This window comes from Hordeum vulgare, chromosome 5H, assembly GCF_904849725.1.
Source record: "Hordeum vulgare subsp. vulgare chromosome 5H, MorexV3_pseudomolecules_assembly, whole genome shotgun sequence".
NCBI classification, from domain to species: domain Eukaryota; kingdom Viridiplantae; phylum Streptophyta; class Magnoliopsida; order Poales; family Poaceae; genus Hordeum; species Hordeum vulgare.
The window spans coordinates 358,320,309-358,392,397 of record NC_058522.1 but is presented as its reverse complement, the minus strand read 5'-3'; the positions used below and the strand labels follow the sequence as shown (position 1 = coordinate 358,392,397).

Below are 72,089 nucleotides of genomic sequence, written 5' to 3'. Positions count from 1 at the left end.
TGCTAGAATTGCTAAAAAACACGCTAGAGACAAACATAGGCCTGTTGTTGGCACGCCAGTTGTTTCTGTTAAGATAGGAGATCATTGCTATCATGGTTTATGTGACGTGGGTGCTAGTGTTAGTGCAATACCTCAATCCTTATACGATGAAATCAAAGACGAGATTGCACCTATTGAGATAGAACCTATTGATGTCACTATTCAGCTTGCCAATAGAGATACTATCCGCCCTGTGGGAATTGTTAGGGATGTTGAAGTCTTGTGTGGTAAAACGAAGTATCCTGCTGATTTCCTCGTTCTTGCTACCACCCAAGATAGCTTTTGTCCCATCATATTTGGCAGGCCTTTTCTCAATACTGTCAATGCTCATATTGATTGTGAGAAGCAAACTGTCACTGTTGGTTTTGAAGGTGTGTCACATGAGTTCAATTTCTCCAAGTTTGGTAGACAACCTCATGAAAAAGAGTTGCCCAGTAGGGATGAAACTATTGCCTTAGCTTCTATTGCTGTGCCTCCTACTGATCCCTTAGAGCAATACTTGCTTGAGCATGAAAACGATATGCATATGGATGAAAGGGCTGAAATAGATAGAGTTGTCTTAGAACAATATCCTATCCTTAAGAATAATCTGCCTGTTGAACTGCTTGGGGATCCACCCCCACCAAAGGGTGATCCTGTGTTCGAGCTTAAACAGTTGCCTAATACTCTTAAGTATGCTTATCTTGATGAAAAAGAGATACATCCTGTTATTATTAGTGCTAGCCTCTCAGAGCATGAAGAAAAGAAATTACTAAAAACTTTGAGGAAGCACCGTGCTGCTATTGGATATACTCTTGATGATCTTAAGGGCATTAGTCCCACTCTATGCCAACACAAGATTAAAATTGATCCTGATTCCAAGCCAGTTGCTGATCATCAACGGAGATTGAATCCTAAGATGAAAGAGGTAGTAAGAAAAGAAATACTAAAGCTCCTGGAACTAGGTATTATCTATCCTATTGCTCATAGCGATTGGGTGAGTCTGGTGCATTGCGTCCCTAAGAAGGGAGGCATTACCGTTGTCCCTAATGATAAGGATGAATTGATCCCACAGAGGATTATTACTGGCTATAGGATGGTGATCAATTTTAGGAAATTGAATAAAGCCACTAGGAAAGACCATTACACTGTGCCTTTTATCGACCAAATGCTAGAAAGACTGTCTAAACACACTTCTGCTTTCTAGACGGTTATTCTGGTTTCGCCCAAATACCAGTTGCACAATCTGATCAGGAGAAAACCACTTTCACCTGCCCTTTCGGTACCTTTGCTTATAGACGTATGCCTTTTGGCTTATGTAATGCACCTGCCACCTTTCGAAGATGTATGATGGCTATATTCTCTGCCTTTTGTGAAAAGATTGTTGAGCTTTTCATGGATGATTTCTTCTTTTGATGATTGCCTCAGCAACCTTGATCGAGTCTTGCAGAGATTTAAAGACACCAATCTTGTCTTGAATTGGGAGAAGTGCCACTTTATGGTTAATGAAGGCATCGTCTTAGGACATAAAATTTCTGAAAGAGGTATTGAAGTCGATAAGGCTAAGGTTGATGCAATAGAGAAAATGCCATGCCCCATAGATATCAAAGGTATAAGAAGTTTCCTTGGTCATGTTGGTTTCTATAGAAGGTTCATTAAAGACTTCTCTAAGATTTCTAGGCCTCTTACCAATCTCTTGCAAAAGGATATTCCTTTTGTTTTTGACGATGCTTGTGAGGAAGACTTCGAAATACTTAAGAAGGCCTTGATAACTGCACCTATTGTTCAACCACCTGATTGGAACTTGCCTTTTGAAATCATGTGTGACGCTAGTGATTATGCTGTTGGTGCTGTCCTAGGGCAAAGAGTTGATAAGAAGTTGAATGTTATTCACTATGCTAGTAAAACTCTATGATGGGTTGCTAGAGTGACAGAAGCTTAAACCCTAGTTTATGCGTTGCTTCGTAAGGGGCTGATTTGGATCCACTAGTTTAATGTTATGGTTAGACTTTGTCTTAATTCTTCTTTTGTAGTTGCGGATGATTGCGAGAGGGGTTAATCATAAGTGGGATGCTTGTCCAAGTAAGGGCAGTACCCAAGCGTCGGTCCACCCACATATCAAACTATCAAAGTAACGAACGCGAATCATATGAACATGATGAAAACTAGCATGACAGAAATTCCGTGTGTCCTCGGGAGCGTTTTTCTTCCTATAAGACTTCGTCCCGGCTTGTCCCTTTCTACAAAAGGGATTGGGCCACTTTGCTGCACCGTTGCTACTTTTGTTACTTGTTGCTTGCTACGAATCATTTCACCACACAATCACTTGTTACCGATAATTTCAGTGCTTGCAGATAGTACCCTGCTGAAAACCACTTGTCAGATCCTTCTGCTCCTCGTTGGGTTCCACACTCTTACTTATCGAAAGGACTACGATTGATCCCCTATACTTGTGGGTCATCCCTCGACACCCTTCCTGCAAGCTTCTTGACGCTTGGCAAAGTAGGAGTTCTTGCCTCCTAGTGCAGGGTTTGAGATAGTCTTTACAAATGTGGACCATCTCAGATAGATGCCATTTACTAGGTAGTACCCCTTGTTGTAGTGATGCCCATTAACCTCATAGTTAACCGGAGGAGCATGACCTTCAACAAGCTTGGCAAATACATTCGAGCACTGCAGTACATTGATGTCATTGTGAGTTCCTAGCATTCCAAAGAAGGAGTGCCAAATCCAGATGTCATGTGTGGCCACTGCCTTACCACACTGCAACCTCCTTTGGCGCCTTTTTACATCCCCTGCCAAGAAAATGGTCAGAGTTTTTCATTCTCAATGCATGTAGTCTATACTTCCAAGCATCCCAGGAAATCCTCTTGCTACATTATGTGCTAGGATCCAAGCAGTGTCTTCAGCATTGTGTGATTGCAAGTATTGAGGTCCAAATACTGCCACCATCGCCGTGCAGAACTTGTACAAACACTCAATGGTGATGGACATAGTCTTCCAGAATATCAGTGGGAGCTTCGTATGCAAGATCCTCATAGCTATCGCGCACTTGTGGAGTGAGGTGAATCCAAGTGTGCCGGTGCAATCGTTTTTGCACTTGAAGTAGTTGCTGAACTCCCTGCTGGAATTCACAATCCCGAGGAAGAGCTTCCGGTTCATCCGATAACGTCGCCGAAATACTTTGTCGCTGTGCATAGGAGCATCGGCGAAGTAGTCGGTGTAGAGCAAGCAATAGACTTCGAGTTGATGCCTCTCCTTTGCCTTCAGCCGTCCCGGCGCCGAGCCACCTCGCCTTGGCTTTGCATTGCTCACGAACAGGCCAACTAGAGTGGCGAGGACCATGAGGTGCTCTTCATCCTGGGTGTTGGCATCGGCTTCCTCCTCCATTAGCGCCACAAACGCCTCCTCGTCGTCGGAGTCCATTGCCCAGGCAAATCGCTGAACACCTGGTGGGTGTGGTGGACATATAGCCGCGTGCGTGCCCGGAGCGCCAGAAAAACTCGCCAAGAAGCAGGGGGTGAAGCCGCGGCGAACCATCCCTTCATCGATGGGGAGATGGCCTTTGTAGCGGCGGTAGGTAGGTGGGCGGTGTCGGGATCGGCATGGCAGCAAAAGGTGTAGTGCGCGAGGGGCGGATATGTAGGAGGAAAAACCTTTTTTCGCCTAACAGGGGGGCCGACGTGCCGTTTTTCCTTTCGCCGGTGCCCCCAGCCCCCCCCCCCCCCCCCGTGCGTGCTGGGTTCGACCTGGGACCATCGGGGCCAATTTCGGCCCTAACCGGCGAAAAACGGGCTCCTAGGGTGCAACTGGGCCGTTTTCCCCCACCGGCGACAAAAAATAGCCTTGGGGGCGGGACTGGAGATGCTCTTAGAGATGTGACCTTAATTTGTAAAGAAATAAAAATCTGATCTTTTTTCTATCGTCTGGGTTCACGGTGGTAGAGTATAAGAGCAACTCCAAGGCGCCGACCCAAACGGATGGCGCTTTTGTCTGCCTTTTTCCGTTTGGGTCAATCGGCTCTCGGCGTCCGTCTAGTTTAAGATTTGGGTCGGCAGTGCATGCAGCGCCCATGACCCATTTTATGTCCGTGCACACATTTTAAAAGGCCCGCGGCCATAGATCAAGACAACAACCATGTCGTCACCCAAAGTTCATGCCAGCACCATGCCAGCTTTAGAAAATACCACACAGTTCATGCCGACGCACTTGCGAACGGCCGGCACGCATGTCAGCACAAAAAAGAGGCAGGAGTTCGACCACAACATCATGGTCGTGGTCATGCCAACACACTTGTCGACACACAAAAAGGATGGTGCAAGCCATCATAGATAGCACTTGTCGGTGAACTTGAGCATGCCGACCTGCATCTTCTCGAACCACAACCTCTTCCTTTGCGACACGGTGTTGAGATCCACCTTCATGATCTCCACACCCATCATCATGCTAGCGAGATCCACTTCTTTTGCCTTAGTCTTGGCGTTGGCAGCCTTGATCTCTAGCATCTTGGCTTGCTTCTCCGCCTCCATCTCAAGCATCCTGGTTTGCTTCTCTGCCTCCATCTCAAGCCTCCTCCTTTGAATCTCCATGAAGGCGTTCATTTTCTCTTCCTTGTCTTGTCAGCGCCGACCTTGGGGTCTTACCCAATGTCCCTCCAGCACTCACAAAGGAGGTTGTCCTCGGTCGCCATGTATGCCTTCATCCGTCTGCTTTTTCACTTGGGCTACACCCCGATAGCTTGGTTGGCGAGCTCGTCCTTGAACAAAGGCTCCCCGTCGATGTCCACCTAATCCTCTTCCTCGAGGCCGTAGTCATCTGGAAACACGTGGTCGAGCGGTAAGCCATTCAGGTCGAGGCCAACCTGATCTTGCATGAAAGCGGGCTGCATGCCAGCTTGGTCATAGGTCAATGGCGCGAACGACCCGTCTCGGTCGTCGTGGCTTTGGGTCTCTTCGGGATCGTAGCCAGCCGCAGCCGCGTCAGCACCACCTGCGGCCGCTGCAGCCCCCTCGAAGATGATGCTCTACATGAAGCGGTTGGCCCTCTCGTCGTGGACGGCCGCCAACATTCTGTCGAACAGGTTGCGGGTGTCGGAAAGCATGTCGGCTGGCATCGCGCGCACACGTTTCCTCGCCCCACCTGATGACAAGCCACCAGCTACCGGCGTGGCGTTGAGGTCGATGTGCGCGGACGCGGGCGTGTATGGCACCACCAGCCCACCACGCTCAGCTCCAGCGAGCATTCCCTAGAGAGGCGGGAGGTTTGACGGTAGACGTGGAAGCCGGGGATCGGCTGAGTCATCGACGCACGGGGCAACTCTCGCAATGCCATCCGAGGGAATGCAGACGAGCCTATGCTAGTCGCGGCCATGCCGGCATTGACGAGCCCGTGCTGGCGAGGGTTTAAACCTAGGTACAATAGTGCCTCCCTTGTTGCAGAGGTATCCTCCCACTATGTTGTAGCGGCTATGGCTGCGACGGTCGCTACTACATCCCTTGCGTCCGTCGTGTGCCTCCGGCCCTTTCTGTTCGCCGACTACCTAGACCGCTCCTCGGGCGTCAACTTGTTCTTCTTCTTGGGAGCAGTGACAGCCTTACGTGGGGAGTGGGGCTTACCTTTGTTTGAGGGGTGGTCGTGATGCCTAACGAGGCGAGGCCGGCAATGGCATCGACGTTGTTGTCCATGGCGAGCGGCTGGGGAGCGCGCGTGGACGGGAAGGTTTTGAGAAAGTGGAGGGAAAATGGTGGAGGCTTTGCGACCGACTGGCAGGCCAGGGGGTAGTCGACACGCAGCGTGATGGAGATATGTACCTAGGGTAGGGTCACATGCCTAACCTAAGTGTCGTACCTAAGGGTACCTCATTATTAGCTGGAGGGTCACGAAGAAGATTCCGACTGGATGGCCATGGCCTCTAAAAAGTCACTCGGTAAGAAGTCACTCGGAAGATATTCCCATTCACTCGAAAACCAACTTCCACTCTGAAGACACCAGTCGACACATGAGACCAGAAGCCACCTCTAGGGAGGCCAATGGTTATGAATAGCATTAATTACATACATACGTCATCGGTAACGTACACCTTTAAATCTTATTGATCGAACCCTTAGATGTTGGGGCCTTGATGAGGGGTAGCGCACTCTATATAAGCCACCCCTCCCCTCTAGCACAAGGGTTCGCACCCCCTGCAACGCACATTCCACACTGCAAGAGCTCCCGAGCACCGAGACGTAGGGCTATTACCTCTACGAGAGGGGCCTAAACTCATACATCTTGCGTACAAGTTTGCCGTAGCTAGGACTCTTCCCTCTCCATTCATACCCTACACCTCTACTATCAGGTTCATTCCCACGACAGTTGGCGCCCACCATGGGGCAGGCGTCTAAGTGACTTCTCGCAAGTTTGCAATCTTCACTCTCTGTCATGTCTTCCGGATGCAATTCGTTCATGGGTGGCGAGATCCGTTTCGGCATGCTCATCTTCGTTGTCGATGACTCGGCATGGCTTCAGGATGCGCCTCTCGACATTGAGGCGCTCCCGATCCGTGGAGCAATGCACTTTCGTGCAAGTTCCTTCGGCGTACTCCTTCGGCAGCCGTCGACTCCGTTGTCGACCGTTCACTCTGCTGTTCGTCATCATAAGCGATCCGGTCGCTCACGACTCCCGTGATGGGTGAAGCACGCAGTGGCTCACCAGGCGTCATCTCCGTCGACTCCGCAGGTTGCTGCCATCGAGCCTGCTGAACCTCTTCGGGACCCGATCCACTCGGCGTTAGATCAGTTTGATGTTCCTTCCGAGTGCAAGAGATGCAATCTAGCAGCGGAGGTCTTCATGGCGGGTTCTGCGGAGAGCCCACCCGGGTTCGGTCGTGGCGAACACGAGGTCGGCGAACCGTCGACTAGTCACGTCTATCGTTGTCCTGCAAATTCCAGTCGGCGTCAGCAACAACTCTTCTTGAGCAGTCGACACGACAACATTGAGGTATATCGTACTCTGGTAACTAATGTTGCAGCCGCAGCTAAGATAGCAGATTCTAGTCAACCATCAGATTCAGAGGCTCGTAGAGGCTTAGAGCTGATTCACACTTTGCTTCAAGCAGCAACAAAATTCAGCTGTATTGCAGTCGCTCAATAGGTTACCTAGCAATTCACCCACAACAGATACAGTTTTTTCAGTTTACAGTCCAGGGTCACCCCAGCATCGTAGAGACGGGGGTTACCGAGAGAATCAACAGAGAGCAGGGGTGAAACCAGTTCCCTCCTTGCTATCACCGTGATCACTGCCGTCGGGTGCATTCTCCTCCCAGGAGCGGTACGTATGTGTCCCGACACTACAATGACCGAGGCCCGTTCGGTGATGAGCGGAATCCAGGATTTGATGCAAGAAATATACTCGTGCAGAGAAGGATCGACAGGGGCAGAGCTCATAAAGATGGTTTCGACAGAGATCGTCCGAGTGGAAGTGGTACTACAGTTTCTGGTCCCGAGTGCTTCAGCAGAGCAATCCGTTCTGCTGATATTCCACCCAACTTCAGGTTGGCGGCTGGAATTAGCAAGTTCACACGAGAATCCAAGCCTGAAACATGGCTTGACGACTACCGAGTGGTTGTGCGGATTGGCGGAGGCAATGATTGCGTCGCCATGAAGCATTTGCCTCTGATGTTGGATGGTTCGGCCAGGGCGTGGCTGAATCAGTTGGCTCCTTCTAGCATCTACTGTTGGGAGGATCTCGCCCGATTGTTCATCAAGACATACGCAGGCACATGCAAGAGTCCAGCTGGTCTGTCCGAGTTGCAGCTTTGTGTGCAGAAGTCGAATGAGTCTTCGAGAAACTACATTCAGCGGTGGACCACCCTTCATCACACGGTGGAGAATGTTTTTGAGCACCAGGCAGTCTGTGCCTTCAAAGCTGGCGTTAGATACAGAGAGTTGTACTTGAAGTTCAGTCGTATAGGCGACATGTTGCTACTTCTCAAACAACAACGCCAGAAATTGGCACGTTGACGGAGACTTGGATTGCATTGGTTTTTCCCTTGAAGAGGAAAGGGTGATGCAGCAGAGGAGCAGTAAGTATTTCCCTCAGTTTGAGAACCAAGGTATCAATCCAGTAGGAGAATCTCGTCAAGTCCAGAGTACCTGCGCAAACATAAAAGAGCTTACATCCAACGCTATAAAGGGGTTGTCAATCCCTTCAAGATTGATTGCAAAGTGAGATCTGAAGGCGGAAAGTGCAACAAAGTAAACGAGTAAGGCTGAAAATATGGTGTGGAGTAGACCCGGGGGCCATTGTGTTCACTAGAGGCTTCTCTCAAAATAGCAAATATTACGGTGGGTGAACAAATTACTGTCGAGCAATTGATAGAACCGCGCAAAGTCATGACGATATCTAACAAAATGATCATACATATAGGCATCACGTCCGAGACAAGTAGACCGATACTTTCTGCATCTACTACTATTACTCCACACATCGACCGCTATCCAGCATGCATCTAGTGTTATGAGTTCATGACGAACAGAGTAACGCCTTAAGCAAGATGACATGATGTAGAGGGATAATCTCAAACCAATGATGAAAACCCCATCCTTTTACCCTTGATGGTAACAACACGATGCGTGCCTCGCCACCCTTCTGTCACTGGGTGAGGTCACCGCATGGTATGAACCCAAAATCAAGCACTTCTCCCATTGCAAGAATCTTAGATCAAGTTGGCCAACTAGATCCTTGTAATTCTCTTCGAGTTGTGGGTTTTGTTTGGCCAACTAGATCTATGATTCTTGCAATGGGAGAAGTGCTTGGTTTTGGGTTCATACCGTGCGGTGACCTCACCCAGTGACAGAAGGGGTAGCGAGGCACGCATCGTGTTGTCGCCATAAAGGGTAAAAAGATGGGGTTTTCATCATTGGTTTGAGTTTATCCCTCTACATCATGTCATCTTGATTAAGGTGTTACTCTGTTCATCATGAACTCAATACACTAGATGCATGCTGGACAGCGGTCGATGTGTGGAGTAATAGTAGTAGATGAAGAAAGTAACGGTCTACTTATCTCGGACGTGATGCCTATATGTATGATCATTGCCTTAGATATCGTCATGACTTTGCGCGGTTCTATCAATTGCTCGACAGTAATTTGTTCACCCACCGTGATATTTTCTATTTTGAGAGAAGCTTCTAGTGAACACTATGGCCCCCGGGTCTACTCCAAACCATATTTTCAACCTTAAACTTTTACTTCGTTGCACTTTCCGCCTTCAGATCTCACTTTGCAAACAATCTTGAAGGGATTGACAACACCTTTATAGCGTTGGGTGCAAGCTCTTTTGTGTTTGCATAGGTACTCTGGACTTGACGAGATTCTCCTACTGGATTGATACATTGGTTCTCAAACTGAGGGAAATATTACTGCCCCTGTGTTGCATCATCCTTTCCTCTTCAAGGGAAAAACCAACGCAAGCCCAGTCTCCGTCAACGTGTCAATCTCTGGCGTTGTTGTCTGTTGCCGTAGTAGTGGCCCAGGGAGCCCACAAGCCTGGGAGGCGCCAGCCCCCCTGGCCGCGGATAGGGGGCTTGTGGGGTCCCTGGTGACCCCCTACCTTGGTTCTCAAGTTCCCCGATCTTCTTCGGTTTCGGAAAAAATATTTTTGGAAGTTTCATTCCGTTTGGACTCCGTTTAAAATCCTCCTCTGAAAAGGGTCAAAAACACGAAAAAAACAGGAACTGGCACTTGGCACTGAGTTAATAAGTTAGTCATAAAAAAGATATAAAAGGCATACAAAACATCCAAAGTTTGACAAGATAATAGCATGAAACCATACAAAATTATAGATACGTTGGAGACGTATCAAGCATCCCCAAGCTTAACTCCTGCTCGTCCTCAAGTAGGGAAGTGATAAAGACTGAATATTTGATGTGGAATGCTACCTAGCATAGTTGTCCTTTGTAACTTCTTTCGTGTGACATGAATGTTCACATCCGTAAGATTCAAAACAAAAGTTTGCTATTGACATCAAAACAATAATACTTCAAGCAATCTAGCAAGGTAATCATGAACTTTCAAAATAACAAGGCCAAGGAAAGTTATCCCTACAAAATCATATAGTATGGCTATGCTCCATCATCCTCACACAATTAATTTAAATCATGCACAACCCCGGTATTGGCCAATTAATTGTTTTTGCACTCTTACTTTCTCAAACTTTTTATAACTATCACGCAATACATGAGCGTGAGCCATGGATACAACACTATAGGTGGAATAGAGTGTGGTGGTGGTTGTGAGACAAAAAGGAGGAGATGGTCACATTGACTCGGCGTATCAAAGGGCTATGGAGATGCCCATTAATAGATATCAATGTGAATGAGTAGGGATTGCCATACAAAGGATGCACTAGAGCTATAAGTATGTGAAAGCTCAAAAGGATAACTAGTGGGTGTGCATCCAACTTGCTTGCTCACGAAGACCTAGGTCAATTTGAGGAAGCCCATCATTGGGATGTACAAGCCAAGTTATATAGTAAAGATTCCCACTAGTATATGGTGGTGACAAAACTAGAGGCTCTCAATCATGAAGAACATGGTGCTACTATGAAGCACAAGTGTGGAAAAAGATAGTAGCATTGTCCCTTCTCTCTTTTTTTATTTGGGCTCTTGGGCCTCTTTTTTTTTCTCTTTTTCTTTTTTTTATTTGGGCTCTTTGGGCTCTTTTTTTTATTTCCTCACATGGGACAATTCTCTAATAATGATGATCATCACACTTTTATTTACTCACAGCTCAAAGCTTAGAACGATGATGACTCTATAGGAAATGCCTCCGGCGGTGTACCGGGATGTGCAACGATCTAGTTTGGCGTATGACGTTGAAACATCTCGCTAGCTATCTTACGATCATGCAATGGCAATATGAAAGTGACGACACAAGTCATGAGATGGAACGGTGGGAGTTGTATGGAAATATATCTCGGAATGGCTATGGAAATGCCATAGTAGGTAGGTATGGCGGCTCTTTTGAGGAAGGCATATGGTGGGTTTGTGTACCGGCGAAAGTTACGCGACACTAGAGAGGCTAACAATGGTGGAAGGTGAAAGTGCATCTATACCATGGACTCACGTTAGTCATGAAGAACTCACATACTTGTTGCAATTTTTTTATTAGTAATCGAAACAAAGTGCTAAACGCATACTCCTAGGGGAAGGGCTGGTATGTGTTAACCATAGCACGATCCCGACCTCAACACAAAGGATGACAATCAATAGATAAATTATGCTCCGACTTCCTAACATAGCGGTTCACCATACATGCATGCTACGGGAATCACTAACTTCAACACAAGTATTTCTAGATTCACAACACCCTACTAACATAACTCTTAATATTACCAAATCCACGTCTCAAAACTAATTGAGAGGAATCAAGACTTTTCTTTCTACTCAATGCACATGAAGATGTAGGTTTTTGTATCCTCTTTGGGTACCTATCACCTTTGGGACTACTTTCATTGCATAAGCCAACTACCAAGTCACGCACCGCCGTGCTCTAAAAGATCTAAGTGAAGCACATAGAGCAAAATTATCTAGCTCAAAAGATATAAGTGAAGCACAATGAGCATTCTAGCAAAATCACGATGAGTGCATGTCTCTCTCAAAACGTGTGCAGTAAGGATGATTGTGACACAACAAAAAGAAAAGACTCCCACGATACAAGACGCTCCAAGCAAAACACATATCATGTGGTGAATAAAAATATAGCTCCAAGTAATGTTACCGATGGATTGAAGACGAAAGAGGGGATGCCTTCCCGGGGCATCCCCAAGCTTAGGCTTTTTGGTGTCCTTGAATTTGGCTTGGGATGCGTTGGGCATCCCCAAGCTTGAGCTCTTTCCACTCCTTATCTCTGTGTCCATGATAACATCACCCAAAACTTGAAAACTTCACAACAAAAAACTTAAACAGAAACTCGTGATAACATTAGCACAAGAAAATAAACTACCACCTCTTTGGGTACTGTAGAAATCTTGATTTCTATTTATATTGGTGTTAGGCTACTGTATTCTCACTTTTCCATGGCTAGTACCCCCCGATACTATCCATAGTTTCATCAAAACAAGCAACCAACTCAACAAAAACAGAATCTGTCAAAAACAGACCAGTCTGTAGCAATCTGTATACTTCGTATACTTCTGGTACCTCAAAAATTCTGAAAACTTATGACTGCTTGGGAAACCAGCAGCAAGAAGAATCAACTCAAAAGATCTGTCTGAATAAAAATGAAAAATAATCTCGTGAGCGAAAAGTTTTTGTCTTTTTAGAGCAGGATCAAACAACCATCATGAAGACTAGTCATAAAGGTTTTGCTTGGCTCAAACACAAAAAGAAACACAAAAGACACAATCATAACAGAATTATGATGGTGTGGACGCAACAAAACAGAAATAAAAAGAAGTAAATTCATTGGGTTGCCTCCCAACAAGCGCTATTGTTTAACGCCCTTAGCTAGGCATAAGGTGATAGAATCACGTATCGTCGTCTTTGGTGCTCAAACTGCAAGTAGCCCTCATCATGGATTCATAAGGCAATCTTATTTTCTTTCTGGGAAAGTGCTCCATGCCCTTCTTTAAAGGAAATTTAAATCTAATATTCTCTTCCTTCATATCGATGATAGCACCGATAGTCCTTAGGAAAGGTCTACCAAGAATGATAGGGCATGTAGGATTGCAATCAATGTCAAGCACAATGTAATCCACGGGTACATAGTTCCTATTTGCAATAATAATAACATCATTGATCCTTCCCATGGGTTTCTTGATAGTAGAATCCGCAAGATGCAAATTAAGAGAACACTCCTCAATCTCATTAAAACCCAGAACATCACATAAAGACTTTGGAATCGCGGAAACACTAGCACCCAAATCACACAAAGCATTACATTCATAGTTTCTGATTTTTATTTTGATAGTAGGTTCCCACTCATAATGAAGATTTCTAGGGATAGAGACTTCCAATTCAAGTTTCTCTTCAAGAGATTTTATCATAGCTTCGACGATGTGATCGGTAAAGGCCTTGTTTTGACTATAAGCGTGTGGAGAGTTTAGCATGGATTGCATCAAGGAAATGCATTCAATCAAGGAGCAACTATCATAATTGAATTCCTTGAAATCCGAAGTAGTAATTTCATTACTACTCAAGGTTTTCATATCTTCTACTCCACTTTCAATGCTTTTAGCATCAAGATAGATGGACTCCGAATCATTGGGGCGTTTTTCAACCAAAGTGGATTCATATCCAGCCCCCTCATCATTAGGTTTAACACAAGAAAACAAATATTCAATGGGAGTCCCACCAAGCACTTTAAGATCTTCGTGATTCTTATCATGAGAACACGCCTTTTTAATCCATTCATTTCTAGCACGAATTTGGACGGTTCTTTCTTTGCTCTCACTCATGGAAACACGCATAGCTTTCAAAGTTTCAGCCATGTTGATCTTGGGAGGAGCACTGCTACTTCTCAAATAACAACGCCAGAAATTGGCACGTTGACAGAGACTTGACTTGCGTTGGTTTTTCCCTTGAACAGGAAAGGGTGATGCAGCACATGAGCAGTAAGTATTTCCCTCAGTTTGAGAAACAAGGTATCAATCCAGTAGGAGAATCTCGTCAAGTCCAGAGTACCTACGCAAACACAAAAGAGCTTGCACCCAATGCTATAAAGGGGTTGTCAATCCCTTCAAGATTGATTGCAAAGTGAGATCTGAAGGCAGAAAGTGCGACGAAGTAAAAGAGTAAGGCTGAAAATATGGTGTGAAGTAGACCCGGGGGCCATAGTGTTCACTAGAGGCTTCTCTCAAAATAACAAATATTACGGTGGGTGAACAAATTACTGTCGAGCAATTGATAGAACCGCGCAAAGTCATGACGATATCTAAGACAATGATCATACATATAGGCATCACGTCCGAGACAAGTAGACCGATACTTTCTGCATCTACTACTATTACTCCACACATCGACCGCTATCCAGCATGCATCTAGTGTATTGAGTTCATGACAAACAGAGTAACGCCTTAAGCAAGATGACATGATGTAGAGGGATAAACTCAAACCAATGATGAAAACCCCATCTTTTTACCCTTGATGGCAACAACACGATGCGTGCCTCGCTACCCCTTCTGTCACTGGGTGAGGTCACCGCACGGTATGAACCCAAAACCAAGCACTTCTCCCATTGCAAGAATCATAGATCAATTTGGCCAAACAAAACCCACAACTCGAAGAGAATTACAAGGATATGAAATCATGCATATAAGAGATCTAAAGAAACTCAAATAAGATTCATAGATAACCTGATCATAAATCCACAATTCATCGGATCTCGACAAACACACCGCAAAAGAAGATTACATCGGATAGATCTCCATGAAGATCATGGAGAACTTTGTATTGAAGATCCAAGAGAGAGAAGAAGCCATCGAGCTACTAGCTATGGACCCGTAGGTCTATGGTGAACTACTCACACCTCATCGGATAGGTCATGGTGTTGACGAAGAAGCCGTCCGTATCCGAATCCCCCCCTCCGTCAGGGCACCAGAACGTGCCCCAGATGGGATCTTGCGGAGACAGAAGCTTGCTGTCACATCCCTGACACCTTAATCAAGTTAGCATTGTGCTCATATCTTATTTGCATTGCATCCAAGAGAATTGAAACAAGAACAAGCAAGTGGTGAAGGAACACTAAAAAAAAACCTAGCCACTTCTCAATTCAAAGGAATTATAAACTTGTTCAAATCAATGAACTCAAAATGGCCTCAAGAAAAGTTCAACTTTTCTGATAAATCATGGAAACAAATAAGCAATGAAGAAAACCATTTTCATAACACTCTTGGCATTTCAAATAAATGCAAAAAGCTACTGGTTTCAAGTTTAAAATTTGAATTGAAAAACTTTAAGTTTTCAAAATTGTTGAAAACCTCAGGAATGGTTGGATATATTCCAACTAATATTCTGGTGTGTTAAAAATATTTTTATAAACTATTTTGTATCTGAAATAAAAAGCAAATCAAAATAGTTAGCAAATCAGAAAAACAAAACAGAAAGAAAATAGAAAGAAGCTTACCTGTCGCCCTCAGGAGGCCCAGCCCACCAGGGGCAGGGCGTCTTCTTTCTCCTGCCTTCTGGCAGAGGAGCGAATGCCCACGACGGCTCCTCCACCTCCTGCTTCGCCGTGGCACGCTCCGGTCCTCCCCAGGACAGCGCGACAGCTGGGATATCCACCCCGAGCCCGTCTCTATCCGTTCCCCTGCTCTAGTTTCCCCCTCCTCTCGGGATCTCTCCTCCCTCCTTCTGCCGCCATTGCCAAGAGCTCGAGCTTGAGCCGTCGTGCCTCTAGCCACAGGACCTTCCTCCCAAGTAGTACCGTAGCTCCGCCTCGACGAGCTGGTTCTCTCTGCAAAGGCCGAAGCCTCCCCGAGCCCTGCAACGTCCCCAACGCCATCGTCTTCAACCTTCGGTCGCCGGCAAATCGATGGTGAAACGCCGGCTACAGCCCCTCCCCGAGCAGTCTGAGCCTAGCTTCACCTCCACCGTGAGCCTGCGATCATTTCCCCTCTTCTTCCCCTCGGATCCGTGCCCTCTACCCACTGGACCATCGAGCCCGAACTCCGGCAGCCGCCTCGGCTCATCGCCGGCTTGCTCCGGCCACCTATAGCCCTCCCTAAGGCCAGTGCTGGATGAGGTCGAGCCGGGGGATCATCCCAGTGCTCTCAACAACCTTTTCCGAGCACCACAACACGATATAGCGTGTCTTCAACGAGGTTCTGCCACGGATCTGGTCGCCGCCGGTCAGGCTCCGACGGGGAACGACGTGGCCAGCTTAACCCCAGTAGTTTAGCCCTAATCGCTTGCTGACAGTGGGCCCAAGGCCAAGTCAAACCCACTTAGGGGCTGGTCAGCGCGGGATTAGTTCCTGAGACGCTGACCAGTGGGTCCCCCCTGTCAGGTTTGACCTGATCAGGTCAGTTGACCTGCTGACGCCATGATGATGTAGGGATGACGCAATAAGTGAATTTCTGATTTAAAAGAATTCCAGAAAAATGCCAAAACTTCTAAAATTCATAGAAATTAATCTGTAACTCCAATGAAAATAATTTATATATGAAAAAGTATCAGAAAAATTCAAGGAATCTGAATATGTCATTTTCAAACATGTTTGAAAATGTTACTGAACCCAAACATTTAGATTAATTAAGAAGTTAACTTTCATAAATACTTTGGAGATGGAATTTGGAAAATATTTAAATTTCACTACAAATGATATGATCAAACACTGTCCAAATTACAAACCAGCAACCTAACATGTCATTCCATGCATGTTAAAAGCAAGTTGATCTGAGCATCAGGTCGAATCAATTAAAATGGTATTCGAGAATACCTCGTTTGAAGTGATATTGGAATTTGATTCAAATGAACTTCAAACCCAATAAATGTTAGCTATAATAGTATACCACCTTGCACCCTCATGCCAGGTTCATGCATCATCTTGTTGCACATGATTGTTATTGATTGTTGTCATTCCTTTCGGTAGGCTCCGCTCCCCTGGATTCCACCGAATATCCGACTGACGGATATTGTCCCTCCTCTGAGCAACAAGGCAAGCAACCATTTTGATCATCCCAATAAATCCCATGTTCTTGCTCCTGCACTTACTTATTGCATTAGGATCAAATGCTTCCAATGCTTTTGCCACGTTAGTTGAACCCACTTCCTTTGCATGACCTATCCTTGTCACAGTAAATAGCTGAACCTTGCAACCTAGCATACCTGGTAGTTTCTTGAGCCATGATGTGCCTTATCCTGCTATGCATGCTATGCTTAGAGTTGTGTATGGTCTGTCATCTGGGAGATGAACAAAATTGTGAGAATGTGTTCGGTAAGCAAAGGTTGTGTGTTGAACCTGATTTGGTAAAGGTACCGGTGAAAGGCTGTGTAGGAGTACATGGCGGGTTGTTTCATTGGAACCGTCCTTAGGAACTGAGTTCCGTGTATGTAATCCAAGACTAGATACTACCACACGTTGGGATACTTAATTGACCCTCTCGACTTATTAATCGCTTAGTACTCGGTCCAGGAGTTGCAAGTAGTTTCTGGTGTTTATAGTCATGCTGGAGGCCGTGCATAGCGCGGACCTGAGAGGTGGGCTGTGATGCGGTAGGCAGTGGCATGGTGTACCAAGTGGCACCCGGATGGTGGGCTTGGGAACCCTGCGCACATCGTTTGGGGCCGTGGCGGAAACCTCGCCGGACTTCCGTGCGGGTTACGCTCAGATAGGCGATATACCTGGACTAGGTACTAATGTGGTTAACGGTTGTGGCCGACTCCCTCGCTAGGCTTCCGCTTGAAGGTTGCCGAGGTGCATGACGTGCACATAGCGATAATATTGTCTAGCCACGAGTCAAATGCTGGCTTTCCGCATGAAACCCCACAATACCTTATTGATACATTGCATGAGTAGATAGTTATCCTAAAGTCTTGCTGAGTACCTCCGTACTCATGTTTGCTTAATAAATGTTGCAGAGGTTGCTAATGACCCCAATGGAGGGTTCTTCATATACATCGACGACGACAAGTAGCTGGTGTCCCAGCTACGATCTGGCCCTAGGTTGGGTCTGTAGTATAGTCAGGCCATGTGCCTTCTAGTTTCACCTGTCTGTACTCAGACAGTTTTAAACACTTCCGCTGGCTTGTAACTGAATGACTGCTATTATGGGTCGTGAGACCCTTACTGTGTAATATTATGTGTGTGGCTCTTCCGAGCCTCTTAAATAAAGCTTGTATGTTTATGGTTATGTTGTGATGCCATCGATGTATCTATACATATCGGTATGCTATGCGTACCTGTGTCGTACTTGATATGTGTGGGGTTCGATTACCTAGCCATAAACTTTACTAGCACTCCTTATAGGGAAATGCCCCTTTGTGATCCAACGAGCCATGGTAGCTCGCTACTGCTCCGGACACATTGGTTGACCGGCATGTGTCCTTCTTAGCTGCTGTGTCTGTCCCCTTTGGGGAAATGTCACGCGATGTAATGGAGTCCTTGTAGCTTGCTACGACTCATCTACATTCACTAGTGACCGACAGCTGCTTTGCTGGGTCATGTATGCCTGTCCTTGTGTGGTACTGCCACTTTGGTTTATGTCTAGACATGTCGATCCGGGTTCTTTGTCATTGGAATACTAGCGACACAATTGCATACGTGAGTCAAAAGGCGCAAACGGTCCTGGCTAAGGTAAGGCTGCAGTCGTGGGGTTAACCGTGCGTGAGATCGCAAAGGGATGCGATGTGTTACAGGCTGGATTCCTATGGCTTAGGATCAGGGTCCCGACAGCGTTGGTATCAGAGCCTGACTGACTGTAGGACTACTAAGCCAAACTGGTTGAAGTTGAGTCTAGAATTGCTTTAGTTATACATAAGGGAATTGTTTGTGGAAGGGAACGTAAGACTCTTGTTCTCTTCTCAGGTTATTCTATTCTGGTCATCCTCGTCTTTTCTGCGGGAATTAAGGACTAGGTTACTCATATTCTTCTAGGCCCGCGTTTCTGATCGATAGATTATAAGACTATGGGTCGAGAGTTATATTGGGTTTCTTTCATCCCTAGAAAAAAAGGAAATAAGTTTGATGATCAGAGAATTAACTTGATAGTTGAGTGGTTACGCTATTCCATTTTGGGTTGTCTCAAAATTTGTTTTTGAGCATTGACAACCATTATGCTGCCCAATTTTGCATTCAGAGCTCTAATGCTTTTGCATTACTCTCTATTTTCAGATGCCTGGCCGTCCTTCTCGTCAGGTGGTACGTCCGACCAGGTGCATTGATGTGCCGGGTCATACGACCTTGCTGGTCAGGGTGATGTCGGTGTGCGGCTACCGCTGGTACCCCGAGTACGCAGTGGAGGAACAGTACCGAGACTTCAACCAGAGCCAGTATATCTGCACTGTTAGGGTATTTCCAGACTACCTTGGAGCTGAGGAGCCAATCCATTGGTCCTATGGGTTGGGAGTCACTGTTGACATGGCAGTACAAGATGCTGCCTATTCTATGCTGACCATTATGAGGGCGAGACATGCACTGCTGCAGAATTCAGAGTTCTGCTATGTTCCGGCCTCTCAGTCTGGTGAAGAGGGATACCTCAGCGGAGTCTATTTTGATTCTTCTATGGAGGATCCACTACTGCAGTCCACTGCTGAGATGCTAGAGAACAGAGACAGGGATGCTCGTGCTCTCCGCATGGAGCTTTATGCTACCCGTGCCCATCTCTGGACGGCTTTGACGCAGCTGGCACCGGTAGTCCAGACAGGGTACGGAGATATGGAGATGCTGAACCCTGTTAGGACCCATCTTCCGGCCCACGTTGACTAGCCAGCTATAGGAGGAGTCACCCCTCTTCGGGGACCCCTATTACCACCAGTCAGGGGACCAAGGCCACATCCGTGTCCTTATGGATCCCAGGGATCTCAGGCCAGAGTGTTTCCTGATCCGCAGGTTGAGCTTCCAGGCCATGGAGGTAATCTCTATGAGATGTCCTATGCGGATGCCTGAGCTGTGAGCGGAAGGATAGTATGGTAGTAGCCGTACGTTCACAGTCCTGCGTGACTTGTGAAGTATGCCTGTGATGTGAAATGAATTCCGGAGGCCTAGATAAATAATGTATAGGAAGCTTGTAAGCCTATGATGAGTAGTTTCATAGTTTCAATAGTTGCTCTTAGGTTAAGGTTGTACTGAACTATGTAATGGTGTGTATGAACCATGGTGTATATATAGCAGTTGCTTGTTACCATGTTGTTCGGATATTCATTTCCGCAATCCGTGTGTTCAGTACATTCTTAATCCATAGCTAGTATTGATATGATATTGGTCTAAGCTGTGAGTTTGTTTGTCAGGATGGTGTTCACCAGGTTGAACCGTGCCCCTGCTATGAGCAAGGCGAGGGTAGTCAAGCGTCACAGGAAGACCTGCCTCACCCGCCCTCTCTGGCGGAAGTTATGCTTGAGGCAGAGAGAAACAAAAGGGAGACCAACCGACTGTTAGAGCGTATTGAGCAGAATACGGCTCGTCAGCCTAGGAATGCTGCAGTGTCCCTCAACGACTTTGTGAAGCTGAATCCTCCAAAGTTTCATCACTCCGTCGATCTCCTCGACGCTAATGACTGGTTGTGCAGCATCTCACGCAAGATTCGCTCTGCGAATGTTTCTGAGGCGGATAAGGTGACCTTTGCGGCGTATTTTCTGGAAGGACCCGCCAATCTGTGGTGGGAGAACTTTGAAGCTATGCGTCTTGTTGAACCAGCAGCCACATGGGCAGATTTCAGTGCAGCCTTCCGTCTGCACCATATTCCAGAGGGCCTGATGGACAGAAAGAGAGAGGAGTTCTGTGCTTTCACCCAGGGCAAGTTGACCGTGGATGCCTATAGCCGCGAGTTCGGTAACCTCGCGCGCTATGCAACCGAGGAGGTGTCTACTGACGCCAAGAAGCAAGCAAGATTCCGTAAGGGTCTGAGCCCTAAGCTTCGTCGTGATCTGCGCCTCCACGAGTGTGCAAGCTTTCAAGCCGTGGTCAACAAGGCGATCAGTGCTGAGACTGGTCATACCGACTTTGAAGCCACAAGGAAGCACTCCCGTGACTTTGGCTCGTCATCTGGTTCTGCGTTTCCAAAACACAGGTTGTGGGTTCCAAACAGTTCTCTGCCGCCAAGATACACTCCGAGGCCATCCTACGTGGCGCCTCAGACGAATCAGACCAACCCTCCAGCAAAAACTTATGGTGGTCCAGCTAGCAATGCTGCACCACGTGCCAACCAAGTGATATGCTACAAGTGTGGAGAACCAGGGCACTATTCCCGTGAGTGTCCTCAAAATGTGGGTGCCAAGCAACCCAGAAAGTCCGTCGGGCAAGGCAAGTCAGGCAAAGCTTACTATGTGAAGCCAACTCGTGCACATGGCCGTGTGAACTACGTCTCAGCAGAAGAAGCTGCAGAGGATCCCGACGTCATACTCGGTACGCTTCTTGTTAATCACCATCCAGCGTCTGTTCTCTTTGACACTGGGTCTTCTCATTCCTTCAATTCAGAAAGTTATGCACAGTTGCATAACATGTCTTTTTGTGATATGCCAATTCCATTGGTTGTCCAAACTCCTGGTAGTAAATGACAAACCTCTAGGATAACCTATGATAATGAAATTCTAGTAGACAGGCTAGTTTTTCTAGCCTCATTGATAGCCTTGAAATTTTTGGATATTAATATCATCTTGGGTATGGACTGGATGTCAGCTCACTATGCCAAGATTGATACTCATTCTAGAAATGTTCAGCTTACCCATCCCTTGGGTGAGATAGTCAATGTCTCTACTCGAGTTGCCAAATGCCAACTCTATTCCCTAAATGCCAACCCTCTTCCGGAACTTGAAGACATTCCGGTAGTCCGTGACTTCCCGGATGTTTTTCCAGAGGAACTGCCAGGAATTCCACCTGACAGAGATGTAGAGTTCATGATAGATCTTGTTCCGGGAACTGTCCCAATAGCCAGAAGACCATATAAGATGGCACCCCTGGAGCTAGCCAAACTTAAGAAGCAACTAGATGAGGCCTTGAATAAAGGTTTCATTCGTCCTAGCTCTTCTCCTTGGGCTTGCCCCGTCCTATTCGTCAAGAAGAAAGACGGAACGGATCGGATGGTTGTAGATTACCGACCAGTTAATCTGATCACCATAAAGAACAAGTATCCGCTCCCCAGGATCAACGATCTGTACGACCAGCTCGCTGGATCCTCAGTCTTCTCCAAAATGGATTTGAGGTTGGGATACCATCAAATCAAGATCAAGAACGGGGACATTCCAAAAACGGCCTTTGTTACTCGTTATGGCCAATACGAGTACACCGTCATGTCCTTCGGTTTAACCAATGCCCCAGCCACCTTCTCTCGTCTGATGAATTCAATCTTCATGGAGTATTTGGATAAATTCGTCGTGGTATACCTCGATGATATTCTCATCTCCTCGAAGAACGAACAAGAACATGCCGAGCATCTAAGGCTGGTATTGATGAAACTTCGAGAGCATTGCCTTTATGCCAAGTTTTCAAAATGTGAATTTTGGTTACCAGAAGTGACCTATCTAGGTCACGTAATCTCTGGTAAGGGTATTGCTGTCAATCCCGAGAGAGTTCAAGCTGTCCTTGATTGGACTCAACCTGAATCGGTTAAGCAAGTTGGGAGTTTTCTTGGTCTAGCGAGCTATTGTCGCCGCTTTGTCGAGAATTTCTCCAACGTTGCAAAGCCTCTAACTGAACTCCTCAAGAAGGATAAAAAGTTCGAGTGGACACCACAGTGTGAACATAGTTTTCAGGAACTGAAAAGACACCTGACTTCCGCACCTGTGTTGCTACCACCAGATTTTTCTAAGGACTTTGTTATCTATTGCGACGCCTCGCGACAAGGATTAGGTTGCATTCTCATGCAAGATCGTCATGTGATCACATACGCATCTCGACAGTTGCGTCCACATGAGGATAATTATCCCACACATGACCTTGAGCTTGCAGCTGTGGTCCATGCACTAAAAACCTGGCGACATTACCTTCTGGGTAATCGTTGCGAAATATTCACTGATCACCAAAGTCTGAAATATATCTTCACCCAGCCGGATTTGAATCTCAGGCAAAGACGGTGGGTTGAGGTGATCTCGGATTACGACTTAGGGATAACTTACACCCTGGGGAAGGCCAATGTTATGGCTGATGCACTAAGTCGTAAATCTTATTGTAACAATTTGATGCTACAACAAGGTCAACCACATCTCTATGAGGACTTTCGGAAGTTGAATCTTCATATTGTTCCTCAGGGATTACTTTCTACCCTGGTGGCGAAGCCTACCCTTAAGGATCAAATTATAGCTGGCCAGAAGCGTGACAAGGGTATATCACGGATCAAGGAGAATATTTTTAGCGGAAACGCTAAAGAATTTTCCATGAATGATCAAGGTGTTGTGTTCTTCCAGAATCGTCTAGTGGTTCCTAAGAACCTACATCTAAGGCAGTTAATTCTTAAGGAGGCCCATGATTCTCCTCTCACCATTCATCCCGGTAGTTCTAAGATGTATCAGGACCTACGCCAGAGGTTCTGGTGGACTAGGATGAAGAGAGAAATTGCTGAGTTCGTTGCTAACTGCGATGTTTGTCGTCGAGTTAAGGCAGAACATCAAAGGCATGCCGGCACCCTTCAACCTTTAGCTATTCCTGAATGGAAATGGGATAAAGTTAGTATGGATTTCATTACCGGATTTCCCAAGACCAAGAAAGGAAATAGTGCTATCTTTCTGGTCATTGACCGTTTGTCCAAAGTAGCTCATTTTCTTCCCGTTCGTGAGAGTATAACAGCTAGCCAGCTAGCAGAGTTATATCTCTCTCGAATAGTGTCTCTTCATGGTGTTCCTGTGGAGATTAACTCGGACCGTGAGAGTATCTTTACTTCTCGCTTCTGGGAAAGTTTTCAGAATGCCATGGGGACTCACTTATCTTTTAGCACTCCTTTCCGTCCCCAATCAAGTGGTCAAGTAGAAAGAGTGAATCAAATCCTAGAAGATATGCTCCGAGCTTGTGTTATATCATTCGGTATGAATTGGGAGAAGTGCCTTCCATTCGCCGAATTTGCTTATAACAATAGTTATCAATTAAGCTTGGGCAAAGCTCCTTTTGAAGTTCTCTATGGACGAAGATGTCGAACACCTCTTAATTGGTCAGAAACCGGAGAGAGGCAACTCTTTGGCCCGGATATGATCCAGGATGCAGAAGAGCAGGTTCGCATTATTCGTGAAAAGTTGAAAACAGCCCAGTCTCGTCAAAAGAGCCAATATGATCGTCATCATAAGGCTGTGACCTTTGAAGTTGACGAGAAGGATTACCTTCGGGTTACACCTTTGAAGGGTACCCATCGATTCGGTATCAAGGGCAAGTTGGCTCCTCGTTACATTGGTCCTTTTCGCATTCTTGCCAAACGAGGAGAAGTTGCCTACCAGTTGGAACTTCCTCCGCATCTTTCCAAGGTTCATGATGTCTTTCACGTCTCGCAACTCAGGCGTTGCTTTTCGGATCCTATCCGTGAAGTGGACCACGAGACGCTTGATCTCCAAGATAACCTTTCATACCGAGAATACCCCGTGCGTATTCTTGATCAAGCTGAGCATACCACTCGACGTTGAAACCTCAAGTTTCTTAAAGTTCAATGGTCAAATTATTCTAAAAAGGAGGCAACTTGGGAAAGAGAGGATCGTCTCCGACTTGAGTATCCTGCGTTATTTCCAACGACTTCTAAATCTCGGGACGAGTTTATTTTGAGTGGGGGTGAGTTGTCACATCCGTGACACCTTAATCAAGTTATCATTGTGCTCATATCTTCTTTGCATTTCATCCAAGAGAATTGCAACTAGAACAAGCAAGTGGTGAAGGAACACTCAAAAAAAAAACCTAGCCACTTCTCAATTCAAAGGAATTATAAACTTGTTCAAATCAATGAACTCAAAATGGCCTCAAGAAAAGTTCAAATTTTCTGATAAATCATGGAAATAAATAAGCAATGAAGAAAACCATTTTCATAACACTCTTGGCATTTCAAATAAATGCAAAAAAGCTACTGGTTTCAAGTTTAAATTTTGAATTGAAAAACTTTAAGTTTTCAACAATGTTGAAAACCTCATGAATGGTTGGATATATTCCAACTAATATTCTGGTGTGTTCAAAATATTTTTATAAAGTATTTTGGAGCTGAAATAAAAAGCAAATCAAAATAGTTAGCAAATCAGAAAAACAAAACAGAAAGAAAATAGAAAGAAGCTTACCTGTCGCCCTGAGGAGGCCCAGCCCACCAGGGGCAGGGGCGTCTTCTTCCTCGTGCCTTCTGGCAGAGGAGCGAATGCCCACGACGGCTCCTCCACCTCCTGCTTCGCCGTGGCACGCTCCGGTGCTCCCCAGGACAGCGCGACAGTAGGGATATCCACCCCGAGCCCGTCTCTATCCGTTCCCCTGCTCTAGTTTCCCCCTCCTCTCGGGATCTCTCCTCCCTCCTTCTGCACCATTGCCAAGAGCTCGAGGTCGAGCCGTCGTGCCTCTAGCCATAGGTCCTTCCTCCCGAGTAGTACAGTAGCTCCGCCTCGACGAGCGGGTTCTCTCTGCAAAGGCCGAAGCCTCCCCGAGCCCTGCAACGTCCCCAACGCCATCGTCTTCAACCTTCGGTCGCCTGCAAATCGACGGTGAAACGCCGGCTACAGCCCCTCCCCGAGCAGTCTGAGCCTAGCTTCACCTCCACCGGGAGCCTGCGATCATTTACCCTCTTCTTCCCCTCGGATCCATGCCCTCTACCCACTGGACCATCGAGCCCGAACTCCGGCAGCCGCCTCGGCTCGTCGCCGGCTTGCTCCGGCCACCTAGAGCCCTCCCTGAGGCCAGTGCTGGATGAGGTCGAGCCTGGGGATCATCCCAGTGCTCTCGGCAACCTTTTCCGAGCACCACAGCACGATATAGCCTCCGGTGAGGTTCTGCCACGGATCTGGTCGCCGCCGGTCAGGCTCCGGCGGGGAACGACGTGGCCAGCTTAACCCGAGTAGTTTAGCCCTAATCGCTCGCTGACAGTGGGCCCAAGGCCAAGTCAAACCCACTTAGGGGCTGGTGAGCGCAGGATTAGTTCCTGAGACGCTGACTAGTGGGTCCCCCCTGTCAGGTTGGACCTGATCAGGTCAGTTGACCTGCTGACGCCATGATGATGTAGTGATGACGCAATAAGTGAATTTTTGATTTAAAAGAATTCCAGAAAAATGCCAAAACTTCTAAAATTCGTAGAAATTAATCTGTAACTCCAATGAAAATAATTTATATATGAAAAAGTATCAGAAAAATTGAAGGAATCTGAATATGTCATTTTCAAACATGTTTGAAAATGTTACTGAACCCAAAAATATAGATTAATGAATAAGTTAACTTTCATAAATACTTTGGAGATGGAATTTGGAAAATATTTAAATTTCACTACAAATGATATGATCAAACACTGTCCAAATTACAAACCAGCAACCTAACCTATCATTCCATGCATGTTAAAAGCAACTTGATCTGAGCATCAGGTCGAATCAATTAAAATGGTATTCGAGAATACCTCGTTTGAAGTGATATTTGAATTTGATTCAAATGAACTTCAAACCCAATAAATGTTAGCTATAATAGTATACCACCTTGCACCCTCATGCCAGGTTCATGCATCATCTTGTTGCACATGATTGTTATTGATTGTTGTCATTCCTTTGGTAGGCTCCGCTCCCCCGGATTCCACCGAATATCCGACTGACGGATATTGTCCCTCCTCTGAGCAACAAGGCAAACAACCATTTTGATCATCCCGATAAATCCCATGTTCTTGCTCCTGCACTTACTTATTGCATTAGGATCAAATGCTTCCAATGCTTTTTCCACGTTAGTTGAACCCACTTCCTTTGCATGACCTATCCTTGTCACAGTAAATAGCTGAACCTTGCAACCTAGCATACCTGGTAGTTGCTTGAGCCATGATGTGCCTTATCCTGCTATGCATGCTATGCTTAGAGTTGTGTATGGTCTGTCATCTGGGAGATGAACAAAATTGTGAGAATGTGTTCGGTAAGCAAAGGTTGTGTGTTGAACCTGATTTGGTAAAGGTACCGGTGAAAGGCTGTGTAGGAGTACATGGCGGGTTGTTTCATTGGAACCGTCCTTAGGAACTGAGTTCCGTGTATGTAATCCAAGACTAGATACTACCACACGTTGGGATACTTAATTGACCCTCTCGACTTATTAATCGCTTAGTACTCGGTCCAGGAGTTGCAAGTAGTTTCTGGTGTTTATAGTCATGCTGGAGGCCGTGCATAGCGCTGACCTGAGAGGTGGGCTGTGATGCGGTAGGCAATGGCACGGTGTACCAAGTGGCACCCGGATGGTGGGCTTGGGAACCCTGCGCACATCGTTTGGGGCCGTGGCGGAAACCTCGCCGGACTTTCGTGCGGGTTACGCTCAGATAGGCGATATACCTGGACTAGGTACTAATGTGGTTAACGGTCGTGGCCGACTCCCTCGCTAGGCTTCCTCTTGAAGGTTGCCGAGGTGCATGACGTCCATATAGCGATAAGTGGCAAGAGCGTGTGTGACGAAGTACACCCCTGCAGGGTTATAATCTATTCGAATAGCCGCGTCCGCGGATATGGACTACTTGGAGACATATGTTGTTCATAGATAACTTCAATGGCTACTCATAAAATTGTCAAGATAAGCGTGAGTGTCGTGGACGGCATTTCCGTATGGAGACGGAATGATTCCACGATGGAGTATTGTTGTGGTGTTAGTGGACTCATGTGCGAGAAATCAAGTTGTCAAAATTATTTAAAAATGCAAGTTGTCTAGCCACGAGTCAAATGCTGGCTTTCCGCATGAAACCCCACAATACCTTATTGATACATTGCATGAGTAGATAGTTATCCTAAAGTCTTGCTGAGTACCTCCGTACTCATGTTTTCTTAATAAATGTTGCAGAGGTTGCTAATGACCCTAATGGAGGGTTCTTCATAGACATCGACGACGATGAGTAGCCGGTGTCCCAGCTACGATCTGGTCCTAGGTTGGGTCTGTAGTATAGTCAGGCCATGTGCCTTCTAGTTTCACCTGTCTGTACTCAGACAGTTTTAAACACTTCCGTTGGCTTGTAACTGAATGACTCCTATTATGGGTCGTGACACCCTTACTGTGTAATATTATGTGTATGGCTCTTCCGAGCCTCTTAAATAAAGCTTGTATGTTTATGGTTATGTTGTGATGCCATCGATGTATCTATACATATCGGTATGCCATGCGTACGTGTGTCGTACTTGATATGTGTGGGGTTCGATTACCTAGCCGTAAAATTTAGTAGCACTCCTTACAAGGAAATGCCCCTTTGTGATCCAACGAGCCATGGTAGCTCGCTACTGCTCCGGACACATTGGTTGACCGGCGTGTGTCCTTCTTAGCTGCTGTGTCTGTCCCCTTTGGGGAAATGTCACGCGATGTAATGGAGTCCTTGTAGCTTGCTACGACTCATCTACATTCGCTGGTGACCGACACCTGCTTTGCTGGGTCATGTATGCCTGTCCTCGTGCAGTACTGCCACTTTGGTTTATGACTAGACATGTCGATCCGGGTTCTTTGTCATTGGAATACTAGCGACACAATTGCATACGTGAGTCAAAAGGAGCAAACGGTCCCGGCTAAGGTAAGGCTGCAGCCGCGGGGTTAACCGTGCGTGAGACCGCAAAGGGATGCGATGTGTTACAGGCTGGATTCCAATGGCTTAGGATTGGGGTCCCGACACTTGCGGCGGCGGAAAAGTACTTTCGATGATCTCCTGATTTTTCTGGGATTTTAGGGAATTTATAGGCGAAAGACCTAGGGCAGAGGAGGCCCAGGGAGCCCACAAGTCTGGGAGGCGCGGCCCCCTGGTCACGGCTAGGGGACTTGTGGGGTCCCTGGTGGCCCCCTGCCCGATTCTCACGCTTTCCGATCTTTTTCTGTTTCGGAAAAATCTTTTTGGCAGTTTCGTTCCGTTTGGACTCAGTTTAAAATCCTCCTCTGAAAGGGGTCAAAAACATGGAAAAAAGAGGAACTGGCACTTGGCACTGAGTTAATAAGTAGTCTAAAAAAAGATATAAAAGGCATACAAAACATCCAAAGTTTGACAAGATAATAGCGTGAAACCATCAAAAATTATAGATACGTTGGAGACGTATCAAGCATCCCCAAGCTTAACTCCTGCTTGTCCTCGAGTAGGGAAGTGATAAAGACTGAATTTTTGATGTGGAATGCTACCTAGCATAGTTGTCCTTTGTAACTTCTTTCGTGTAACATGAATGTTCAGATCCGCAAGATTCAAAACAATAGTTTGCTATTGAGATGAAAACAATAATACTTCAAGCAAACTAGCAAGGCAATCATGAACTTTCAAAATAACAAGGCCAAGGAAATTTATCCCTACAAAATCATATAGTCTGGCTATGCTCCATCATCCTCACACAACTAACGTAAATCATGCACAACCCCGGTATTGGGCAAGTAATTGTTTTCGCACTCTTACTTTCTCAAACTTTTTATAACTATCACGCAATACATGAGCATGAGCCATGGATATAGCACTATACGTGGAATAGAGTGTGGTGGTGGTTGCGAGACAAAAAGGAGGAGATGGTCACATTGACTCGGCGTATCAAAGGGCTATGGCGATGCCCATTAATAGATATCATTGTGAATGAGTAGGGATTGCCATACAAAGGATGCACTAGAGCTATAAGTATGTGAAAGCTCAAAAGGAGAACTAGTGGGTGTGCATCCAACTTGCTTACTCACGAAGACCTAGGGCAATTTTGAGGAATCCCATCATTGGAATATACAAGCCAAGTTATATAATAAAGATTCCCACTAGCATATGGTAGTGACGAAACGAGAGACTTTCAATCATGAAGAACATGGTGCTATTTTGAAGCACAAGTGTGGAAAAAGATAGTAGCATTGTCCCTTCTCTCTTTTTCTCTCTTTTTTTATTTGGGATCTTAGGCCTCTCTTTTTTCTCTTCTATTTTTATTTTTTTGGGCTCTTTGGGCTTTTTTTTAATTTCCTCACATGGGACAATGCTCTAATAATGATGATCATCACACTTTTATTTACTCACAGCTCAAAGCTTAGAACGATGATGACTCTATAGGAAATGCCTTTCGACAGTGTACCAGGATGTGCAACGATCTAGCTTGGCGTATGACGTTGAAACATCTCGCTAGCTATCTTACGATCATGCAATGGCAGTATGAGAATGACGGCACAAGTCATGAGACGGAACGGTGGGAGTTGGATGGCAATGTATCTCGGAATGGCTATGAAAATGCCATAGTAGGTAGGTATGGTGGTTGTTTTGAGGAAGGCATATGGTGGGTTTATGTACCGGCGAAAATTGCACGGCACTAGAGAGGTTAGCAATGGTGGAAGGTGAAAGTGCATCTATACCATGGACTCGCATTAGTCATGAAGAACTCACATACTTGTTGCGAAAGTTTTTATTAGTAATCGAAACAAAGTGCTAAACACATACTCCTGGGGGAAGGGTCGGTAGGTGTTAACCATCACGCGATCCCGACCGCAACACAAAGGATGACAATCAATAGATCAATTATGCTCCGACTTCCTAACATAGCGGTTCACCATACGTGCATGCTACGGGAATCACTAACTTCAACGCAAGTATTTCTAGATTCACAACACCCTACTAACATAGCTCTAAATATTACCAAATCCACGTCTCAAAACTAATTGAGAGGAATCAAGACTTCTCTTTCTACTCAATGCACATGAAGATGGAGGTTTTTGTATCCTCTTTGGGTACCTATGATTTTTGGGACTACTTTCATAGCATAAGCCAACTACCAAGTTACGCAACACGGTGCTCTAAAAGATCTAAGTGAAGCACATAGAGCAAAACTATGTAGCTCAAAAGATATAAGTGAAGCACTATGAGCATTCTAGCAAAATCATGATGAGTGCATGTCTCTCTCTAAAGGTGTGGAGCAAGGATGACTGTGACACAACAAAAAGAAAAGACTCCTAAGATACAAGACGCTCCAAGCAAAACACATATCATGTGGTGAATAAAAATATAGCTCCAAGTGACGTTACCAATGGATTGAAGACGAAAGAGGGGATGCCTTCCCGGGGCATCCCCAAGCTTAAGCTTTTTGGTGTCCTTGAATTTGGCTTGGGATGCCTTGGGCATCCCCAAGCTTGAGCTCTTTCCACTCCTTTTATCTTTGTCCATGAGAACATCACCCAAAACTTGAAAACTTCACAACACAAAACTTAAACAGAAACTCGTGATAACATTAGCACAAGAAAACAAACTACCACCACTTTAGGTACTGTAGCAATCTTGATTTCTATTTATATTGGTGTTGGGCTACTATATTATCAATTTTCCATAGCTAGTACCCCCCGATACTATCCATAGTTTCATCAAAACAAGCAACCAACTCAACAAAAACAGAATCTATCAAAAACAGACCAGTCTATAGCAATCTGTATACTTCGTATACTTCTGGTACCTCAAAAATTCTGAAAAATTACGACTGCCTGGGCAAAAGGCATATCAACCAGCAGAAAAAAGAATCAACTCAAATGCTCTTTCTGAATAAAAAAGAAATATCATCTCGTGAGCGAAAAGTTTCTGTCTTTTTCCAGCAGGATCAAACAACCATTACCAAGACTAGTCATAAAGGTTTTGCTTGGCTCAAACACAAAAAGGAACACAAAAAAAACCAATCATAACAGAATTATGATGGTGTGGACGCAACAAAACATAAAGAAAAATAAATAAATTCATTGGGTTGCCTCCCAACAAGCGCTATTGTTTAACGCCCTTAGCTAGGCATTGATAAATCAATGATGCTCACACAAAAGACAAGAATTGAAGCACACGAGAGCATCATAAAGCATGTGAAAATCACATCTAAGTCTAACATAGTTCCTATGCATAGGCATTTTATAGGAAAACAAATTGTCAAGATAACCAATAGTTGCCATATGCAAGGAAGGAGAAAGAGACAATAGCAATCTCTACATAACGAGAGGTAATTTGGTAACATGAAAGTTTCTACCACAATATTTTACTCTCTCAAAGCAATTACATGTGGGATTATAATCAAATTCAACAAAATAGCTGTCACATAGGATATTCTTTTCATGATCCACATGCATGCAAAGTTGACGCTCTTCAAAAATAGTGGGATTATCATCAACTAAAGTCATGACAATTTTCATATTCTTTGCATATTTTTAGCATGATTGTCATTAATAGAATTTATAATGAAATCATTGCAATCATGCTTTTCATTCAAGGAGCCCTCGTGAATCATTTCATAAATTCCTTCATCACAATTTTCAGATTCACGCATCTCAAGCAAAACTCCATAGAGAAAGTCAAGTGCACTCAACTCACTAGCAATTGGTTCCACATAAGTGGATCTCTTAAAGAGATTAGCAAGTGGGTGAGGATCCATATCACTAGATTTTCAGCTAAGATGCAAGCATATTGAAAGCACATAGCACACAAGCAAAGGAAAGGCAAACAAAAAAAGCAAATATTTTCTTGTAAATTTTTGTTTTTTCAGAAGTGGGGGAGAGGAAAACGAGAGGAAAAAAGTAAATGCAAGAGATGTTTTTGCGACACTAACTTGGATGAGTTCTTGACTTGATCCTCCCCGGCAACGGTGCCAGAAATTCTTCTGCTACTTCTCAAACAACAGCGCAAGAAATTGGCACGTTGACGGAGACTTGGCTTGCGTTGGTTTTTCCCTTGAAGAGGAAAGGGTGATGCAGCACATGAGCAGTAAGTATTTCCCTCAGTTTGAGAACCAAGGTATCAATCCAGTAGGAGAACCTCGTCAAGTCCAGAGTACCTGTGCAAACACAAAGGAGCTTGCACCCAACGCTATAAAGGGGTTGTCAATCGCTTCAAGATTGATTGCAAAGTGAGATGTGAAGGCGGAAAGTGCAACTAAGTAAAAGATTAAGGCTGAAAATATGGTGTGAAGTAGACCCGGAGGCCATAGTGTTCACTAGAGGCTTCTCTAAAAATAGCAAATATTACGGTGGGTGAACAAATTACTCTCGAGCAATTGACAGAACCGCTCAAAGTCATGACGATATCTAAGGCAATGATCATACATATAGGCATCACGTCCGAGACAAGTAGACCGATACTTTCTGCATCTACTACTATTACTCCACACATCAACTGCTATCCAGCATGCATCTAGTGTATTGAGTTCATGACGAATAGAGTAACGCCTTAAGCAAGATGACATGATGTAGAGGGATAAACTCAAACCAATGATGAAAACCCCATCTATTTACCCTTGATGGCAACAACATGATGCGTGCCTCACTACCCCTTCTGTCACTGAGTGAGGTCACCGCACAGTATGAACCCAAAACCAAGCACTTCTCCCATTGCAAGAATCATAGATCAAGTTGGCCAAACAAAACCCACAACTCAAAAAGAATTACAAGGATATGAAATCATGCATATAAGAGATCAGAAGAAACTCAAATAAGATTCATAGATAATCTGATCATAAATCCACAATTCATGGATCTCGACGAACACACCGCAAAAGAAGATTTCATCGGATAGATCTCCATGAAGACCATGGAGAATTTTGTATTGAAGATCCAAGAGAGACCAGAAGCCATCTAGCTACTAGCTATGGACCCGTAGGTCTATGGTGAACTACTCACGCATCATCGGAGAGGTCATGGTGTTGATGAAGAAGCCCTCCGTATCCGAATCCCCCCTCCGACAGGGCACCAGAACATGCCCCGGATGGTATCTTGCGAAGACAGAAGCTTGCGGTGACGGAAAAGTACTTTCGATGATCTCCTGATTTTTTCTGGGATTTTAGGGAATTTATAGCCGAAAGATCTAGGGCAGAGGAGGCCCAGGGAGCCCACAAGCCTGGGAGCGCGCGGGCCCCCTGGCCGCGGCTAGGGGGCTTGTGGGGTCCCTGGTGGCCCCCTGCCCCAATTCTCAGGCTTCCCGATCTTTTTCTGTTTCGGAAAATATCTTTTTGGCAGTTTCGTTCCGTTTGGACTCCGTTTAAAATCCTCCTCTGAAAGGGGTCAAAAACATGAAAAAACAGGAACTGGCACTTGGCACTAAGTTAATAAGTTAGGGCCTGTTTGGGACTACTCCACTCCAAAAAAATCAGCTTCACTCCACCAACTTCACTTTAGAGCAGTTCCACCAAGGAGTTGTAGCTCCACCTTGAAGCAGTTTTATACTGTTTGGCTTTCAGCTAGCTCCAACTTCAAAAACAGTAGTATTTGATGAAAATAGTCTATCCTGTACCTATTTTTTATGCATAATGTTTTGACGGCCCAATATTTGTGCGCCTTGAGATATTTTTTAAAGTCTTGTAGATCTATCATAAAATTTAAGTGAACTATAAATGGCAACCATAAAAAATGGCATAAGATTTAAGTGAACTATTGTAAAATGATGTGAACTATTGCGATACATAATTAAAAAGATCCACATGAATGTCCAATGATACAATTGTTCTACTCCCTCGAAGGAAAAAAATGCAAATAAAACCCGAACCATCTTTAACAGTAGAAATCTAGTTCCAACCATCGGCAATAGCGGTGGCTAACTCATTACGGAATGTATCCATGGTCGGAGCATCCGGTTCCGTTGTAGATCTATCAGAGGCAGCAACAAATTTGTTATACCTGTTTGGTATTGTAGGCACATAATCAGGATCACGGTCGAACCGAGAAAAGTCCAAGTCTTCGCTGTTATGCTCACGAATAAAGTTGTGAAGGACCATAGTAGCAACAACGATCATTTTTTGCTTGAACATCGTGTACGGTCGCATCATATACAGAATCTGCCACTTCATTTTTAGCACTCCAAATGATCGCTCAATGACATTGCGGATAGATGAATGGACTCGGTTGAATTTTTCCGTTGGAGTTTTTGGCTCCATACCTCTACGCCATTCTGGCATATGATACTTCTCACCCTTATAAGGATCTAGGTATCCCGGACGATTGGGATATCCCGCATCAACAACATAATATTTGCCTATAAAAGAAGGAAATGATATCATCTATTTCTTGTACAAACATTTGATATTTAAACAATTAGTGAATTGTATGATCATATGCTAAAATGTTACCTTTTGGAGGGTGTGTGAAGAACCTTTCATCAACACTTATTGCACTGTATAACACACTAGTGTCATGCATAGCTCCTGGTTGCCCCACAGACACATAAGTGAATAGCATGTCAAAGTCACAAATTGCAAGAACATTTTGAGTCGGTATCCCTGATTTCCCAATATATCTGATACTATCCTCGGGACAGAGAGACACTGAAATATGTGTGCCATCAAGTGCACCAATGCAATCTTTGAAGTGTGGGTACGCCCGCCTATCATCTTTTATCCTCTTATGAACAGTGGGGAAGTTGGGGTTTTTAGGTGTAATGAAATCTTTTGCCATTTTCATCAAACAGTTGAGAACCTCATCCAATTTCCTACTAATGGTTTCTCCCGAGTGCTTGAAACGATTTTGACCTCTTCTGTTGGACTCATTGCCATTTTCATCAAACATTTTGGAAAGGTGTAGCTGATTTCGAAGAGGCTTTTTTCTAAACTTGCCACATCCAGGAATGTCCTATATATATAAACAAATGATCAACATAACATGTATGAACTAGAATTACCATCGTAATGGAATATTTGTGAACACTCACCTTTCTCGCCTTCTTCCACCACTCATTGTCCAGGACAATAACCCCCATCGAACTGTCCCAACCTGTTCTAGTTTGTTTCCTCATTAATTTATTCCAACAAGACCAATCACCCTTTAACTTATCCCACTTGTTCTTCAGTTGCATCTTTGACAAACTAATTCCAGTCATCTGATAGAACCTTTCTCACACTGTATTATAAGCTCAAGGGTTCAAATGAGTGTTGGGACGATTCCCTTGTTCCACTTGTTCGGCCATCAAGGAACAAATGATTTGGACGTACTCGTCGGTCCACTCCATTGAATCACCTTGAACATAATAGTATGATTCAGTATGACTTTGCATCAATTTTGTGTATTCTCAAATTGCATTGCAGTGTTCATGTATCAATTTTGTGTATTCTCAATTTTCCTCTATTATTTTGCCATACACGCTCATGGATATCTACTGTGGCCATCTCTACTGTACATACCCATATAATTCATCTAGTCATCTATAACGAATACAAATGAAAATTTGTATATACCTGCTCTTCCTTAGGGGCTGTACGCTTCTTCCTGTTGTTCGGGCCCTTCTTGGTGCTGTTCGTGCAGGTGGTGTGCACCGAATCCATGCCGGCAGCAGCAGCAGGTGCAGAATGGGTACTCCCAGAAGAGGCGAACGCCACACCGGCCATCCCTGCTGTCGTCGAGGACGGATCGGGCCGGGAGAGGCCGACCCTCATCACGGGCGCCATGGCTGTCCTCGCTGCTGCTCCTGCTGGGGAAAGGCCCGATTGCTGGGGATGGAAGGAGGAATTGGGGGAGGTGGAGGAGGACCATCAGATCGACTCATTCCGGTGGTCTCCTCGCCGCGGTCGTACTCCGGCCGGCCGATCCAGGTTGCGGCGGCGGCGGTTGGAGGTCGTGCGTTCTGTTCTGGTGGCGGCTGAAGGAGAAAGAACGATCTAAGGTCGTGTCACTGGGAAAAAGAAAAGAAAAGAACAAAACGGTATGACTTATGGGTGGCAGTGGTGGGTAATTATCTCACAACTTCACGTCTAGTTATCAAAATAGAATTTTCGGAGTACCCCTTGAGGAGCTTCACAGAAAACACGAAGCTGGCCCTCAGATTCGAGTTTTTTCGTGGAGCTGGACACCATGGAGTTGTCCCGTTTGGCTTGCGATTTTGAGAGCAGAGCTGATTTTTCTGAAGCAGAGCAGTCCCAAACAGGCCCTTAGTCTCAAAAAAGATATAAAAGTCATACAAAACATCCAAAGTTTGACAAGATAATAGCATGAAACCATAAAAAATTATAGATACGTTGGAGACGTATCAAGCACATCTAACTTTCAAAGCAGCAATATCACTAGACATTCTATCAACGCTCTTAGCCAAATCGTCAATTTTGAGTAGTTTTTCCTTTATGGACGCATTGAAAATCTTTTGCGAGTTGATAAACTCTTTGATATTACTCTCTAGATCAGAGGGTAATCTATTGTAATTTCCATGAGTATTGTTGTAGGAGTTGCCAAAGTTATTAGAGGGGTTACTAGGAAAAGGCCTAGGAACATAGTTTCCTTTAAAAGCATTGTTGTGGCCAAAAATATTCCTACCAACAAAATTAACGTCCAAGCTAGCGTTGCTACTCTCAATCAAGGAAGACAAGGGCATATCATTAGGATCTAAAGGAGCACTTCTACTAGCAACCAAATTCATTAACTTATCCATCTTAGCACTCAACGAATTAATTTCTTCTATAGCGTGTACCTTCTTACTAGTAGGTGTCCTTTCAGTGTGCCACTGAAAGTAGTTTGTCATGATATTGTCTAGGAGTTTTGTGTCTTCTCCTAACGTGATTTCCATGAACGTTCCACCTGAGGTGGAGTTCAAGATATTTCTAGAAGCGAAATTCAAGCCAGCGTAGAAGATTTGAATAATCATCCAAAGACTCAAGACATGAGCGAGACAATTTCTAATCATCAATTTCATTCTCTCCCAAGATTGTGCAACATGTTCATGATCAAGTTGCTTAAAATTCATGATATCATTACAGAGAGAGATAATCTTAGCCAGCGGAAAATACTTGGATATGTAAGCATCATTGCACTTATCGCAAGAATCAATACTATTTTTGGGCAAAGACGAAAACCAAGTTTTTGCTCGATCTCGCAACGAGAAAGGAAAACGCTTCAATTTAATCACATCATTATCCACATCTTTCTTCTTTTGCATATCGCAAAGCTCGATGAAGGTATTAAGATAGGATGCGGCATCTTCACTAGGAAGGCCGGAGAATCGCTCTTTCATAACAAGATTTAGCAAAGCGGCATTGATTACGTATGACTCCGCACTAGTGGCGGGAGCAATCGGAGTACTAATAAAATCATTATTATAAGTATTCGAGAAGTCACAAAGTTTGGTGTTTTCAGTCATGGTGACTTCAGCAAGCAAGCAAGCACACAAGCGAACAAAGAGCAAGCGAGAGAAAAGGGCGAACGAAAAGGCAAATATTTTTTTTGTAAATTTTTGTTTTTTTTCAGAAGTGGGGGAGAGGAAAACGAGAGGCAAAAAAAGTAAATGCAAGAGATGAGTTTGCGACACCTACTTGGATGAGTTCTTGACGTGCTCCTCCCCGACAACAGCGCCAGAAATCCTTCTCGTACTTCTCAAACAACAGCGCCAGAAATTGGCACGTTGACGGAAACTTGGCTTGCGTTGGTTTTTCCCTTGAAGAGGAAAGGGTGATGCAGCACATGGGCAGTAAGTATTTCCCTTAGTTCGAGAACCAAGGTATCAATCCAGCAGGAGAATCTCGTCAAGTCGAGAGTACCTGCGCAAACACAAAAGAGCTTGCACCCAATGCTATAAAGGGGTTGTCAATCCCTTCAAGATTGATTGCAAAGTGAGATCTGAAGGCGGAAAGTGCAATGAAATAAAAGAGTAAGGCTGAAAATATGGTGTGGAGTAGACCCAGGGGCCATAGTGTTCACTAGAGGCTTCTCTCAAAATAGCAAATATTACGGTGGGTGAAAAAATTACTGTCGAGCAATTCATAGAACCGTGCAAAGTCATGACGATATCTAAGGCAATGGTCATACATATAGCCATCACGTCCGAGACAAGTAGACTGATACTTTCTGCATCTACTACTATTACTCCACACATCGACCGCTATCCAACATGAGTCTAGTGTATTGAGTTCATGACGAACAGAGTAACGCCTTAAGCAAGATGACATGATGTAGAGGGATAATCTCAAACCAATGATGAAAACCCCATCTTTTTACTCTTGATGGCAACAACACGATGCGTGCCTCGATACCCCTTCTGTCACTGGGTGAGGTCACCGCATGGTATGAACCAAAAACCTAGCACTTCTCCCATTGCAAGAATCATAGATCAAGTTGGCCAAACAAAACCCACAACTCAAAGGGAATTACAAGGATACTAAATCATGCATATAAGAGATCAGAAGAAACTCAAATAAGATTCATAGATAATCTGATCATAAGTCCACAATTCATGGGATCTCGACAAACACACCACAAAAAAAGATTACATCGGATAGATCTCCATGAAGATCATGGAGAACTTTGTATTGAAGATCCAAGAGAGAGAAGAAGCCATCTAACTAGTAGCTATGGACCCATAGGTCTATGGTGAACTACTCACGCATCATCGAAGAGGTCATGCTGTTGATGGAGAAGCCCTCCGTATCCGAATCCCCCCTGCGGGAGGGCACCAGAACGTGCCCCAGATGGGATCTTGCAGAGACAGAAGCTTGCGGTGGTGGAAAAGTACTTTCGATGATCTCCTGATTTTTTCTGGAATTTTTGGGAATATATAGGCGAAATACCTAGTGCAGAGGTGGCCCAGGGAGCCCACAAGCCTGTGAGGCACGGTCCCCCTGGCCGCGGCTAGGGGGCTTGTGGGGTCCCTGGTGACCCACTGCCTTAGTTCTCAAGTTCCCCGATCTTCTTATATTTCGGAAAAAATCTTTTTGGAAGTTTCGTTCCGTTTGGACTCCGTTTAAAATCCTCCTCCGAAAAGGGTAAAAAACACGGAAAAAACAGGAATTGGCACTTGGCACTGAGTTAATAAGTTAATCCCAAAAAAGATATAAAAGGCATACAAAACATCCAAAGTTTGACAAGATAATAGCATGAAACCATCAAAAATTATAGATACGTTGGAGACGTATCACATGTCCATGAGTAAGATGATGGAGATTGCTGCCCGATACTCCAACAACGAAGAAGAAGACCGCATCCGTAGTGGTAAAGGGAAAGAAGTCGACAACGGTGCCGACGGCAATTCCAATCAGAAGCAGAAGCGCAAGGCTAATGGTTCCACTCCAGAAGAAGCAACCGCCCGGGCGGCACAAGGAAAATTCAAAGTAAAGTCCAAAGGACCACCCCCAAGAAGTCCAAGGGTCATTCAGATGTTCTGGATCAGCCGTGCATACTCCACACGAAGAAAGACGAAGATGGCAATCCGATTTTGCCTAAACACACCACTCGTCAGTGCAGGCTATTGATCCAGCAGTTTAAAGAGGACCAGTCGAGTGGAAAGGATCCAGAAAAGGAGAACGACAAAGAAAAAGATGATTACCCTGAAGTCCAAGAAACTCTGATGATTTTTGTTGACGTAGAGAGAAGAAGTCGACTGAAGGTCATCAACAGAGAAGTCAACATGGCAGTACCCTCCACCACCACATACCTCAAATGGTCGCACACCCCCATAACGTTTGATCAGTCGGATCACCCAGCTCATGTCCCTACTCTAGGTCGGCAGGCGAGGTCAAACCAGTGAACATCCACCCGACGGATCCCAATGCTGCTCCGACCAACATATCCACAACACTCGACAGCAAATAGGAAGCCGAGCTCATCCAGTTCCTCCATGAGAACTGGGACATCTTCGCATGGAAGCCTGCTGACATGCCGGGTGTACCCAGGGAGCTGGCTGAGCACCGGTTGAGAGTGGATCCAAAGGCAAGGCCTGCTAAGGAGCATTTGCGGCGGTCCGCAGCGGAAAAGAGAAAAGCAATCGGCGAAGAGGTGGCGCGACTCCTGGAGGCCAAATTCATTTGCGTGGTCTGCCACTCCGAGTGGCTCGCGAATGTCGTCATGGTCCCCAAGAAGGACAAATCCCTTCGTATGTGTATCGACTTCAAGAACATTAATAAGGTCTGCCCGAAATATCAATTCCCGCTCCCCCGCGTCGATTCGACTTTGGGGTGTGAGCGTTTATCTTTTCTTTATGCTTATTCTGGCTACCATCAGATCCGTCTGTTTGGTTCATACAAAATGAAAACGTCCTTCATCACTCCTTTCGGGTGTTTCTATTATATCACCATGCCTTTTGGTCTGAAGAATGCCGACGCCACTTCCATGCGTATGATCCAGAAGTGCCTGCTCGATTAGATCAGTCGGAACATTGAAGCATACATGGACGATATTGTGGTCAAATCACGCAAAGGTTCAGACCTGTTGACTGGCCTAGCACAGACATTCGCCAATCTGAGGAAGTAGGACATCAAGCTGAACCCAACTAAGTGCACTTTCGGAGTCCCTAGAGGGAAGTTACTCGGTTTCCTCGTTTCCGAACATGGGATCCATGTTAACCCCGAGAAGATTGGCGCCATCATCCGGATGCAAAACCCTGTGCGGGTGCACGATGTCCAGAAACTCATAGGCTGTCTACCAGTGTTGAGTCGGTTCATCTCTCGCCTCGGTGAGAAGGCATTGCCTTTATACCGACTGATGAAAAAACCTGATGTGTTTGAGTGGAATGATGAAGTAGAAGCAGTGTTTGTCGAGCTCAAAGCCCTGCTTTCCACCCAACCGGTGCTTGCTGCTCCGCATAACAAAGAACCACTACTCTTATACATCGCAGCTACGAATCAGGTCATCAGCACGGTTCTGACCATCGAGAGAGAAGAAGAAGGCAAAGCCTACAAGGTCCAACACCCAGTCTATTACATTTCTGAAGTTTTGACCCCTTCGAAGCAAAGGTATCCCCATTACCAGAAGCTTCTTTATGGAATATACTTGTCAGCGAAGAAGGTGGCACATTACTTTCAAGATCATTCTATATCAGTCGTCAGCGATGCCCCACTATCAAAGATTCTTCACAATCGAGACGCATCAGGTCGAGTGGCTAAATGGGCCATGGAGATGCTATATTTGGACATCAAATTTGAGGCAAAGAAAGCTATCAAGTTTCAGGCCCTTGCTGATTTCATGGCCGAGTGGGTGGAACAACAGAAGCCAACTCAGATTCACTCGGCACACTGGACTATGTTCTTCAATGGCTCCAAAATGTTAAATGGGTCCGGTGCTGGTGTGGTGTTGGTGTCTCCAAAAGGCGGCAAGCTTAATTATGTCCTATAGATTCATTTCGATTCCTCCAACAATGAGGTTGAGTATGGAGCCCTCCTCTACGAGTTGCGTATGGCCATCTCACTCGGCGTCCGACACCTGATGGTATACGACGACCCAGATTTGGTGGTCAATCAGGTGATTAAGGAATGGGATGTCAGGAACCCCGCCATGATTGGATACTGCAATGCAGTAAGAAAACTTGAAAATAAGTTTGAAGGTTTGGAGATCCACCATGTTCCCCGACTAAAAAACCAAGCAACTGATGAATTATCAAAGATTGGATCCACTCGGAAACCTATCCCCAACAATGTGTTCCTGGAGCACTTTCATACTCCTTCGGTGCAAGAGGATCCTTTCACTGAAGAGCCCCACAACAGATGAGCGCCTCCAATCCGACTGAGATTGACGTCCCAACAGTGGTTGATCTAGTTATGGAAATCTTGGTGATCACGCCCGAGTGGACAGTACCATACATCGCATACATCCTGAGAAGAGAACTTCCTGAAGATGAAGCCGAAGCCAAGCAGATTGTCCGTAGGTCGAAAGCTTCTACTGTGATGGGCGATCAGCTGTACAGAGAAAGTGTTACCGGCTGATACGTCCCAAACGTATCTATAATTTATGTTAGTTCCATGATCTTTTGGTTGACATTGTTATATGTTTTGCTACACTTTTATACCATTTTACACATATTTGGACTAACCTACTAACTCAGTGCACCCAGTGCCAGTTTCTGTCTGCTGATGTCTATTTTGTAGGGGTTTTACCCAATTTTCCGAAGCCCAAAAAATTCCAGGAAAAATATATAAAAAAATCAGCGTAACGGAAGCTTCCAAATCACCGAAGATGGGCCAGAGGGGGGCCAGGGGCCGTCCAGGCGACCTCCTCGTGCGGCCTACCCCCTGGTCGCGCCAGGAGGCCGCCTGGGTGGGTCCCACCTCCTCTGGTGCCCTCCTTTGGCCTATATTTACTCCTCCACGAGAAAACCTTCCCATTACATCCAGAATCGCGAGTTTCTCCATCGTTCCGCCGCCGCAGCGCTTCCGAGATCGGGAGCATCACGAGACCTCTTCCCGGCAACCTACCGGAGGGAGGATTGACCTTCGGGAGCTTCTCCACCGCCATGGACGCTTCTCGGACATGTCGTGAGTAGTCCTCCTTGGACCATGGGTCCATGACTAGTAGCTATGTGATGTCTTCTCTCCAATCTTGTGCTTCAATGTTTAGTCCTTGTGAGCTGCCCTACATGATCAACACATCTATGTAATTCTCTTGCTATTGCTATGCTCGGTTTATTGGGATCCAATGGATTATGAGATTATGTTCAGATTGTTATGAGTTATATATTTGATTATCCTTTTATATTATGTTCCTTAGTGATTCATGCATGTTCTCCGTTGCTATTTATTGCTTTGGCCGAGTAGTAGATTGCAACTCCAAGAGGGAGCGTTATGTATGATTGTGGGTTCATGCCCCTCGATGTCTAGCTTGAGTGACAGAAACATGAGACTAGGGGATGTGTTGTTTCCACCAGGGAGAAAACAACGGTGCTTGTGACTAAGGTTGCAAGGATTGTTTACCTTACGCATAGTTCGTTAATGCATTTGTACGTTGCTTTGAGTTTACACTTTGGGTGGGGCTCGCAACTTAATATCGGTGAGATGTTCTCGATAGATATCTCAATGTGGATGATTAGTAAGTATGAATGAATGGTCTACTGGTCTTGGCGTACTGCCCATTACTATTGAACCTCTAACTATCAAGTAGCATAATTAGCATTGCGGTGCGTTCATAATTGTTTTAATTGCCCAACTATGATTTGTTTACCCAAGCATAGTTGTTTATCATCTTTTGGGAGGGAGACATCACTAGTGAACATCATGTGACTCCGGTCCATATCACCATCATTGTTTACACCTCCATCATTTACCATTTTCATTTACTTTTCTGTTGCAATCACTATTACTTTCCCGCTTGTGTTTTGATCCTTTGCAAACTACAAGGCCGGAGATATTGGCAACCTCTCTATACTCGTTGGGAGCAAAGTTATTTGTGTGTGTGCAGGTCCACGTCTTCTGCTAGCGCTAGGGTGGAAGACACCTACTTGTTGATCCTAGGAGTCCTCCTGGTTCGATAAACCTTACAGTTCCCGTGTGAGGGAAAACTTGTTGCTGACTACATCTCAACCTTTCACTTGGGGTAACCAACGAGGTGCGAGAAGTATATACATCATCTCGTCATCAAGCAAAGTTTTCTGGCGCCGTTGCCGTGGACTCCAGTCTTCAAGATAGGGGAGTTGCACGCTATCTTTTACTTTTTCTTTTTAGTCTTGTTAGTTTGCTTTTTAGTTTTTGCTTTAGATTCCTATCCCAAAAACCACAAAAAAACTTTGCTTTGTTTAGTTAGTATGCCTAAATCCTTTACCTCTAGTGTGCACCCAACGGAGAGATTCTCACCTTCTAACAAAGGGTTGGAGAAAGTTTGAAAGATGCTTGGTATAGAATTAAAAATTCTCAAGATAGAGCCACCAAGAAGCAATCCACCACTATTTTTCTTAGAAAATTTTATGTTGGTATTACTTCTTGGCATAGGTTTGTTCTAGACACAGCAATAGGAGAGAATTTGTTGGAAGCTCCTGTTGGGGAGGCTCTTAACGTCATGGAAAATCTTGTTGGAATCCCACCTATTGTTGACATTAAGGATGATATCACTTTAGCTCATGTTATGAGTAAACTTCAGAAGATAGAGATAGAGATGCCAAGCATGAGTAAAATAAATGAAGTAGATCATAGGATTCAAGGGAACTTAAATAGACTTGATAGCTCCATGCACAAAATGAGCAAAACTTTGGAGACCCTTAAATCCCATGATTTGGACCCTTCTAGGATTGACAAGATCGAGGATATTTTTGAAACTTTAGGAACTACTCTATCCTCCATCAAGACTAAAAAGGTAGAAACCCCCGCAAGGAAGGTACCTAGGTTTGTTAACGTACCCAAAGTTCCTCAACCCAAAACAAATATACCTATTGCTAGGGGTGTTGAAACTGTGAAGACCTTGGAAGAGATACCTGATGACCCACAAGTATAGGGGATCAATCGTAGTCGTTTCGATAAGTAAGAGTGTCGAACCCAACGAGGAGCAGAAGGATCTGACAAGTGGTTTTCAACAAGGTAATATCTGCAAGCACTGAAATTATCGGTAACAAGTAGTTGTGTGGTGAGATGATTCGTAGCAAGTAGCAAGTAACAAAAGTAGCAACGGTGTAGCAAAGTGGCCCAATCCCTTTTGTAGCAAGGGACAAGCCTGGACAAAGTCTTATAGGAGGAAAAACGCTCCCGAGGACACACGGGAATTTCTGTCATGCTAGTTTTCATCATCTTCATATGATAAACGTTCGTTACTTTGATAGTTTGATATGTGGGTGGACCGGCGCTTGGGTACTGCCCTTACTTGGACAAGCATCCCACTTATGATTAACCCCTCTCGCAAGCATCCACAACTACGAAAGATGAATTAAGACAAAGTGTAGCCATAACATTAAACTAGTGGATCCAAATCAGCCCCTTACGAAGCAACGCATAAACTAGGGTTTAAGCTTCTGTCACTCTAGCAAGCCATCATCTACTTACTACTTCCCAATGCCTTCCTCTAGGCCCAAATAATGGTGAAGTGTTATGTAGTCGACGTTCACATAACACTACTAGAGGAAAAACAACATACAACACATCAAAATATCGAACGAATACCAAATTCACATGACTACTATTAGCATGACTTATCCCATGTCCTCAGGAACAAAAGTAACTACTCACAAAGCATAATCATATTCATGACCAGAGAGGTAATGAGTAGCATCAAAGATCTGAACATAAACTCTTCCACCAAGTAATCCAACTAGCATCAACTACAAAGAGTAATTAACACTACTAGCAACCTTACAAGTACCAATCGGAGTCGCGAGACGGAGATTGGTTACAAGAGATGAACTAGGGTTTGGAGATGAGATGGTGCTGATGAAGATGTTGATGGTGATGAGGCCCCTCCGATGAGAGGAGTGTTGGTGATGACGATGGCGATGATTCCCCCCTCTGGGAGGGAAATTTCCCCAGCACGATCGTCCTGCCGGAGCTCTTCATTGGTTCTGCTAAAGTTTCGCCTCGTGGCGGCGGCGAACCATCCGAAAAGCCTCCTCTTGATTTTTTCCAGGACAAAACCCTTCTTGTAGGAAAAGAGGGGGGCCAGTGGGCCAGCAGGGAGCTGATACGTCTCCGTCGTATCTACTTTTCCGAACTCTTTTGCCCTTGTTTTGGACTCTAATTTGCATGATTTGAATGGAACTAACCCGGACTGATGCTATTTCAGCAGAATTGCCATGGTGTTGTTTTTGCGCAGAAATAAAAGTTCTCGGAATGACCTTGAAATCTATGAGGAATTTTTCTGGAATATATAAAAAATACTGGCGCAAGAGTCAACTTGAGGGACGGAGCCAGGAGCCCACAAGCCCACCAGGCCCAGCCACCCCCCTTGGTCGGGGCAGGCATGCTTGTGAGCCCCTCGGAGCTCCGCCACCCCCAATTCCAGCTCTATATAACCTCTTTCGTCCAAAAAAATCAGGGAGAAGAGTTCATCGCGTTTTACGATACGGAGGCGCCGCCACCTCCTATTCTTCCTCTGGAGGGCTGATCTGGATTCCGTTTTGGGCTCCGGAGAAGGGAGATCGTCGCCATCGTCATCATCAACCTTCCTTCATTGCCAATTCCATGATGCTCTTCACCGTTCATGAGTAATCTATTCGTAGGCTTGCTATACGGTGATGAGTTGGATGAGATCTATCATGTAATCGAGTTTGTTTTGACGGGGATTGATCCCTAGTATCCACTATGTTCTGAGATTGATGTTGCTACTACTTTGCCATGCTTAATGCTTGTCACTAGGGCCCGAGTGCCATGATTTCAGATCTGAACCTATTATGTTGTCGCCAATATATGTGTGTTTTAGATCCTATCTTGCAAGTTGTAGTCACCTACTATGTGTTATGACCCGGCAACCCCGGAGTGACAATAGCCGGAACCACTCCCGGAGATGACCATAGTATGAGGAGTTCATGTATTCAACAAGTGTTAATGCGTTGGTCCGGTTCTTTATTAAAAGGAGAACCTTAATATCCCGTAGTTTCCATTAGGACCCCGCTGCCACGGGAGGGATGGACAATAGATGTCATGCAAGTTCTTTTCCCTAAGCACGTATGACTACATACGGAATACATGCCTACATTAGATTGACAAACGAGAGCTAGTTACTTATCTCTCCGTGTTATAGCTGTTACATGATGAATCACATCCGGCATAATCATCCATCAACGATCCAATGCCTACAACTTTTTCCTACTGGTCATTGCTACGTTACTTTGCCGCTACTGATGTCACTGCCGCTGCTGTTACTCTATTGCTACTGCTGTTACTTTGCTGCTACTGGTTACTGTTGCTACTGCTCCTATCATACTACCTTGCTACTGATACTTTGCTGCGGACACTAAATCTTTCAGGTGTGGTTGAATTGAGAACTCAACTGTTAATACTTGAGAATATTCTTTCGCTTCCCCTTGAGTCGAATAAATAAATTTGGGTTTAATACTCTACCCTCGAAAACTGTTGCGATCCTCTGTACTTGTGGGTTATCAAGACCTTTTTCTGGCGCCGTTGCCGGGGAAGCACAACTATATTCTCTGAGCCACTTGGGATTTACGTCTGCTGGTCACTATGAGGAATCCGATAGATCCAAGAACTAAAGTCTTGCCCTCAACTACGAGGACAGGTAAGGAACTGCCATCTAGCTCTGCACTTGATTCACCTTCAGTTATGAGTAAGTTTGAGACACCGCCTCCTGCTAGAAATCTTGATATGTCGCCTGTGATTGATGATGCTACTTCTGCTGCCCATGATGCTTATGATGATGCTATGCTTGATACTGCTTTTCCTGATGATGCTGTGCTTGATACTGCTTTGCCACTAGGTGCATTCCTTGGTGCACAAATTGCTAGAGTTGCTGCTAGATGTGATGATACTTCTGAAGTTGTTGATACTATTGAAGTAGAACCTGCTGTTTTTCCTGCTAGAACTAGCTCTCCTATGCCTGAATTGCCTGATATGCCTGAACGTTATGTTATGGAGGGAGAGATAGCTGAGGACTTTCTTGCCTGTAAGGATAGCTATGATGTTGAGAAATTACTGCTCAAGTGGAAAGAAAAATCTCTGAACGCTAGGATGAAATATGACCCGAAGTTTGCTACTTCGCCTATCTTTGTGACCGATAAGGATTATGAATTCTCTGTCGACCCCGAGTTAATCACTCTAGTCGAATCTGATCCTTTTCACGGTTATGAGTCTGAAACGGTTGTAGCCCATCTTACCAAACTGCACGATATAGCCACCCTATTCACTAGTGAGGAAAAGATCCGCCACTACTATATCCTCAAGCTGTTTCCTTTCTCGCTAAAGGATGATGCTAAGACTTGGTTCACTTCTCTTGCTCCTGGTTGTGTGCGTAGCCCCCAGGATATGGTCTACTACCTCTCTGAAAAATATTTCCCTGCCCATAAGAAGCAAGCTGCCTTGCAGGAAATATACAACTTTGCTCAAGCTGAAGAAGAGAGTCTCCCACAAGCTTGGGGGAGGCTCGTCCAGCTACTGAATGCTTTGCCTCACCACCCTCTTGAGAAGAATGACATACTTGATATCTTCTATAATGGACTTACCAATGCATCTAAAGACCACCTAGATAGTTGTGCTGGTTGTGTTTTTAGGGAACAAACTGTAGAACAAGCTGAGATCCTATTGAATAACATCTTGTGCAATGAGAATGCTTGGACTATTCCCGAACCACCTCCTAAGCCAACTTCGAAGAAAAGATGTATTCTATTCCTCAGTCCCGGAGATATGCAAGAAGCTAAGAAATCTATGCGAGAGAAAGACATTAGATCTGAAGATGTAAAAAATCTACGACCTATCGAAGAGATCCATGGTCTCGATAACCCAATACAGGTAGTAGAAGTAAATTCTATGCGTAGGTTTGATGAGAGTGATATTCCTTTTGATAAACCTGCTAGCCTATGCCTGGATGAATTTGATAACTTTGTTGCCAAACAACAGAGTTTCAACGATTATGTTAGCAGACAGTTGGAACAGAATGCTCGTATGCTTAGTCATTTAAGTGCTTGTGTGGACAAAAACATCAATGATCTTAAGCTTCTGAGTAAACATGCCTCTATGGTTACTACTCAAGTATAACAAGTACTTAAAGCTCAGAATGACTTGCTCAATGAGTTCAATGGCAATTCTATCATAGTCGTCATTAGAGGCGGTAGAATGACCCATGAACCTTTGTATCCTGAGGGTCATCCAAAAAGAATTGAACAAGATTCTCAAGGAGTTAGCACTAATGCTCCTATTCATCCTAGAAAGAAGAAGAAAGATGATAGGAACCTGCATGCTAGCAACCCTGTTGCTGCTACACCTGAGAGTCAAACGATGTCTCTGTTTCTGATGCTGAGACACAATCTGGTGATGAACATGAGCCTAATGATAATATGAATAGTGATGTTCATGTTGATGCTCAACCCAACAATGATAAGGATGTGGAGATTGAACCTGTTGATCTTGATAACCCACAGCCTAAGAATAGAAGATACGATAAGAATGACTTCGTTGCTAGGAAGCATGGTAAAGAAAGGGAACAATGGGTTCAGAAACCCATGCCCTTTCCACCCAAACCATCCAAGAAAAAGGATGATGAGGATTTTGAGCGCTTCGTTGAAATGATTAGACCTATCTTCGTGCAAATGCGTTTGACAAATATGCTCAAAATGTCTCCGTATGCTAACTACATGAAAGATATTGTGACTAATAAGAGGAGGATACCTGAGGTTGAGATTTCCACCATGCTTGCCAATTATACCTTCAAGGGTGGAACTCCTAAGAAACTAGGTGATCCCGGTGTGCCCACTATACCTTGCTCCATTAAAGGCAACTACGTTAGAACTGCTTTATGCGACCTTGGAGCCGGTGTTAGTGTTATGCCTCTCTCTCTTTATCGTAGACTTGAACTGGATAAGTTGACACCCACTGAAATCTCTCTGCAAATGGCCGACAAATCAACTGCTTTCCCTATCGACATTTGCGAGGATGTGCCTGTCGTGGTTGCCAATGTCACTATCTTGACAGACTTTGTTATCTTGGATATTCCCGAGGACGATGCCATGGCGGTCATCCTCGGATGACCCTTTTTAAACACTACAGGGGCTGTTATAGATTGCAACAAAGGCAATGTCACTTTCCATGTCAATGATAATGAGCATACGGTGCACTTTCCGAAGAAACAATATCAAGTACATTGCATCAATGGTATCGAAAAAACTTCATCGATTCTTATTGGGAGCTTTGAATGCCCTATACCTCCTGTTAAGATGAAGTAGGATTTGCTTGTTGGGGAGATACACATCCCCAATGAGGTGACCTAGTGACTATTCGAAAATTCTCTGTCTTCTTTTGCGATTCGAAAAAGTTTGTCAAGGAAACTTGATCAACCTCATCGACATATTTCTTTCGATGACCATGATATGGATGAATCGAGGAGTCACAAACCTTTGTTCCGAGCTTTCACCTTCGGTTGTTTAGAAGAAAAATGATAGATTTAGTTTAGTTTTCCCTGTTTTCTGTTTTAGCGTCCCGTAGAAACGTACCCCGTAAATAAAAGTTCTCCGAACGTCCTGAAAATCAAGTATGATTTTTTCTGGAATTTTTGAAAAATACTGAGACGAATAGCTAGTCTGGGAGATGCGCCAGTGGGTCACAAGCCCAGGAGGCCCGGGCACCCCCCTGGCCGGGGCTGGCAGGCTTGTGGGGCCCACATGCACCCCCTCCACTCATTCTAGCTCTCATCCACTTCTCCTACCTCCAGAAAAATTCATTTCGCACTTCAAACCCGTGTTCTTGCTCCTCTTGCTAGGATTTTCGATCTTCTTGCTCAAAGCACCATTCTCCGAACTGTTTTCGGGAAATTACTCCTTGGTAAGTGACTCCTCCATTGGTCCAATTAGTTTTTTCTCTAGTGCCTTATACTTCACATATTTTTGCTGCCTTGGTGACCATGTTCTTGAGCTTTGCATGCTAATTTTAGCTGGTCCCAAGTAGTTTTGATGCGTAATATGGCCTCTAGGCACTTGTGGGAGTAGTTGCTACGAGTTTAGTCGAGCCTTGTTCACTTTTCCTTTGGGTCACTGAAAATTTCAGAGAAGGAAGATGTTCAGGAGAAACTATCATGGTAGTTCCCCAAGCAGGAGAGGTCCCCGTCTTGCGATTCGGGAGCCCGATCCTTACCAACCGAGGAACGCACCGGTACAACCATCTGAATGGCCTTCTGATGAATTCATGATTGAGGCAGGTTTCAAAGACGAGTTTGATACACTTGTTCACAATGTCAGACTCGAAGAATTCATCTCCGATAAATGTGAACAGTATGTTACGCTCACTGCCTCTTTTGTTCGTAGATTCAAATTTTTAGTTGGCCGTAATACATCTGTACTGTTTGATCTCTATGACAATTCGTACACCATGGATTTAGAGGATTTCAATAGAATTTGCAAGATACCTATTTGGGGTAGGCTCAATGGTCCTCCTAAATCTTCGGTTAGAGATTTTTTCTCTAGTATAACTGTGGGAGAAACTAGAAATATTTCGCAGGCTACCATGGGGAGCATTCATTTTCCTGCCTTGCATTACTTTGCCCTCTTCATAGCAGATGCATGAATCGCAAGATTGATCATTGTCATCTCTGCGCACCAGACCTTAGTATTCTTAAGAGTGCAGTAACAGGTGATAGAAGCTTCAACATGGGAGCTATAATAGCAAGGAGGCTGAATAATAATGCTAATGAAGGGGATTTCTTTGGTGGGATCTATGCCACTCGCATAGCGAATTTCTTTGGAGTACCCATCCATGAAGGAGATCCCCCGCTCCATATAGCTTTCCTTGACCGCGTCGCTTTGACACGCTACGAGTTCCTTGAGAGGGATGATGAATCCCTCCTATACCATTTAATATTTAACCGGCAGCGTGTTTTCCATATTACCCTTCCTGCTCCTGCCTTCTTTGACTTTCAGGTAAAACGGAGATATTACATAACCAGAGGAGAGGCACAGGAGTATGAGAGGGAGGCAAAGGCTACACTTCTCCGAGAGGCAACTAATCAGGCAGTGGCTGCAGCGCTCCCGTACAACCCCCATTATGATTTTGGATATCGCCCGGACCATCCATGGGAGTAGACCAACTTAGGCCAAAAGCCTAAGCTTGGGGGAGTACGTGTTTCTCGCCGACTTTACATTCTTGCTTATGCTTTCACTTTGTTCGTCGGTGTTCACACTTTGCCATTGTATCATCCATGCTAGTTTATTTTCTTTTTATCGTTTTCTTTTCGTGTGTCTGTCTATTTTGAGAAAACCCAAAAAGATTTTCTTGTTCTTCTTTTGCTTGTTGGGAGCTTTCCCGTGTAAATAGTTTTCTTTTTCTTTGGATCAAGGTAGAAGATCATGGTTATATGCTTAGTGGCTCTCGCATGCATATCTGCTTATCTGTTAAAGAGCCATATTATTTTGTCTTCTCCTTTGTGTTTGCGTGCAAATTCCAGCGTAGTCCAATGGACGAGCACTCTTACTATTGTTCACATCGTTCGATCGTGCAAGTGAAAGGCAATCATGACGATATATGATGAAGTGACTGAGCCTGGAAAAGCTGGTATGAACTCGATCTATTTTGTTTTTGTAAATATGACTAGCTCATTGCGCCTGATTCAGCTTTGTTGTGAGAGAAACATGTTTGCAATGACAACTTAGAGATCATAGTTGCTTATGCCATGCTTACTTAGCTAGGAGCTTATAATGGTTTGTCTTGGGTGCCCACATGAATGCTGAGATGACTGCGATGTAGTATGATAGGATGGTATCCTCCTTTGAACGATTCAAGTGGCTTGACTTGGCGCATGTTCACGCATGTAGTTGAAACAAAATCAACACAGCCTCTATGATATTCATGTTCATGGTGATTTATGTCCTACTCATGCTTGCACTCAATGTTGGTTAATCTCAATGCATTTTGATGACTGTTGTCGCTCTCTAGTTGGTCGCTTCCCAGTCTTTTGCTAGCCTTCACTTGTACTAAGCAGGAATACTGCTTGTGCATCCACTTCCGTAAACCCAAAGTTATTCCATATGAGTCCACCATACCTACCTATATGCGGTATCTACCTGCCGTTCCAAGTAAAGTTGCATGTGCCACTCTCTAAATCTTCAAGAAATAATCTGTTTTGCATGCCCGAACCGCTCATGTGGTGACAGGGGGCTATAAATATCTTCCATGCTAGGCATGTTATCCTCGATATGTGTTTATTCACTATCATTCACGAGAAAGGGGCCGGTAATTGGAATGCCCAGTTCCATGCTCAAATCGAAAAGATAATTGCAAACAAAACTCCCCTGGATTGATGTTGGTATGGACGGCACCCGAGTATTCGGCTAGTCGTGGAGTGTGATTGATTGGTGGTGGGGGAGTCAAAACTTTACTTTTCTGTTTGGGAACCTCCTATAGCATGTGTAGCGTGGAAGATGGTGAGAACTCTTAGTCATTGCGTTGACAATGAAAGCATGCCACCCAAAATTATTATCTCTGTTTTCAAAGCTTGTGCTCTGGCACCTCTGCAAATCAATGCTTCCCTCTGCGAAGGGCCTGTCTATTTATTTTCCTGTTGAGTTATCCTCCTCTTATAAAAGCACCAATTAGAGAGAACCTCTATCATTTTTATGCTTTGCTTTTAACTATGTTGAGTATGACTTTGACTGGATCTTCATTGCCATGAATTACAATGTTTAGTCAGCCCTTGGTCTTGAAGGTGCTCTGCATTTATGTTTTGCGGTCTCAGAAAGAGCTAGTGAGATACCATCTGTCCGTACTGCTTCATGATTGTTTTGATTGAAGTTGTTGAAGTTTGAGACTTATTATTATTTGCTCACTAGTTGATTATGCCATTGATATGAGTTAGATATAGTTGCAACAACAAGATCAAACAGAGTTCATCAAAGTTTTTCTTTTGTCTCTTTCAGTTTGTCAACTGAATTGCTTGAGGACAAGCAAGGCTTTAAGCTTGGGGGAGTTGATACGTCTCCATCGTATCTACTTTTCCGAACTCTTTTGCCCTTGTTTGGGACTCTAATTTGCATGATTTGAATGGAACTAACCCGGACTGACGTTGTTTTCAGCAGAATTGCCATGGTGTTGTTTTTGCGCAGAAATAGAAGTTCTCGTAATGACCTGGAAATCTATGAGGAATTTTTCTGGAATATATAAAAAATACTGGCGCAAGAATCAACTGGAGGGACGGAGCTAGGAGCCCACAAGCCCACCAGGCCCGGCCACACCCCTGGCCGGGGCTGGCAGGCTTGTGAGCCCCTCGGAGCTCCGCCATGGTGTTACTTATCTCTCAGTGTTATAGCTGTTACATGATGAATCACATCCGGCATAATCATCCATCACCGATCCAATGCCTACGAGTTTTTCCTACTGGTCCTTGCTATGTTACTTTGCCGCTACTGCTGTCACTGCTGCTGTTGTTACTCTGTTGCTACTGCTGTTACTTTGTTGCTACTGGTTACTGTTGCTACTGCTGCTATCATACTACCTTGCTACTGATACTTTGCTGTAGACACTAAATCTTTCAGGTGTGGTTGAATTGAGAACTTAACTGCTAATACTTGAGAATATTCTTTCGCTTACCCTTGAGTCGAATCAATAAATTTGGGTTGAATACTCTACCCTCAAAAACTGTTGTGATCCCCTATACTTGTGGGTTATGAGGAGCCCACAAGCCCCCTAGGCGTGGCAAGGGGGGTGGCCGTGCCTAGCAGGCTTGTGGCCACCTGCTAGCACTTCTTCGGCCCAGTATTTTTTATAAATCCCGAAAAATATCCTCGTTGATTTTCATGTCGTTTGGAGTTGCGCAGAATAGGTATCTCAAACTTGCTCCTTTTTCAGGCCAGAATTCCAGCTGCCGGCATTCTCCCTCTTCATGTAAACCTTGCAAAATAAGAGAGAAAAGGCATACGTAATGTACCGTGAAGTGAAATAACAGCCCAAAAAGCGATAAATATCAACATGAAAGCATGATGCAAAATGGACGTATCAACTCCCCCAAGCTTAGACCTCGCTTGTCCTCAAGCGAAAGCCTAGATCAATAAACATGCCCACATGTTTAGGGAGAGAGGTGTCGACAAAACAAGATATGAACATGCAGACATCATGATCATGATCAGAACATTAATACCAACATATAATCTCTCATGCTAAAGTGACAATTCCTTCACAAAGTAACACTACAAGAAATATGCTCATACATGATGTTTTTTAAGACGTCGTTGATGAATTCGTCATAAATCTATGATGATTTCATCCGAGATTGTCATAAACCGTTTGAGGGGATCAAATCTACATATAAATTACGACGACGTGAGTCAAAAATGTCGTAACCACATAAAATGAGATCATCATAACTTTTACGACGATTATAAAAATGTCGTAACACTCAGAACCCTTCCCACGGATCGGTGACATGGCATCCACCATCCATCCATCCATCTCTCCATCCCACATCCATCTATCCATCCACCCGCGGCCACCTATCCAAACCCTAACCTCCCATCGCATTCCTCCTCCCGAAGGTGCCAGACCCTCCCCTCGATCCCCATCTCCCTCCCTCAGATCTCGATCTGCCGCCGCCCCCACCCCACCATCGACAACCACGACATGGCCGGGATGCCCTGCAGCGACCTGAGGAGGAGGCCTCTGGAGGAGAAGCGGGAGGAGCACGAGCATCCTCGCGCACCCGTCCCGTGCATATGGCCGAGGGCTTCGGGCACAATGCTCCAGCTCTGCCCAGCTTCTTCCTCCCCCCCGCATCACCGCCTCCACCCAACAGAACACCACCAGCACCGGCATCGACATGTCCAACGACGAGAGCCATCGCCCTCTCGTCAACAGGTGCGTCTCCTCCTACCCCATCTCCTCTACAGCTTACGGGTCCTCGAGCACGGTTGCTGATCGAGGGGCCATGTTGCGTGCGTGCGTACATTCTAATGTACAGGAGCAAGCAGAGGGGCTTCCTGGAGCTGGACCTGGTGCTCGGGACCTGGGTGGGGCATCAGAGATCAGATCTACCCGGGTGTATTGCTAATTTTGATGGAATCATGGGAATTGATGGATTAGGATCTTGGGGTGCATATTGTTTAGTGCCAGAATATTCCCAGGTGCCATGATTTTAATGAGATTTTGGCTTCATGCTTTGGAGTGTTAGCTAGATCTAATATTAAAAATCCGGAGAAACTTAATTAATATATTTGGTGTCTTTCATGCTTACATAGCCGACAGTATAACATCAATCAGACAGTTCACACCTGATGTTTCGGTATCGGCGATGCTTTTCTTGGACTAATATGAACCAGATCATGTAATGGAATACCCTGTCTTTAGTTTATGGATGTCACAAATTAATTATGAACAAGTCCTTGTCTCCTAGGAAAAGAGCTATCAGCATTGCGGCTTGTGATCTCCTCCTGCTTTTTTGTCCTAGTGTATGTATTGCTTTCATGGAATCATGGGAATGGATGGATTAGCATCTGGAGTGTACGTTGTTAAGTGGCAGAATATTCCAATGTGCCATTATTTTAATGAGCTCTTGGCTTCATTATTCGGAGTACCAGCAAGATCCCATGTTAAAAATCATGACATGACCTCATTCCAGAGAAACTTAATAGCTGGTGCCTTTCATGGATATATAGGCATATAACAGACAGTATAATATCAATCAGACTGTTCACACCAGTAGTTTCGGTATTGCAGATGCTTTTCTTGGATTATGCTGCAAGCACAAAATGTTTGCTACTACTTCAAAGCATCATTTTTGGACCGGATTTGGCGGTTAGCTGGTCGTGGGACTAGCTAGCCCACCTCCCCCTTCAGGCGATGTGATCTGTTCCAGATTCGACGGCGAATATTTTGTGCTATGCGGCGGCTGGTGGGCTCGAGGGTGTGGCGGTTGTCGACGGGCAGGAGTGCTGCGTGGTGAGCGGCGCCCGGCATCGAGGTTGGCGGCGCTACAGATTCAGGGGGATGGGGGTGGGGGGAGCAGGCGGCGGCGCTGTGGTGGGTTGCGGTGACTTGTGTGCCCCCCTTTGCCAGCAGCAGTATGGCTGTCGCTAAGCACTCGTGGAGGTGAGCAGCCCCGATCCTAATCCTTTCAACTTCAGTTATTTTTCACTTCGTTTTGCTTCGCCTTATTCTTCCCAGATTGTTAAATTGGTGTTCAGTTTTTGTGGAGGCTGCAGACCGGACATATCACTAGAGTGTACGTCCTGACATAAGAAGTAATCTGATTCTTGTTGTTTTCTATCTCCAAGTAGTTCGGCGTATGTCCTTTTAGAGTGGGAATTTTCTATCTGCCGTCTGTTTCAGTCCATCAGTCCATGCTGAGATGGAGTAGCGCTTGTGTAAAAAAATTTGTGCTCTGTGATTGGAAGCATCAAATGCTATGTAATGGCTAAGATTTTGTCGGGTAGAAGGTCCACCCAGGCCCCGAGCAGTAAAATTTTGTGTTGTGTGATTGGAAGCATCAGAGGGGCTTACGGAAGCAGAGTTGTTCCTCTATAGTTCCATCTGATTTTGTGTATAGTACTACTTACCTGTGTTCCACCCAATCATTCTCAAAGGCACATGCATAAAGTAGTACCGACTGAGCTGCATTTTGTGTTGTAGCCAAACACTTGCTCTGTATTCTGAATACTCTAAAAAACTCTATTAAATTAAAACCATGGTATTGTGTACTTGTCAACTAAATTACTGTAGTTTTTAATGTTGTAGTTCTATACACTCGGGCACATAATTGATCTTTTGTCTGTTTCAGTTCCAAGTCAGATGGTAAACTTGTCCCCCTTGATGAGTATATTTCAAGGATGAAGTCGGGGCAGAAGGACATCTTCTACCTTACAGGAAGCAGCAAGGAACAACTAGAGAAATCTCCATTCCTTGAGCAGCTAACAAAGAAAAACTATGAGGTATTTTCATTTGAGTCAGGTTCAGTAGTACTAAATGTTCTACTTCGCATGATCACTCGGCCATATATAATTTGAGACCATAATTTCTGGATTCTCTGTAATTTGTAAAAAAGCAACAATTTCTGGATTCGCACTAATTTGAGACCATCTTGAATATCTCTGTTATGAATCTTTGTACTAAGTAGATAACTGTTGCGTTGGCCGTCTCTCACTGTGATACTGGTAGACATAACTTACATTCTACTGACATTTCACCTTCGTGATTCTGAGAATGTCGCTGCAAAAACCAAAACAACACTTGCTCTGAATATGGTCAACAGACCTGAGAAGACAATACCCAACAACAATAAATCATACTAGCAGTTATCATGTACAGTACCTACATGTGGTCCAATTGTTTTGTAAATCATACTCTTATTATTTTTTACCTTGCAACCATTTGAATTTTAACGCATCCAGAACAGAGTATTTGAATTCCCTCACTGTAATCTGCAAACCTCTTACTGTTTTTTGCTCTTGTTTATAGGGTTCCACCAATGCAGGTGGGGATACCATAACCTTTCAGTGGTCGAGGATGTCGTGGAGAACTACCGGAGCGCGCAGATACCCCTCGACGTGATCTGGAACGACGACGACCATATGGACGCAAGGAAGGACTTCACGCTCAGCCCGGTGAACTACCCACGCCCCAAGCTGCTGGCGTTCCTCGACAAGATCCACAAGCGCGGGATGAAGTACATTGTCGCGGCTAGGCATGTTCATCAACAAAGTCCGGTGCGAGCGCCCGCCCGAGATGCTGGAACAAGTCAGGGGGTGAGCGAGCGATTTGGTGCCACCGAGGCGCGTTCGTAGCAGATTTTCCTGCTGCTGCTGGTGTCCTCTGACTGCTGCTGAGCTGCCTGTGCAGGCTTACGAAGTGGGTGCCGCCGCCGGTTAAGATGACAAGAAGCTACGTTGAGGAGAACATCAACAGGTCTCGGAAGAGGATGGATGCCACTGCCTTGGACATGCTGCAGTTCCATTGGTATGTTTGTGTGGCTTGCTGGTTTGGTGTCATATAATGTGTTTGTACCATTTCATTAACATTTCATCTTCACCGTCGGTTCGAACGGAAGCCTATGAACATTTGGGAAATGGATCCCTGTTGATAGTCAGTAGTGAATCTCCTGTCAAGTATTTCGACAATAAGTTCATCCTGATCTATCATCTCGAATGCTTGTTAATATGCTAGAGGGCCGAGTGCTCAGTAAGAAGTTTGGTCCTGGTTCCATGATTTTGGAGATGGATGTCGTAGATGTATTCACAGCCCGTGCGCTGTGTGTATTCTGCTTTCTTTTCGCTGTCGCTCTTTAGCTGGTCCATCAAACCTCTAGGTATGTTCCTGCTAGGAATGTGTGGTAGACTGGGACATCTTGTTTACTTTTTTTCCTTTTTGAATAAAATATGGAATGCTCATTCCCTCGTCCATCTATGCTTAGCTTAGCTTAGCTTAAAAGAAGCAAGCATAGAGATAGATATCTGTCTTAGATAAAAGTCCTAGGCCTAGTAATACATTAAAGAGGGAACTTCCATGGTCTATTTGAGATAAAAGGGGACATATAATTTTCTCTACATAATAGCATGGTGCTGATTTAGCGCTGATATGACCTTACAACAGTATTACATTGTAGTGTTTTCTACATGGTTTCATATGACTAGTTTCATGTTGCCTTCAATCTGCTACTGTTTTCCGATAAGTATGATCTGAACTGAGTTAAGTTTCTTGCTATGATCTAAACTGTGCTATTCTGTTACTTGCTGCTAGCAGATTCGTGATGGAACCGTCCGGTTCAGGAGCAGAAGAACCGGGGGAGGACGGCCGCGACCAAGAACCGGCCCATGAGCGCTCCTACGCCCCCTCCAATGGAGCCGGACCCGCGGTGGCGGAGACGAGGGAGGCGCCCAACTCGTCTGGACTGGAGTGCGTTCCTGAGCGTTTCTTGGTTTCCTCTTGCGCAGTTCAACTCGTTTGCGCGCGCGAGAGGCGATGCATAGGAAGGAACGGGTATGATCTTACTGCTCGCTCGCTCTCTTGTGATTTGTTGCCAAATCTTTCTAGTGTGATAGCATGCTTTGCACTTGATAGGAGGCGTTTCTTGATTTGTCTATTTGGTGTGATAGCATGCTTTGCACTTTTGCTGCGAGTGAAAAATGTGGGGATCATGTCTTGGCAGTGCTTGCTGTCATATTTTGGCAAGAAGAAATCTTGATGCCAAAATGTATCAGTTTCCATTGTAGATGAAAGTCGTTACAGTAGTTTCCAATCTGGATGGCACTTGGCACTCACTACTAGCTCACATTTGGCTTAACTTAAAGCAATAGGTTCGCCTCTCATTTGAGGTTAGTACAGTAGCAGAGATACTTCTAATCTACTTGTTAGACATTGCAATGGGATCTGCAGTAGTTCTGTTTGTTTATGATTATTATGCTTTGTTCAACACATGATTTACACACTGAAAAAACTGGTTACTCCTGTAGCATTTGAACTCAGATTTCCATACACTACTGTTTGTGCATTTGAGGAACTTGGCTCCAGAGTGTGTCATCACCGAGGTACTGTTAGATAGAGCATCTGTTAGTGGTCTTTCACTTGCGTGTCAGATAGTGTACAAATTAATTGCTCTTTTGAGTTGGCGGTCAAACCAGCACTTTGTTATCATACTAAATCGCATGGGTTTTATTGTATCATCTGGGTAGTCGCAAGCGAGGACTAGTTGTTCAGACTTAGGGGGGTATGTTCTTCTGATTTGTGATGCTGATGGGACTTCTGCCCGTAGCATTTGTCGGTTTAGTTGGACTGAATTAGTGATACATAGCATTGGCAACATATATTACTAAAAAATAATTATTATAAATACATGTGGAAAAATGTGCGTACAAGACTAGCTAATTGTGTCTGTGTTAGAGCATAATATATCTCCATATGTGGTTTTGGTAATTGATGACAATTCCTATGGACTAATGGTTGCCTTAAGTTATATTTATAGGATTTGTCCATAGGCACTTCTTGAAGTCCATCTGTTGGGTTCAAGGAGTTTATATGTTGACCAAGATGTTATTCAAGCTATTGTCCAAAGAATGGTCATAGAAACACTAGGTTGATCAAGATCTCAGACAAAGAGTAAATCAAGATGATCAACACACAAGCGTATAAGATGTGCCGAGAGGGATCAAGTGATCTCATGGTACGGTAAGCATTGTACATTACGTGTTTGTGTACTAACCCATGGTCTTTGTGAGACTCCTATGTGGGGGTTAGGTGTGTTTCCATTGGGCTTGCGTCAAAAGGAAGATCTCATACAACCCATGAAGGATGACGTCAAGTGGTGATCGTCATCAAGATTGCGGTGTGCAAGTAAAAGTGGATCAGCACGAATATATCATCGAAACTATTGTCAATGATCATGTGTTGATAAGGACAATCTCATGTGCTAACAAGGACAAGATCAAGATAAGCATTCCTGAGCACTACATGCTTGATTCTTGTGGATGTTCACATGGTGGACAGGACAAGATCAAGATAAGCATTCTTGAGCACTACATGCTTGATTCTTGTGGATGTTCACATGGTGGACAAATGAAGATAAATACATAAGCTAGTCTTTCCACATTGTGTATGGGAAAGCTACTTGAAGACTTCATCATGTCCTGCTTTCAACTTGAGCCAAGAAGGAACAACAACATCAAGCTTAGGTGAAAGGGCTAACTCAAAGGTATCAGTTCCTTTGACGTTAGTGGTGCGGAGTGATGATCAGCGAATAAAAGTATACACTCAAGTATGGATCATCAGTACTCTTTTATGATTCTTGAGTCCTCAGGGATCCCGCACTATTAAGAGGGGATCACAGGTTTTGCGATGAACTTGCTCAACCTACAACTTCACTTTCTGCTCAGACCACATCTCCATTGCTTTGTTGTTATCTATGAACAGAACCAGTGCCTCGGACATCCGGCTTCCTCCGGACGTCCGAGGGCTGGACGACCGACTACCTCGGAAATCCGGCATCCTATACCAGAGAAATCAGAGCCATTTAACTCGGACTTCCGGCTACCTCCGGACGTCCGAGGGCCGGACGTTCGGTCAAGCTCCGGAAATCCGGAGGTCAACACCAGTAGAATGTGTGCACTATATCTCGGAAATCCGGCTTCCTCCGGATGCCCGAGCACCGGATGTCCGACACCCATCGGAAATCCGGAAGCCACCACCAGTGGAACTTGTGTTGTATAACACGGACTTCCGGGCCACTCCAGATGTCCGTATACTGATGAATTCAAATATGTTTAGGCACACCTACAGGCCTCGGACGACCGACCCCTGTCGGATGTCCGGTCACTCTTTTATTCAAAATAGTTTCAGTCGTATCTACATGCCTCGGACGACCGACCCGTGTCGGACGTCCGACCCCTCGCGGACGCCCGGACTTCCGACAACTGTCGGATGTCCGGACCCTGTGTGACTTAAAGTGTCCCCAACGGCTCTTTTTCTCTCCCCACTATAAATACCCCCCTCCCACTTCGTGAGAGGGTTGCCCAACACAGCCTTATCCTCATAAGAACACACTTCCACCTCACACACATTTGCTCACTCCAAATCTTAGATCCCAAGAGCATTTGTGAGCCCCTTTGAGAGTTGTTCCAATCAAAAGATAGATCTTCTCCCTCTCCTTCTCTCAACCCAAGCTATTTGTGATTTGAGCAAGTTTTGAGCATTCCCTGTGATCTTATTACTCTTGGAGGTTGGAGACTCCTAGGCGGTAGGAGTTCTTCGGAGAGGAATCAATTCGTGTGATTTCCCCCGGAAAAGTTTGTGAGGGTTTGGAAGCCACCTCAAAGGCTTACCACTAGTGGTTGAGAAACGCCTTCGTGGTGTTATCTCAAAGGGAGAATAGGGTGAGCCTTCGTGGCGTTGGTGTGCCTTCGTGGTAACATCCACCTCTCTAACGGTGACTAGCTTCCCTCCAAGGAAGTGAACATCGGGATACATCTTCGTCTCAGTGACCTTGGTTATCCTTAACCCTAACTCCTTACTTGTGGTTTACTTGTGTTATTTGAGCATACATACATTGCATATTGCTTGTGCTCATTATATTGTGTTGGCTATTTCTTGTACAAGATTAATCATTCAAGCATACCCTCTATATCCACACGTTCATACTTACATCCCTTGATACATCGTGTTGATATAGTGTGATCTGGTATCTTGTGTTATTTACCTACTTGTCGTGTGATATAGCTCAAGTAAGTTTGTGTAACTTACTTGTGCTTGTTAGTAACTGCATTGTGTCCATCTTGGTAGATCGTGTTGTTGATACACGTTGCAGTGCCTAGTGCATTTAGGATTTGTGCTTGACAAGTACCCTCTTAGTTTATTTCCGCACTAGGTTCAAGCCAAATCTGAAGAAGTTTTTAAATAGCCTATTCACCCCCCCTCTAGGCGTCATCGAGGTCTTTTCAGTCTGCTTACTGTCTGGACGCATACTTTGGTACGACGTACGTGTACTGCAGAGTACCTTAACCAGTGAGAGTACCTTATTATATCATGTCCAATAATAATTACTATAGTATTTGATGCTGCCTTCTTTTTTGAGTTATTCAAGTATAGGTCATTCAATTACATTTTTTGCCTACATACCGGTATATCTTACTTTATATTAATCATTTCAGCTTCACACAATTAATTAAGGCCAAAAGGGGTCAATTTTAGGACTCTTCATAATTCAGCTGTCATTTTTTGTATTGTTATTGTTCAGTCCATCTTTATAGGTTACATCTGTGGTAGTTGGTTTAATTGGCTAGACTCAAACTTCTCTCATCTGAGTTCAGAAACATTTGTCGCTTCAAGGTTTCCGCCATGGATTTGCTTGTTTTTGTGCCTTGTTTCTATTCTTGATCTGTATCTTGTAGCTCTTACAAATATGGTTGTTTCTTCTACAGGACCTCCAGGCCTAAGAAAGTTGAAGTGCGAAGCCTTGAAGCCAATTGTGTGAAGCTCTACTTATCCAAGAATGCATATTATATATTGTAATAATAGACATATCTGCTTTGTAATAGATTGGAAAAATTGTAATATGCTACCTTCGTGTTAATTTGATGAATTTCACATGTCCTTTCTGCTCTATTTGAAATATTCATATCGTATGCGATTTGAGAATGTGTGAAATGAAAACCTGACCAGAACTTCTTGACATATGGGACAAATTATGAGAAGAACATGACAAGTGGGTCCTACACCCAAAACTAAAATTCAAAAGCCCAAAACTGAAACTGGACCAAATGTATTTGGGCACTAAAAGGCCAGGGCCCAAATTATAATGATACAAAAAAATTTGAAAAAAAAATACTAAAGTGGGTGTAAATAGGGTAAGGCCCAAAAAGAAGCCCAATAAGAAAAGCCCCCAAAAATAAAACCAGCCCATGTGATCAATTGAAATGGGTTGGGCTGATTTCAACTATGATGTTTTGATTTCGTCGTAACTTTGCCACGTAGGACTGGGTTATATTGTCAACGACGATTTAGGATCGTCGTAAAGGTTACGACGATCCAGGAATCGTCGTAGAAGTTACGACGATTTCGATCAAAACGTCGGTGCTGTTCATTTGTGACGCTCCGTTTTTGACGCTTGGTTTTTCGTCGTGAGATCGTCGTAAACTAAAAACCGTGATGATGTAGCAACGAAAATATAGCGTCGTGTATTAGCATATTCCTTGTAGTGTAAAGTATGGATTAAGAACCTTTCCGAGAAGTAAGAAACGATAGCCTTTAGTCATTGAAGCAATTGCAATTTATCACAACATCAGAAAGAGTCAAATAAGAGCTTGTAAAGCAAATCCACATACTCAATCATCCTTTCGTTCTCTACAATTTCTACAACTCACGTGGTACTCATGAGATCAAAGTTTCAGCTTGACACAGAGAAAGATAGGGGCTTATAGTTTCCCCTCCCAACTGCTTCCCTCAAGGGTAAAGTCAACAATAATAATTCATGAATACTTACTTCCAAGTTGACATATGAATATAGATCTTTCCCAAGCATATGACATTAGCCAAGATAAAGGCGAAACAAGGAATTGGTGAAGATCACCATGACTCTTTCAAGGGCAAAAAGTAAAGGTACAAGATAGGCCCTTCGCAGAGGGAAGCAGAGGTTGTCATGCGCTTTTGAGGTTTGGATGCGTGTCCTCTTAGTGCGGAGGAACGCCACTTTATATTGCCTCCTGTGATCAAGAACTTTATTATGCAGTCTGTCGCTTTTATGTCTTCCTCATCACAGGTTCGTACAAAGCTTATATTCCACACACTAATAGATCATACATATTAGGGAGCAATTTTTATTGCTTGCACCGATGACAACTTACTTGAGGGATCTTATTCAATCCATAGGTAGGTATGGTGGACTCTCATGGCAAAACTGGTTTGAAGGTTTATGGATGCAAAAGTAGTATCTTTACTTAGTGTGGGAGTTTTGGCTAATATGAGGTGGAAGCAATCGTCACATGCTAAGGAATCTCTAAGCATATAACATTGTTCGGAACCAAGCAAACACAATTCATTATGTTGTCTTCCTTGTCCAACATCTACTTCTAAGCATGTAATAGTTTAGTGAGTGTTCACAATCATAGATGGTGTCAAAGATGATATATTTATACGTGAACCTCTCCTTCTTTATCACTTCCTATTAATTGCAACAATGACCAAGGTCTACGTTTTTCTACCCTCAACAAGTTTCAATCATCATTCTTTTTATATGTGAAGCCATCACTTCCCATAAGATCATTACATGATCTTTCATGCTTTTGTTCTTTTCTCATTCTTTTGATCATCGCATGAGGCAATGCCCTTCAACTAAGACACTCTTTATTATATGGCTCACGAGCTCGAATACATCGGGGGTGACACAAAGTAAAACTCAAGCCTAAAACACTAAGACCTTTATTCAACTAGAGAAAGAGAAAACTGAAAAGGAACAAACTAAAACAAATGTAAAAGCAAAATATGTGATGGTGATACCATACCGGGGCAACTCCCCCAAGCTTGGCACAGGCCAAGGGAATTGCCCATAGCCATGCTTAGTTGTCTTCCTTTGGAGGTGATGGTGGTGGAGTTGTTCTGTCCTTTGATTCCAAGAGAGCCATCAATCTTTGATTTATACCTTGGAGATCTGTGATATGTTTCTCCGGCAAAACAACTTCACGAGTGAGATAAGTATTGCGAGCACGAGTTGTTTCACAAAACCTCAAGAGTTCAATCAAGGATGGAGACAGTAGGTGGAGGTAGGGTTGGAGAAAATCCACTTCTTCAACTTCTTCCTTGTTGAGCACAGATTGCACTTCGTCCCACTCCTGATTCTTCTCCTTAGTTTTGCCCTTGGTTTCTTTAGGTAGCCTTTCCCTGGCCTCCATGACCTCCATTCTTTTCAAATCAGCATTTACTTCTCCATAGACTTGAGGGAGATTGTTCTCCCCCACAGATTCCTAAGATGACATCTTGCTCTAAATCTGCGGCAGAAAACAGGCTCGAAACGAAAACACGAGAAATTTGCGTGATACGAGGGTCAAACCTTTCGGGAGAATATATAATGATTTTTTTCAGACCAGAAGGAGTACTCCGCACGAAAACAGAGTCCGGGAGGCACACGAGGTGGCCACAAGACCCCCATGCGTGGCCAGGGGGTGGGCCCGCGCCTGGCAGGCTTGTCACCTCCTCGCGCGCTTTCCGGACTACTGCCAATTTTTCTATTTTTTCAAATATTCCAAAACGGAGAAAAATTCTTACTGGAAAAGTTTTGGAGTCTGTTTTCTTACCGAATCACATACCTCTTCGTTTTCGGAGTCTGGAACAGGCTGATAAATATCCGTTAGGTATTCCTCAGGAGTTATGGTATTGATAATGTTGCTTTCAACATTTATGGGAGTACCTCAGATATAATGCTTGATTCTCTGCCCATTTACCACTCTCGGACAATTACCTTCAGTGTTGTTGATCTTGATAGCACCGGAACGATATACTTTCTCAACAATATAGGGACCTTCCCATTTAGACAGAAGCTTGCCTGCAAAAAATATTAAACGAGAATTATATAGCAAGACATAATCAGCTACATTGAACTCACGCTTTTGTATCCTCTTATCATGCCACCTCTTAACCTTTTCTTTGAACAACTTGGTATTTTCATATGCCTGAGTTCTCCATTCATCAAGCGAGCTAATGTCAAATAACCTCTTTTCACCATCAAGTTTGAAATCAAAGTTGAGCTCTTTGATTGCCCAATAAGCTTTATGCTCTAGATCAAGAGGTAGATGACATGCTTTACCGTACACCATTTTGTACAGAGACATGCCCATGGGATTCTTATAGGCAGTTCTATAATCCCACAATGCATCATCGAGCTTCTTAGACCAATTCTTTCTAGACCTGTTGACAGTCTTTTGCAGAATTAGTTTAATCTCTCTATTGCTTAGCTCCACTTGACCACTGGACTGAGGGTGATAGGGAGACGCAATTCTATGGTTGACATCGTACTTAGCAAGCATTTTACGGAAAGCACCATGAATGAAATGTGAACCATTGTCTGTCATTAGATATCTAGGGACTCCAAATCTAGGGAAAATAACTTCTTTAAGCATCCTGATAGAGGTGTTGTGATCAACACTACTAGTGGGGATAGCTTCTACCCACTTAGTGACATAATCAACAACAACTAGGATATGAGTATACCCATTGGATTTTGGAAAAGGTCCCATATAATCAAAGCCCCAAACATCAAATGGTTCAATGACAAGTGAATAATTCATAGGCATTTCCTGACGTTTATCGATATTACCTATTCTTTGACATTCGTCACAAGACAAGACAAACTTACGGGCATCCTTGAACAGAGTGGGCCAATAGAAACCTGATTGCAATACCTTGTGTGCAGTTCTATCTCCCGCATGGTGTCCTCCGTAGGCCTCGGAGTGACACTTCTGTAGGATCTGCCCCTGTTCATGTTCAAGTACACAACGTCTAATAACACCATCTACTCCTTCCTTATAAAGGTGAGGATCATCCCAAAAGTAATGTCTCAAGTCAAAGAAGAATTTCTTCTTTTGCTGGTATGTGAAACTAGGTGGTATATATTTGGCAACGATATAGTTTGCATAATCAGCATACCACGGTGCACTACGTGAAGTATTGATGACATTCAATTGCTCATCAGGGAAGCTATCATCAATAGGTTGTGGGTCATTAAGAACGTTCTCCAACCTAGACAAGTTATCTGCTACTGGGTTATCAGCACCCTTCCTGTCAACAACATGCAAATCAAATTCTTGTAGCAAGAGAACCCATCTGATAAGTCTAGGTTTAGCGTCTTTTTTCTCCATGAGGTACTTAATACCAATGTGATCAGTGTGAATAGTGACTTTGGAATCAACTATGTAAGACATGAACTTTTCACATGCAAACACGACTGCTAAAAATTCCTTTTCCGTAGTAGCATAGTTTCTTTGGGAACTGTCTAGATTTTTACTAGCATAGTGAATAACATTCAACTTCTTATCAACTCTTTGACCTAGAACAACACCAACAGCATAATCACTAGCATCACACATGATTTCAAAAGGTAAGTTCCAATCAGGTGGTTGAACAATAGGTGCAGTTATCAAGGCCTTCTTAAGTATTTCGAAGGCTTCCTCACAATCATCGTCAAAGACAAAAGGAATATCCTTTTGCAAGAGATTGGTAAGGGGCCTAGAAATCTTAGAGAAGTCTTTAATGAACCTCCTATAGAAACCAGCATGACCAAGGAAACTTCTTATACCTTTGATATATGTGGGGTATGGCATTTCCTCGACCGCATCAACCTTAGCCTTATCGACTTCAATACCTCTTTCCGAAATTTTATGTCCTAAGACGATGCCTTCATTAACCATAAAGTGGCACTTCTCCCAATTCAAGACAAGATTGGTATCTTTACATCTCTGCAAGACTCGATCAAGGTTGCTGAGGCAATCATCAAAAACCCGTAAACGGAGAAGTCATCCATGAAAACCTCGACAATCTTTTCACAAAAGTGAGAGAATATAGCCATCATACATCTTTGAAAGGTAGCAGGTGCATTACATAAGCCAAAAGGAATATGTCTATAAGAAAAGGTACCGAAAGGGCAGGTGAAAGTGGTTTTTATACTCATCAGCTTGTGCAACTGGTATTTGGGAGAAACCAGAATAACTGTTTAGAAAGCAGAAGTTGTGTGTTTAAACAGTCTTTCTAGCATTTGGTCAATAAAAGGCAAAGGGTAATGATATTTCCTAGTGGCTTTGTTCAATTTCCAAAAATCGATCACCATCCTATAGCGAGTAATAATCCTCTGTGGGATCAATTCATCCTTATCATTAGGGACAACGGTAATACCTCCCTTCTTAGGGACGCAAGGCACCGGACTCACCCAATCACTATGAGCAACAAGATAGATAATACCTGCTTCGACGAGCTTTAGTATTTCTTTTCTTACTACCTCTTTCATCTTAGGATTTAATCTCCGTTGATGATCAACAACTCGTTTGTAATCAGGATCGGTTTTAATCTTGTGCTGGCATAGAGTAGGACTAATGCCCTTAAGATCATCAAGAGTATATCCAATAGCAGCATGGTGCTTCCTCAGAGTTTTTAGTAACTTATTTTCTTCATGCTCTCAGAGGCTAGCACTAATAATAGCAGGATATATCTCTTTTTCATCAAGATAAGCATACTTAAGAGTATCAGGCAACTGTTTAAGCTCGAACACAGGATCACCCTTTGGTGGGGGTGGATCCCCAAGCAGTTCAACAAGCAAGTTATTCTTAAGGATAGGATATTGTTCTAAGACAACTCTTTCTATCTCATCCCTTTCATCCATATGCATATCATTTTCATGCGCAAGCAAGTATTGCTCTAAGGGATCAGTAGGAGGCACGACAATAGAAGCTAAGGCAATAGTTTCATCCGTACTGGGCAACTCCTTTTCATGAGGTTGTTTACCAAACTTGGAGAAATTGAACTCGTGTGACACACCTTCAAAGCCAACAGTGACAGTTTGATTCTCATAGTCAATATGAGCATTGGCAGTATTGAGAAAAGGTCTGCCAAATATGATGGGACAAAAGCTATCTTGGGTGGTAGCAAGAACGAGAAAATCAGCAGGATATTTTGTTTTACCACACAAGACTTCAACATCCCTAACAATTCCCATAGGGCAGATAGTATCTCTATTGGCAAGCTGAATAGTGGCATCAATAGGTTCAATCTCAACAGGTGTAATCTCGTCTTTAATTTCATCATATAAGGATTGAGGTATTGCACTAACACTAGCACCCACGTCACATAAACCATGCTAGCAATGATCTCCTATCTTAACAGAAACAATAGGCGTGCCAACAACATGCCTATGTTTGTCTCTAGTGTGTGGTTTAGCAATTCTAGCAGCATCTTCACAGAAGTGAATATTATGTCCCTCAACATCATCGGACAGGAGATCTTTGATAATAGCAATGCTAGGTTCAACTCTAATTTGCTCAGGGGGTGTAGGTGTTCTAATGTAGCCTCTACGTATCACAGTTGAAGCTTTAGAATGATCCTTTATCCTAACACGGAAAGGTGGTTTCTCAATGTAAGCACTGGGAACAATAGGATCATTATAGGCAATGACTCTCTCTTCAACTGGATTGGGTTTAACTACATTGACTTCTAAGGGAGGATGATATTTAAACCACTTCTCTTTGGGGAGATCAATATGAGCAACAAATGATTCACACAATGAAGCTACTATCTCAGAGTCAAGTCCATACTTAGCGCTAAAGTCACAAAAAGTATTTGTTTCAACAAAGGATTTAACGCAATCAAACTTGGAATTCATACCTGACTCCTTACCTTCTTCAAGCTCCCAATCTACAGAGTTGCATTTAATTCTCTCCAATAAATTCCATTTGAAGTCAATATCTCTCTTCATAAATGAACCGGTACAAGAAGTGTCAAGCATGGTGCGATCATCATGAGAAAGCCGATCATAGAAGTTCTGGATGATAATTTCTCTCGAGAGCTCATGATTGGGGCATGAATATAACATTTATTTAAGCCTCCCCCAAGCTTGAGCGATGCTTTCTCTGCACGAGGACAAAAAATAGAAATATAATTCCGATCACGATGTACTAAATGCATAGGATAAAACTTTTGATGAAATTCCAATTTCAACCGATTGTAGTCCCACGATCCAGTATCATCACATAGCCTATACCATGTCTACGCCTTATCCCTCAAAGATAAGGGAAAGACCTTCCTCTTGACATCATCCTTGGGCAAACCTGCAAGCTTAAATAAACCACAAACTTCATCTAGATATATCAGATGCAAGTCTGGATGTGATGTTCCATCTCCTGTAAAAGGATTAGCCAGCAGTTTCTCAAGCATACCCGAAGGAAATTCAAAGCAAATATTTTCAGTGGGTGCAGCAGGTTGAGGAGCAACTCTTTGTGCTTCTGTTCGAGGTGAAGATACCCCGAACAAGCCCCTCAAAGGATTAGTTTCCATAGTGACAAGTGACAATAAATTTCAGCACACTATATGAATGTTTCCTTACCAATTTCCACTTACCAAAGGCGCTTCACTCCCCGGCAATGGCGCAAGAAAAGAGTCTTGATGACCCACAAGTATAGGGGATCAATCGTAGTCCTTTCGATAAGTAAGAGTGTCGAACCCAACGAGGAGCAGAAGGATCTGACAAGTGGTTTTCAGCAAGGAAATATCTGCAAGCGCTGAAATTATCGATAACAAGTGATTGTGTGGTGAGATGATTCGTAGCAAGCAACAAGTAACAAAAGTAGCAACGGTGCAGCAAAGTGGCTCAAACCCTTTTGTAGCAAGGGACAAGCCTGGACAAAGTCTTATAGGAGGAAAAACGCTCCCGAGGACACACGGGAATTTCTGTCATGCTAGTTTCATCATGTTCATATGATTCGCGTTCGTTACTTTGATAGTTTGATATGTGGGTGGACCAGCGCTTGGGTACTGCCCTTACTTGGACAAACATCCTACTTATGATTAAACCCTCTCGCAAGCATCCGCAACTACGGAAGAAGAATGAAGACAAAGTCTAGCCATATCATTAAACTAGTGGATCCA

General features: G+C 44.2%; 1 long non-coding RNA gene across 1 annotated transcript; it reads left to right on the top strand.

The window, feature by feature from the left end:
• Positions 1–59,923: 59,923 nt before the first annotated feature.
• Positions 59,924–64,021, top strand: LOC123396069. Its single transcript, XR_006609890.1, has 3 exons — positions 59,924–59,960; positions 60,478–60,508; positions 63,890–64,021. It is a non-coding gene; the product is annotated as an uncharacterized LOC123396069 (long non-coding RNA).
• Positions 64,022–72,089: the final 8,068 nt, after the last annotated feature.